The sequence below is a fragment of the Myotis lucifugus genome, unplaced genomic scaffold, assembly GCF_000147115.1.
Source record: "Myotis lucifugus unplaced genomic scaffold, Myoluc2.0 scaffold_28, whole genome shotgun sequence".
NCBI classification, from domain to species: domain Eukaryota; kingdom Metazoa; phylum Chordata; class Mammalia; order Chiroptera; family Vespertilionidae; genus Myotis; species Myotis lucifugus.
This window is the reverse complement of record NW_005871076.1, coordinates 5,308,514-5,375,159: the sequence shown is the minus strand read 5'-3', so window position 1 is coordinate 5,375,159 and position 66,646 is coordinate 5,308,514. Positions and strand designations below refer to the sequence as shown.

General features: G+C 45.0%; 2 protein-coding genes and 1 non-coding gene across 3 annotated transcripts in view; all 3 read left to right on the top strand.

The window, feature by feature from the left end:
- Nucleotides 1-5,240, top strand: part of PURA (purine rich element binding protein A) — a 7,847-nt gene extending 2,607 nt beyond the window's left edge. The window contains 3 exon segments of the mRNA XM_023752165.1: nt 5-66; nt 69-623; nt 626-5,240. Coding sequence (XP_023607933.1) covers nt 5-66; nt 69-623; nt 626-936 — 928 coding nt within the window. The 3' untranslated portion in view covers nt 937-5,240.
- A 4,472-nt stretch (nt 5,241-9,712) lies between these two features.
- IGIP (IgA inducing protein) lies at nt 9,713-14,740 on the top strand. Its single transcript, XM_014453833.2, is given in 2 exon segments — nt 9,713-14,483; nt 14,485-14,740. Coding segments are annotated over 2 exon segments (159 nt in total). The 5' UTR covers nt 9,713-14,435; the 3' UTR covers nt 14,596-14,740.
- Nucleotides 14,741-57,563: 42,823 nt separating this feature from the next.
- Nucleotides 57,564-66,646, top strand: part of LOC102429782 — a 39,347-nt gene continuing 30,264 nt past the window's right edge. Inside the window, exon 1 of the transcript XR_002828650.1 lies at nt 57,564-57,744. This is a non-coding gene — a transcript (uncharacterized LOC102429782). The remainder of the gene's footprint in view (nt 57,745-66,646) is intronic.

The following is a 66,646-nucleotide window of genomic DNA, read 5'->3' as shown; positions in this document are numbered from 1 at the left end:
GCAGGGTGGTGCGGCGCTTGGGCTCGGGCGGCTCCCTGGGGCACCCGGGCTCAGGCTCGGGCTCCGGCGGGGCGGTGGTGGCGGCGGGGGCGGCGGCGGCAGTGGCGGCGGCGGGGCCCGGGGGGGTTGCAGCATGAGACGCAGGAGCTTGGCCTCCAAGCGGGTGGACATCCAAAACAAGCGCTTCTACCTGGACGTGAAGCAGAACGCCAAGGCCCGCTTCCTGAAGATCGCTGAGGTGGGCGCGGGCGGCAACAAGAGTCGCCTCACTCTCTCCATGTCAGTGGCCGTGGAGTTCCGTGACTACCTGGGCGACTTCATCGAGCACTACGCGCAGCTGGGCCCCAGCCAGCCGCCCGACCTGGCCCAGGCGCAGGACGAGCCGCGCCGGGCGCTCAAGAGTGAGTTCCTGGTGCGCGAGAACCGCAAGTACTACATGGATCTCAAGGAGAACCAGCGCGGCCGCTTCCTGCGCATCCGCCAGACGGTCAATCGGGGGCCCGGCCTGGGTTCCACGCAGGGCCAGACCATTGCGCTGCCCGCACAAGGGCTCATCGAGTTCCGCGACGCTCTGGCCAAGCTCATCGACGACTACGGAGTGGAGGAGGAGCCGGCAGAGCTGCCCGAGGCACCTCCTTGACTGTGGACAACAAGCGCTTCTTCTTCGATGTGGGCTCCAACAAGTACGGTGTGTTTATGCGAGTGAGCGAGGTGAAACCCACCTACCGCAACTCCATCACCGTGCCCTACAAGGTGTGGGCCAAGTTCGGACACACCTTCTGCAAATACTCGGAGGAGATGAAGAAGATTCAAGAGAAGCAGAGGGAGAAGCGAGCTGCCTGTGAGCAACTCCACCAGCAGCAACAGCAGCAGCAGGAGGAAACCACCGCTGCCACCCTGCTACTGCAGGGTGAGGAAGAAGGGGAAGAAGATTGATCAAACTGAATGGAAAAAAAACCCCACACACATGCATACACACACATACATACTCACACACAACTACACACACAGAAAATATACTGTAAAGAAAGAGAGAAAATAAAAAGTAAAAAAAAAAAAAACTTAACTCCAAGGGAGCACCACCCACAGAACCTCCACCAACTGACAGTTTCTCTTCTTGACTTGCCACCCATCGCTGGATGTTGTCCACTTTATCCACCATATAAAACAGTAAGCAGCTGCTAAAACAAAAAAAAATACAAAAAGTAATAACATTATATGAACTGTGTTTCCTACTTGATTAAAAAATATAAAGAACTGAGTGTTTATTTCCCTAATTAACCAAGAACTTTTGTACACGTTTAAGCTATTATTATTAAAAGTGTTTGCAAAATGGTCAAGATTATAATATTGCTGAATTATATAAAAGTCCTTTTCATGTTGAGCTAACATTTGACTTTAGCACAAAAAAGAGATATTTTAGAACACGTAAAATAATATTTTTAGTTTTTCTCATTTTGTTACCAAATTTCAAACCTTACATGGAGGTTATTATAGTATATTTGACACCCTATATACCTGTGATTAGAGATGTGTATATATATGAGGGCTAGGCATGCTGTGTGTCTGAGCTTTGTCTAAATGTTATGCAGAAGTTTGTAGAGTTAAAGGTACGTAGGTTTAATTCATGCAAGATAAACAATAAGTGCTCTCTTTTATACAATATGCATTGCATCTGGACCTTAAACATAAAAATGGTCAGTGAAACTTCTGTGAACATGAAGAAATTATTAAAAAAGGCATTTAAATGAAATTTGCTAAGTTGTGATTTTTATGGTTGGAACCAAAGTTATTCAAATAGCAAAAGGAAATAGAGAAAGAGAGAAAAAGGAAATCTCCCATAATATTTTTCTGCATCTGTTTGCTTTGACTGAGTAGTCATTTTGTCATTGTGTATATGAGATGTACTTGTATTGTTCATAATATATTTTTTTCATTATGTGTAGAAAGATTTTAAAAACTAACGTGCAGCAATTTCCAGTGAACCTGTACTTGGACATCAGGTAGTGAGTCTATTTGTGGTCACTAGCACTGTCTCCTAAACTTGTAAGAGGTCTGAAGCTATCCTTTGGTTTTTGCCAGTGCTATTAACTTATGTAGACCTGTTAAAAAGCAGAGCAACACAATTATAGTTATCCTACTGAGCCATGGATTCTGAGTTTCCTTTTAAAAGAGAAAGCTAAGTTAAGTTGGTGTACGTAAAGGATTTCCATGTAGCTGTGGTGCTAGTTATTACTGGCTACATTATATGCTAAGTGTATTTGTGTTCCCCAAGTGTACAAGCCTATCAAAAGTATGTTCTATCATTCATATATTCAAGGTGTAGCGTATGAAAATGAAAAGCTTAGGAGAGCACTTTACCAAGCTGGTGTCCTCCAAACTGAAATTGTTAGTAACGATAGTCTTTTACAGGTTTTCATTTAAAAATGTTTGTGTGCTTTTAATTGACAACTAACTCCTTGCTGCTGTATAGTAAAATATTAATATATTTTTATCATTAAACTGCTGCATGACTATCATCTTTGAGTGAAGAGAAAATGTTATAAAAAAAGATGCCTTAAACAGTACATTTTGGTTTGGAATTCTGTAGAAAGTATTTTGTGTTTGTTTTTTTAAAAAGGACCTTGTCTGACATAGAGAGTTCTGCGGATAGAATTGTTTCTTGGCAAATTCAGACATATAGATCTAACTGCTGTATGTAGGAGACATCACCTGTAGGAGCTGGAAGGTGTCAGTGCTTCTCATATTGTAAAGCATTGGCCTAGGAAGGTGAAACAGTTGTCTTTTTGAAGGATTTTTTTTTTCTGCTGGTTCTTTGGTTTTGATTTGATATTTTTAAGCTCCCTGGTTGAGTGTGTTGTCTTTGTTTTTGAGATCTACTGTATGTGTTGAATAACAAGCTATTTCCATTGTACTGTGCATTTTCCCATTATAGTTCCCATAGTTTGCTTTTACTATTCATACAATGTTAAATATGAAGTGACCGTACAATAGTTAGGAATTTCTTTACTTACAAAATCACTGGAAATAGTTAAATTGCTTTTCCCCTTTCCCCAAGGTGCATTTTCTTATTTCCACATAGTAAAGTTGAGCTTTTACAGTGCATAATGTGACATTTGGAATGCTTATTCAACTGCATGTAAACATTAATAACCTGCACTTTTTTGTCTTAAGGTTTGTTGAGCTGTTTTGTTCACTGTACTTTAACTGTGATATGGAAAAGACTGCATTATCTGTGCTGTTACTAGTTAGGAAAGAGAATTGCTTTGATTTTGTCTCTTGTTTACTATAGCTTCTTAAAGTTAATCCTTGTACTACAGGTTGTTGGAGTACTCCTAGATCAGTGTTTTATAGTAGCCAGCAATAAGTAGTGCAGGTCAACAAAAACACAGCAAACTTAGGCTAAGTGTCCTTTCTTTGAGATGCGAGTTCTCTCATGAGGTTTTCTTTAGGGTCTAAGTTACCTAAAATGAAGCCTTTCTTACCTATAGACTTCAGATTCTGCTTGGAATCCTACTGGATCAAGAAGCACAGTTGTGCAGTTGTCTTTACACTATAACAGTTAAACACAATCTTACCAAGATTTTGAAACCATTGTCTGATTTATAGTCAGTGGGTTTTAAAAGAAATCCACATGCAGATCTTGTAAGACTTAAGAGATGATCATAGAAAAGACTAAGTGACTGTAAAGATGCTCTTATTTTGCATCTCACTTTACCTCCCCAAGCACCCTCCCAAACCTTCCCTTCTCTCTCCTGTTTCATCCCTCTCCCCTCCCCTTTCGCCCCCTGCTCCCCAGGTGCTCGGTACTTTACCAAGGTCTATATCTCAGTGTTTTATGTTGGAGTTTTTCCTTGTTTTTATTTTACTAGTTGGTAAACCCTGTTTGTGCTGAAATAAAAAAGGAAATGGTTGGTATATTTGACCATATGTGTTATTCATAGAAGACAGTATGATCAAATGTGCCAAAAATAAGCAAACAAAACTTAATTCCTGACAAGTATGCCTTATTTTTTATGATCTGCTTTGTCTTATAATTAAGGTCCAAGAGTTTGGTTAAACTATTATTTGCCTAAGTATACAAGAAAACTTGAAATGCATTGCAATATTGATGTTCTTTAAAATGAGAGACACTGTCAAGTAATTTAATCTAGAGATCAGCCACCAGATTTGAAATGCCCATATATATGTGTGTGTGTTTGGTGTTGTTGTTTGTTTGTTTTTTTTTCTTTTAAATCACCAAATCTTTTTTAAAGCTACTTTTTATTTGTGCCTCCTATTTGTCATGCTGATGTTAGAAGCAGCAGTCATCCAGCCACAGAGGGAGCTAAAGTTAACTAACCAGAACTGTAGAAATCATTATACATGCCTTTGACAACAAAGGAAGTTTATAAGAAAAGCCATGTTGGCTTTTCCTCCACTAGATACAGATTGGAGATAGATGAATATTTGCCAAATGGAAAAAACAACAATGCAAGTTAGGAAAGACAGACTTTTCCAGCTTCTCAAAAGCCATGGAGAGTAGAAACCAAAACCAACAGGGAAAATAAAAAACCTTGAAAGTCTCACTTTCTAGTTGTCCCATGCAGGGGTTGAAATTTGACTCAAAGTGGAAAATATATATCAGTGTGTTTTTTAGGTCTTCACATCTGGAGATGGATAACTATTCCAATTTGATTTTTCAGGTAATGGAGAAAGCTGCTAGTAATTTTAACCCCTGCCTAAAGAAGACAGATAATTTTATTTGGGAGCAAATACTTATTGCCTTGAAAATAGCACTGTAATAGCCTATGATAATTAGTTGTAGAATTACCTTATCCCTTTGAAACTATGCAAATTATTAAACAAGTGTAAATTAGGACTCAATTAAAGATAGTTGATTATATTGCAATCAGATGGCATTCACAAACTTAACTGGAGAATATACAAATAAAATCTATTAGTCTAAGTTTTGTATGCTAACAGAAAAATATAATTTAGCTACCTATTCTAAAAATGGTTAATATTATTAATATTGTATAATAGGACTGGGAAGACTGCCTCCTTTTTTGAAGAGAGAGAGAGATATTAAGGATTTTTATAATTGTTTTTCATCAAATTTTAATATTTTTGTCAAAATTTTAGGTATTTAATTTGTAAAACAGTTTGCTTTGTACTGGCATACAGAAAATAGGGTATTGATTTTAAACTTTTTGAAGCCAAGTGATCAAGTACATTTGTAATAAAAGTCAATGGATCTATATCAGTTGTACTCACTGTTTTCATTTCTTCTTAATATAGGAATGCTGTACTTCCTGCAGGAAAACTGAACTAAATTTGGGTGGAAGGGAGGGGAAAAGATAAGGTCATTGATAATGAGAATCTGGGTGGGTACCACTGGCCCAAGCATTTTACATAATCTTTTAAGTCAGTTAAAATTTGGTATATTAAAAAGATGCCTATGTCAATTTTTTGTCCCTGTTTTTTTTTTTTTAATGGAAATTGATGTTTGTGGGGGTTATCTCATTTACTGTTTCTGTGCTTTAACATTTTGCATTTAGCACTGTTGAAACTTTGTAAACATTTTTCTTTCATGACATTTTGAGATATCTACCGACCATTGGTGACTGGATCATGGCCATGATTATTTTTATCTCCTTCGAATGTTCACCCTCTCTTCTTCATATTCCCACTCATTTTTTAATATTACTTACATTCCAGATGATTTTAGAATGGGGATTTCTGAAATTGTTGCTCTGGTGGCTTTCATAGCTCCACAATTCATTTTATTATACATGTGAACATATTTTTAAGATTGCCCCCCATAAAACACGAGATATCAAATCTAATGACTTTTTCCCCTTTTCAGAGTCTTTTCAATATCAGAATGCGATCCTGCTTTCTAAGTAAAAGGATGCTAAAACCAGGGGATCTTTAGCAACTTGGTTTGGAACAATTGGTGATAATCCTGAGTATAACATTTATGGTTGATTTTCCCTAAATTTGAATATCTTAATAATTTAGAGGTATGTGTACTTCCCCATGAGAGTGGAATGAATAGGAAAGAGAATTTATTGGAATTGCTTAAGTGAATAAATTAACTAAAATTGTTTGTACAAAGTTGTCTGTTAAAGTTTATCCATTTTTAAATCAGACATTGTAATATTTCTGGGGGTATTTTCCGTTGCAACTTAACTGAATATAGGCCATTCATAATGAAGTACACTATAAAACTAAAGTGACCACTGCTATTAAAATTACTGTTTTCATCCAGCAGCATTAGTTACTATAGGGAATTTACAATGTGTTTTTTAAAACAGCTGATTTTAATATTTGAAGTTATTAATCCTAAAACTTAACCTAAATTCAAGGCCTAGGCCATTTAACAGGCTCTTTTTGAACATTAATTATCATGGGCTAAGTGAAGATCATCTAAACTAGCAGTGGCATGAGTCAGGTAGAATTTCTAGATGCAAGAACAACCAGATGAAAAGTGAAGGATGATTGGTTTCAAGCCAACAGTTTGTCATCTTTCAGCTGCTAAACTGACGACCAAGTTTTGATGTTGAGTGGTCTGGGCAATTTATGCCTTTAGGAAAGTTTGAGTGTGGCAAAAGTTATGTGTTAAAAATATTTTTCTTAAAGAGAATTTCATAGCTACTCATTTATTTTGTCTCCATGTTACGTTTGGTATTCATTTTCTTTTTCCTGATGTGCTTTGCTTTTGTGGAAAATTGTCTTGTTTGAAAGGTGGAAACATGGTGGTGATACTCTATGTAAAATAAAATTACTCTTACAGACCAGAAATATTTTACTCAATTTTGGAATTGCAAGATTTTAGCGTTTTTATGAATGCATACTTTGTTTCAATGATTATTAGTAATTTGCTTATTAAATTTTTGTAGCATTTCATGGGAAAATTTTAAGCTAAAGACTTTAATTTTCTTGATTTAGGATGCACTTTAATAATTCAAAAGGCCTCCAAGTTCAAGGACCAAACCTTTATGTTCTAAAATCTTAAGAAACATGGAAATATTCTTGTTAGCATGTGTTTTGGTCTAACCTGGATTAATGTAGAAGGATCCTAAGAGGACTTAAGAAAAGATGTCCTTATTGTAAACTGGCAGTCAACGTAATGAGATAGGTGACTTATGTATTCACCTTGACTTAGTCAAACAATGATGGCAATCAGCTAATGAATTATTAGTCACGTGTTGGGAGTGGGTCAAACTCGCATTCAGCTGGAGTGGATTTGACGGTTTCCAGTTCAGGTAGTTTGTTGGTGGCATTTCACCTACCTCCCTGCCTTACACATCTGGCATTTTCTTTCACCCATCTTCGTTTTCCCTTGTTTGTCTCTCCTTTATTCTTTTTGCCATAGGCTTGCCAGTGGCATTCAAGCTTACCCCATTGAGAAGGAAGTAAATAAATTGCTGACTCCTGTCTTAGAACATAGCTAATTGACCCCAGGAAAATTTTTGTGTTATGAGGTAATTGGGCAGTTTTTCTGACTGCTGTTTTCCCCATAGTCTTAGTTGGTAATTTGAAGGACATCAAAATTGTTAAGAATTTGTGAATTAAGAAATTTGTGAATTGAAGAGAGTAAGAAGTATGTGTATTTTAGGTAAGTTACTGGGGCTGAGACTTACTGCTTTGGAAATCTGAGAGCAGAAAGGAGAGAGTTGTTTGATGTGCTTGTGTGAGTGTGATAGGTATATCGGAATGGTTTGGAGGTAAAGTGGGAGGATTTTTATTAGAGGTAGGAAAAGATACTAAGGTGGAGTCTTAAATGAGAGTTTTTTACTAAGGACAATGAAGTTGATCTTTGCTAAGGAAATGTCAATTGCCAGAGAAAATGGGTCCCTTGTTGGTTATGGGGAAGTTGTTGGTCTGTAGCTAGATGTTGTAATGATGATGCATTCTACAGATATGTTTTTAGATGTAGGATTTTTGCTTTTCTGGACAAATTACGTAGAACAATTGTGGAATGGCAACTTTTCTGGTCAAGGCAAGTTGGTCCCGCAGACTTATTAAGAACTTTTTCAGTTATCCTATGTAATAAAAGGCTAATATGCAAATTGTCCCTCAACCAGGAGTTCGACCAGGGGGCGGGGCTGGCCGGCTGGCCGGCCAACCGCCTGCAGCCCCTCCCCCTGCCGGCCCCACCCCCACCCCGATGGATCAGGAACGGGTCTGGCCAGCCAATCTCCCGCATCTCCTCCCCCACCTGGCCCAATCAGCCCTGATTGGGCGGGCCGGCCAGACCCCACCTGTACATGAATTCGTGACCAGGCCTCTAGTAATTTATAAACTATCAGGAATATATATCATATGTACTCTCTATTCTCCTGGGCTCATATTATAAGATAACTTACCTTTACTTTTCAAAATGGTCCTTAGATCAAAATCATTTGACTTTTTTGCAGTCTACAAAGATCTATATTATACCTTGTATTTACAGAATCTTGAGCCTTTGGTCCACATACATTTCTTAGAAGACAACCATAAACCAGATAAAAACACTAAATTGCAATATTAGGCATCTTTTCTATTTCTTCTACATTTGCAATCCTAACAACCATTTTAACATTGTGAACCTTATGAGACCCTCAGAATACTATATTTATGAAATCAGACAACATACCACCCCCCCCCAAACTCAAGTTTGTTTGTTTTCCCACTTTTTCTGTTACTTTAAAATTGTAGAACTCCCAAGAGTTCAGTGGTGGAAGATGTTAATAATATAATTTAGTACATCTTGGAAGTTCTTATGCCCTTTGTAGAGTGAATTGATCATGTTTAGATTTCTGTTCCCAATATCCCAGAAGTGTTTTAAATTATATAAGATAAAGAATTGCTATAATACTTACTTTTAAAGTTACCTAATTCAAGTATATTTGGATTAACTCTTGTTTTTTAGTTTAGTATGTACTTACTCTCAGTGATTTTGACAGATTATTTTCAAGTTTCATTTTACCCAAATCTGTATATGTGATAAAATCTGTTTAAAGATAGCTAAAAGAAAGGTGTTGATTTTGTATTTGGAAGGTAGTTTTTTGTTAAATTCATTAACAATAGCAGAATTGTTTTTATTACTTATTTTGTAGAATTGAGTTTGATTTTCACAATTCATTGTGTGTCAGATTTGAAATTATAATACAGTTACAAGTCAGTCCAGAGCCTTCTTTAATAGCTCCTACCCTTAGGAATGTTGAAAAAGAAGTGAATTCCCAAACCTGTGTCAAGAACCAGTGATTTAAATGTCTTTGAAAGGCTTCCTTGAGTCTAGTCAATGGAGATAAATGATAGCCCATTTCCATGCTGCATTGTTGTTAGGGTTTATAAAGTTGTCAATATGTAAAAGTGCAAAAGCGGGTAAAACTATGTAAAATTGCCTATAAATTTTCTAGTTTTCATTATTTGCACTATTTACCTTTGCACTTGATTTTTTGGAAGTTAAGACTAGTCACTTTCACTTTTGTTTCTAGTCTTTTCTAATTTCTTACAGAGTTATGTTTTTAATATCCCACCCAAAGCACGCTTATATGCAATTAAATATGCTTTGTAAATCTGAAAAAACATTTCTTAGTGTTAGCTATGTGAAAAAAATTGTTTTGATGAAATTTTTAATATGGACCTTTATTTGCCAATAAAATCCTTTGTAAATGTGAGCTTTATTAAACTATTTGAATAGACAAAGTGAAAGCTTAGGATAGAAATATATATATATATATATATAAATATAAATAAAATGATGTATTTGAGATCCGACTTCCAGCCTGAGATGGCTTGGTTTTGGAGTGATTTGTATTCACTGAAATCAATGAGATCTGAGTCTAGCTGGGTATTGGCTTAAAAATCTGGAAGTGAAGTGGGTGGCAAGTGGCAGCTCCCTCTTTCATGTAGTTTTCCATAATGCTCATAGAGTTTTCTCATGGTTAATGTGATATAAGTGGTATTGAATAATTATATTAAATGAATATTCCTTTTTGGAATTCAAAGTTGACTCACTTTTTGAGGGGGGGCGTGGCAAGGGATAAGAGACTTTATTTTAACTAGAGGCATTCTTATAATGTAAAGATGTGCTCTAGAAAGAATAGGAGAACAAAAAGTATACCTGTGAACATATATTTTGTCTTAGTGAAATTGTGCAACACAGGTAGGTTCAGAATTGAAGGAAAAAAAAAAGGTTGATAGTTTTGTCAATAGTGTGAAAATGTGTTTTGGCTAAAATTATTTTTGTAAGTTGTTTAATTATTTCATTTTATATTCCCTTTCCCATAGCCTTTTAGGCAATTCATACTTAAAACCAACAAGTAAGAGGCCTCTCTTCAGATCTGATTTATTTTTGGAATGCCAGAGTGTGTTTCTGGATTGGGGGGAGCTGGGAGTAATGTTTTAATTCTTGACATCCTCTTCTCGGCATGTCTTGCTAGTCATTCTGGATCTTACTGTTTGCAAATTGTGTTGAGAATTCAGTGATGTGTTTGAAAAGAGAAAGTCCTCTATGACATAGTGTGAACGTTTGTGGCTGGAGCCTTGTAGCTTTGTTTTTAATTTGAGTAGAAAGTTAAATTTCCATTGTTCAGATTTTAGGCTTTTGTAGTGGAATTGTGCCTGGTAGTTGTCTAAATATGGACCAATTTGGGGACACTAAGGTTGACAAATGTGTATCTGACTCCAAATAATCCTTTACTCAAAACTATAAGGCTTGCATCATTAGAGTTCTCTTAAGTTTTACGTTGTCAAATCTTTAACTGTGGATGATGATCAGCATTATATCTATGAATTTCCTTTGGGAAAAGAGAAAAATTCAGTCTCCAAACTTTTTCTTAGAGACTAAATTTACCCTATATGGAAAATGAAAAATATTTTAGAAAGTGGCTTTGATTATTTTTATGGAGTTTAATCAGCTTAATTAATTATTTTTCCTAGTTTGAAGCACTATTTTTTGCAAATGTGAATAAAAGGAAAAGATCAGCAATTTGCCCCCTGCCCTTTAGGCTCTTTAGTTTTCTGCCCCCATTTCCCAATCCTGATATAAGATGAATTACGGGTATCCCTCTAAGTACCTATAACCCCTTTTTGGGGTTACAGATTCCTTTGATAATCTGATGAAAGTGATGGACCCTCTCCCCAGAAAAAAATGCACATAGGTAATTTTGCAAATAACCTCAGGTGCATCACATATCTTCTGAAACCCAAGTTAAAAGATCTCGGCTCTAGATAACTCTATAAAGAACATTTTAATTCAGTTGATAAAATTAATAACTAGCTATTGGCTTAAAACATTTCTGGAATTACTGTTAGATGGTGGCCCCGATTAGCGAAATATGACATTGTAACCAGCTTTGTTAGATATTACAACATCCAGACAGAAGGAAGAAAGCAAAGTTTTGAGAGCTATTTATAAGGAGTCAGGGCATCTCTAGACATGGGAGCCATTTCTGGTTCAAGGCAGGGGTCAGAGTGCCTGATAGCTTCTAGCAGGGTAGAGTTTGATAAACCACAATGCTCAGGATGCCAAGGGGTTAGCCATTATCTTAACCCCTTCCTCACCAAAAGATTTTAGTTTTGTCTATTGGGAAACAAGATGTCACTAGGAAAAAAAGATTTGCCTTACAACTTTGCTGGAACACATCAGTTTGGTGATATGTGGGACACCAGTATTATTTTTGAGAAGGTGCATAAAACCAAAGTAAATTATTCTCTGTGTAGAACATTATTTATTAGTAACATTTCTTTGGATGTATTCACTTTGACAATTTTTACCAGTAAATATTGGTTTTATTTAAAACTTGGAATCCAGTTTATAAATAGGATAGTTGATATATCTGTCCTTTCCCCCATGTAAAGACTAGTTTAAAGATTTATGCATACTTTTTACATTTCTCTCTTGATGCCATGAAATGGGGTGGGTGGCGGGGTGGAGATCTTTGAGTCAACAACTGACAAGATGTCTTCTCCAAATTTAAAAATTGAGAAGCAGCACTTTAAGTCTAACTCTACACCATTTTAGTGCATGTATTAGTTTTAATAATGATTTTTGGTGCATGCCTTTGGGCTTATTCAAAAGTGTACAATAGGAAAGTATATTTCCTTTCTTAGAAAGGAGATGTTTTTCTACTTTGCAACATGTGATTACAAAAATCTTCCTCTGTGGGAAGATTAACCATGTATTGAACTACTGAGAAGTATATATTTTTAGATATACAGAAGGAATCTACATGGAGCAGCATTCAGACCTATATAGAAGTCATAGCATTCTGTATAGGACCAAAAAGGAAATAACATTAAACACTTAAACAGATTTTGTTGGGTAGAAATACCTTTAGATCTTGCATTGACTTACAAAAAGAAAATGCCACAGAAGTTTGCTGAAAACTTTTGTTGTTTGAATTTTCTCTGTCAGTGTATTTAACCCAAATACAACAGTTTTGGGTTTACACATACATTAAGAATCAATAAATCAAAGCTAACTAAATAGATCAGTCTGGTTTGCCAATCCAGCTTGACTGAAATAAGTAAACTAATCACTTGCAACATGAAAAACTGTCCAACTCCTAAGGTTTTGACAAAATAACCTTGGCTGATGTGGGGAGATTCCCACTTTGATTTCTGACCTGACAGTGAAGATTCATACTTCACCTGATTTCAAACCTGACTATGTCTGTTTAAGGAGCTATGGTACAGTTTGCTAATTCAATCTCAGATACCTGTTGATTACCTGTAAGATCTAGAGTCCAAAGTAGCCAGCAGCTGTATCCCTGAGTGCTCTGTGCCCATCAGATGTCTTAAAGTAAGCAGGGTTGGGACAAGTCACAGCTCAGATGAGTGTTCTCAGGTGCTGTGGACAGCCCCAGCTTCAAGAATTGTAACTGCTTTCTTGGGAGTCATCACTGAAATAATGTCCCACATGGTGTTACTTACTGTAGTTGCTCTCTCTTTGAGGAGGCCCAGAGCACACATTCTAATAGCTTGTGGCACTCAGAGAGGGGGTGCTAACTCTGATGCCCTGGCAAAATTCCAGTTTAGGGATGTGGGTCTTCTTGCCATTCTAATTGGAAATATGCATTGCTTTCCATTTTCCCTGTTGGTCTCAATGCAAACCAACCTAGTCTGTTTCTTTGCCCCAGTCCCAAGTCTCTTAAGATGCTGGTGTGTAATATATGGGCCAAGTTCTTGTCTTATCCCAATTGTACAAGAGTTAAGGATTGATTGAGCGCAGTGTCAGAGTGCCCTGTACCTGGAGGGTAAACTCTTGTAATACTTCGGCGATAAAATTGGCCCTCTTTTAATATAAGTTGGGGAGTGTGCACTGGCCAGAGGCTTCTATCCATGAGGTGTGACCTAAAACCTATTTTCCCTCTTTTCTTATAGCATTTTGAGAAAATCTGTTGGGTTTTCAGTAGTCAGGGAAGGCCGGAGTTCTGCAGCTTTAATCTAGGTAACTGAGGCTGGTTTGAGCAAGACTTTGGTTAATTAACTGGATTCTCAGATGCCACAGACTCCGTGAAAAGTCACCATTATTTTCAATGGTTGTGATAGAATTTCCCCCAGTAGCCATTATTTTAAGATTATATTACAGAGTTGCTTTATTTGAGCTTTTTGTGTATACACAATCCCAAACTGGAAGAAATTAAAAAAAAAAAAAAGGAATCCTGCTGTGAAAGGTATATATTACTCTAGATTTTTCTTACTGTAAATATTGTAAGATTGTAATACTGTCGATATTTTATTAACCAACAAATGTTAATCTATGTGAATTCAGACTTATTTTAAATGTGCTTCTTATTTACTGTGTGTGGTTCTTGTTGCTGACAGTATTAAGTTATATTCTGATGTAAGATTAACTTTATTAAAGAATGTAAACATTAATGTTTCCTTATGGGAAAACAAATAAAGTATAAAGAAGACAATTCTTTTCAGTAAAATATACTATGTATTTACACTTGCTAGACCCAGCACCACTTATAAATTTAGTACATTGTTCAGAATTTTAGTTAACACAGCTGACATGGTTGTGCTCTGTTTGAAAGTCTAAAAGTAGGTATTGTTGGAATATAAACAGTTTGTTTTTGTCTGCTGTGAATCATCTTGAAATTTCTAATCAAGTTTGTAAAATTTTTATAGTAAAGCATTTTAATGACAATTTAAAAATTTATCTTCTCTAAAGAATGGTCAAAGTGATATCCTTTCAGAAATAGAATTGTTCTTTAATATCTTTCCAAAATGACTTTGGTTAAATGGACCAGATGTGTATCAGTTAAATTTTAGGACAAAGTTGTGATATTCTTTGAGTTTACAAGTTAATCCTTATTGGAGATGTGCCAATTACATAGTAGAATATCATTAATTTGCACTGTTTGGGGACCCCATTAAGAATGCTGAAATTTGCCAACTAAGAAGTAAGCAAATGCAATTTAAAAAGTAAATTTGAGCATTCTGTATTAAATATGTGTAGTTATCATATGAAGAAGCACTGTGTGTCAGGCTGTAATATAAACCATACTTGCTGTCATGTTCTCCCATCTCAGTGCTGGGAACTCACCATGTGGAAACCAAGCAAATGTGTTGTGCATCAGCCGGCTTGAGTTTGTTCAATATCAAAGCTGAAACTAGCGAGGTCTGCTGTACTGCTTATTGAAGTATTGTGATTCTTTTAGGCATTGATTCTTACAAAATATATACTGTAACAGTATACTTTGTACAGATTTAAATTTTATTTGAAAAAAATGAAATAAAGTAGGCAAAAAATAAAGATGTTTATTTTTCATGTGACTATATAAACAGATCAGTCTTTTGTTTCAGTGCCTTTGGGGAGGGTCTGGTTGCTCCTGGGTATTCTTTTTTTTTAATATTTGATAGATGGAAACCATTTTTAGCACCCAGTGACAGGTATACTTGCCTGGTCATTAATTGGCTGCAGCATTAAGTGTACTCTCACACTGGAAAACGATTTTTTAAAACAAATTGGGTTTGTGGTTTTTTGGTTGTTTTTTTATTGATGACAGCACGAATGGCATCCCTATCTTGCTTCTTGAGTCCATTTTGAAAATTTTCTGAAGAGAAAGAAAAACTTTCCCCTATATCATGCCTCTCCCATGGAAGGTTTTTGTTTTCTGTTGTTTTACATTTGGATTTGGTTTGGGGTAGTAGAAGGGTTACAAAAGAGTATATGACAAAAAGATGAAGAGAATATTCTGAAATAATAGAAATGCTTGAAAATCAGATCTTTTAAAACTGCTTTTCTAGTAAGTGGAGTGGTGGACAATGAATAAACTTACCAATAAAAATGTGGCACAGGAGTTATCCTTCAGAATAATTTTAATGGGACCTTCTCATTGAAGATTAGATTATCTGACCAAGAAGAACCATCCCAGTTTTTGCCCCTAACTCAAAAATCAGTGGAAGCCCAGGGAGATGACATTTCCTTGACCTTTAGAAATGGAGTTAGAAGTTTTATTTGTGGCATTCTCCTCATCTTATCTTTCCTGGTGTTTTCAGTTACCTTCAGGCTGGGTGTAGGAAGGTTTGAAACAAGTGATTGCAGGAACAGGGTTCTTGCAGAAATTACACTATGGAAAAATACAATCTTATTTAAATGTGTATGACAGTGATTATATTCTAAAAATGCATGGCCATTGAAGTATTTCAAGTTCATAGTATCGCAGTTCCAGGCTTCCCTGGGTGAATCCTAAGAAACTGTTGTCGTTATTGTTTTGTTTATTTCTGCTAAAATGTCCCTTCTTTGTAAAGAACAGCAGACTAGCTATTGAACTAGCTTCTACTTCTGATAACCACTAAATCCAATAGAAAATAATGCAGAGACTTTACCATATAAAAACTTAACGTTTAATACTGTTTTGGGGAGGTAGGGGAGGTTTTCAAATGGCCGTTATGACTCAGTGGTTGAGTGTTGACCTATGAACCAGGAGGTCACGGTGAGTTGCAGGCTTGACCCTTAGTAGAGGGCGTGCAGCCTATCAATGATTCTCATCATTATGTTTCTTTTTAAAAAAAATGTGTTTTTATTGATTTCAGAGAAGAAGGGAGAGGGAGAGAGAGATAGAAACATCATGCCTCTGATTTGGGGGGGCACACAGAGGACAGTGGGTACTTCTTAAGGAGACTAGATTCCTCTTTCTCCTCAAGGGAGGTCAGACCAACTCCTGGGTCTCTGTCCGAGAGGAGGGCTTTTCAGGCACAGGAGCTTGTGGTAGAAACTCTAGCCATGATTTGCAGTAAGTATAGGAAGTAAAAAGCCAGAGGCCAGGCCCCTTCCTAACTGTCCTGTGGCCTTAATCTTTAAAGACGCCAAATACAGGGCTGCAGGGTAATGTCCCAGATTTGAAATAGGTTTTAACTACAGAGCCAGGCTTGTAGGGCCACAGGAACCCCAAATAAGGAGCCCACCATGTTCAATAGAACTGTTTCTTTTCTAGTGATGTAATTGACCATCTCTGCCCACCCCCACCTCCCATGGTTAACTTTTATTTAAGCTTGTGGTATGTCATTTACTTTGGCTCTTTTGCATGGTTTTGGAAATCTCTTTGTTTCTACTTCCAGTAACAACTTTTTTCTAAGAAGACAGGACTTTTTGATTTGGAGAACTGGGTTTTGGGCGCAGTTCTGTTCATTCAGGATCAGAGTAAAGAGACCTCTTTTTCAGCTTTGCTTCCTAACCCCAAGGCCAGCACACGTCACCACTGCTTTCACCTCAGCATTATCCCCCATACTTCTAGAACTTGAGGGGGAGGAGTCAGTTTTTTCCCTTGAAAACGGGGATTCTACCTTAATATTGCAAATCTCCACAGCATTTCCAATAACGTCATCCCTACCAACATTGATTTTCATTCATCTTGATTTTTTTAAATCAGGCCATTTGGCACTTAGGTTGGCAGTGGGAAAAGTCACAAAACACTCACTGAATGTTGTCATGTTTAAAGAGCAGGATATCCCCACATTACACCCTGCAGAGCTGTCCAGTTAACCCCTAAGAATTCTGACTAACCCTACACGCCCAACTCATACCTCAGACCTTCCCCGGGGAGCAGGAGTTTGTCAGCCTCCTGGGGAGATTGGCAGTAGCTCCAACCTAGCTCTGCTTTCTCTATCTCTGGCTGTGACACCAGAGTGAGTCTGTACTGTTACTATCCTAAATTTTTCCAAACCCACCACATTTTTTAAAACTAGTGTTGAGTGCTTAAAATATGGAAGGCACCAAGCTAAGTGTTTTGTCTGGGTTATTTCTTTTAATTCTTAGTACAATCCTGTGAGATAGGCACTATTAATATCCCCATCATACAGAAGAGGAAACTAAGGTACAGAGAAATTAACATGCCCAGGGTCGTGTAGTTAGAATTCAAGTGACCAGTTCCAGCAGGCTGATGCCAAAGCATATCCCATGCAGTGGTCGGCAAACTGTGGCTCGGCAAACCGCGGCTCGCGAGCCACATGCGGCTCTTTGGCCCCTTGAGTGTGGCTCTTCCACAAAATACTGACTTCTGCGCATGGGCCACGAAGTTTCAATCGCACTGTACGTGCGCGCCCGCACGCGGTTTGCCGACCACAGCTCTAGTGCATTGCCTTCCCTGTGAGGTTCTGTCTCCTCTTTCCCTAACTTGTAGGGTCTCCCTGACTTTGATGTTGCCTCACCTCAGGCTGTAGTTAGCTGGATGGCAAAGCCAGTGTTCTCTGTAGCAAACGAGGATTTCTCTGTATAGCTCAAAAGCCACAATTGCTGTTTTGAAAGTTGATTCATGAATGAATCTCCATTTTCATTTTTCCCCTACCCTTTCATGAGGGAATGACTTAGAGCAGGTCTGAAGAAAGCTGGCAAATGGCCCTTCCAGGCCTCTCTCCACTGCTTTTGCTTAAAGTAAGCACCGCCCTGAGTACTATTCCTGCCTCTTCCCGCCCTCACCACAATGACCTGATCAAAGGGCTGTGTGAATGAAGCTCTTGAATTCTGTCTAGTGGAGTTGTTGATTTCTTTATTGTTCCCAGATTATACCACCTCCCCCTGCGCCCTCAGCAGACACCCTATCTTTCTTACAACAGACCTCCTATCTTAACCCATTTATGTTTAGTTAGACTAGAGGCTCAAAAAGGATCAGGAGGCAGTCTCTAGGACAGTGATGGCGAACCTATGACACGCGTGTCAGAGGTGACACGTGAACTCATTTTTTTGGTTGATTTTTCTTTGTTAAATGGCATTTAAATATATAAAGTAAATATCAAAAATATAAGTCTTTGTTTTACTATGGTTGCAAATATCAAAAAATTTCTGTATGTGACACAGCACCAGAGTTAAGTTAGGGTTTTTCAAAATGCTGACACGCCGAGCTCAAAAGGTTCGCCATCACTGCGTCGAGGAGATCTGTGTCTACCCGGATCTGCCAGGACCAACTCTGTAGTTTCCAGCTCAGAGTTTTGCCTAGGCTTTTACGTTTCTGAAGGCATTTTCCTGTGTCCTCTAAAATGCTATTTCCCAGATGCTTCCTGGCCTCCAAGGGGAGGTCCAGAGTCTGTCATTCTCCAGGGGCTTCTTCCAAAAATAAAATATGAAATTCCTTGGGACTGAGGGGTGGTTTATAGGGCTGTGGCATTTGTTAGAACTCTTGCCCGAAAAAGGAATATCATAATTTAAACTGGAACCCCTCGTGTTTTTTGTATCCTCTAACAGTGATTTTCAAAGTGTGACCCCAGGACTAAGAGCGTTAGCATCCCTTTGGAAATTATTAGAAATTCTTGGGCCTCACTCCAGACTGAACAGAATCAGAACCTGCCTAGAGCCCAGCAATGCTCAGTGTAACAGGCCCTCCAGGTGATTCTGATGCACATTGATGTATGAGAACCACTGCTCTCTAAAGCAAAGGTTGACTCTTTTGAAGTCTTAGGTTTGAAAATGATGAAAGCTTGGGGGCCCCATCACCTGCTCACAGACACCCCACCCCCACCCCAGGTCCAAGTTAAGATTTCCTGCTCTGGAACTCAGAACTTCTTCATGTCTCTGTGGCTTGCACCCCCTCAACACAACCTCACAAAGAGGTGGCAACATACTCCCTCTTTGCTTTTTCAACTGTATACTATTGGTTGTCACTGAGAATGGGCAGCCCCTGCACCAGATAGCACAGAGAAAAAGGCTAGCCGCTCCCTGCATGTGCTGTAACTAGCCCATGCATTGAGACAAAAACCAAATGCTCAGGCATGGGGCCTGGACCAAATAGAAAAGTGATTCCTTCTTTTCATTTTTCCCCTCCCAGCCTGGAGCTGCTAAAAACTGCTGAACTTCCTGTGATAGTCCTGGCTGGGAATGTGGACAGGAGCTAGAGCTCAGTCAATGGCAAGTCCTGGTTTTGCCTGTTGTCTCTGATTAATTGTTTGTAGCATCCCGGTTCACTTGCACAAGTATCCTGGTTTGGATGACAAATTATATGGTCACCCATTTTCTCACCTAACAACCTCCTTACTGCCATGCTTGCGCCCTGCAATCCATTCTCCACACAGCAACTAGCTTGTAAATGTAGTTACAAGGCTCTTACGATCTGGCCCCTGCCTAATTCTACAGTGTTCTGTCCTTTCATCTCCGTATTCATTTCTCTTAAGCCATATCGGGCATCTTTCTATATGTTGTATGCCCAGAGCCCTTTGCCACCTAAGGGTCTTTGGCTTTTCCTAGAACATACTTCCCTCTAGATCCCTGTGTGGCTGGAGATAGAGTTTGACAGTTTCCAACCAACTCTCCATAAAGTGAGTCCCTGATGAGAACCAGGCTGTTGCATGGTGGGCAGAAGGCGAACTGGGAAATCAGACCCCCACTCTGGAGGATTTCCAAGGCCTTTGAGTCCTGTTTTGTTTTGTGTTTTTGTTTTTTGTTTGTTGGGTTTTTTTTGGAAGAAGCATGGAGGTGGAGATAAAATAAAAGTATTAGGTTTGACATCAGACCTAGATGCAAATCCAGGCTCTGTCACTAGCTCTGTGGCCTTAAGCGTCTCCTAGTCTCAGTTTCCTCAGCTGAAAATGGGATAAAAGTGCCTACCTCATTTGATTGCTGAGAATGTCAAATGAAATAATTTTTGTTAGGAGCTTATTACATGGTTCTTAGCACAGAATAATGTTCAGTAACTGCTATCATCATCATCATCCTTCTTGTTGGAAAAAGGGGAGACAAATGTGGGACCCGAGTAGTCGGTAGGAGCACTGCCTCCAGCAGCCTCCGCATTCCCAGTGGGGGGACCATGAAAACAGCACATGCCTCTGTAGAACGATTAATTAGTCTGCATTTAGCTGAAGGGACCCTTTCCATTCAGCTTTTGGCCGACCCTCATACCTTTTTCCTGCCAGTCCAAGGAGGATTCAGTCTGTGGCTCTCTCTTCACAGGCCTAGTTGTATACTGGACCAGGTTTATTTTTGGTCTGTCACTTAGTGTCTTTGTTCCAGGTCTGGTGTGTCTGAGGTTTTCTGGTGATGGAAGAGGGTGCTCTTTTGGAAAACAATATGTGGTCTCCATCTAGGAACTCTGTTTCCTTCTGGCAACAGGCAACAGCATAGACTCTGCCATCTGCCAAGGGTGTGGGATGACTAGAGGTCAATGCTGAATATTAATTCACCTGTTGGACATCTAAGATAGCAGTTAATCAGCCACAGGAAACAGCTCTTGCGTAAGAAAAGGAGTGATTCGCCTATAGCAGAAATTCTTAAGCCTGGGCTTTTTGGGGTCTATAAAGCTCTTAAAGTTTTACATAAGATTACCTGTATGTGCAAGGTGCATTTTTCTGAGACGAGGATCCATAGTTTTCTTCAAAACTCTCAAGGGAAGTCACAGCCCAAATAGGTTCAGAATTACTGTTCCTAATCTGAGAGTAGAAATAGAACCCTCTTCTAGGTGGTCTCTAAGAAGCTGCATCCTTCAGCCTAGCTGATCAGCAGGACTATTAGTTGTTTAGGCTTCGAGGAAAGAGAGCTACTCTCCTTGTTGGACCCGTATTAGAGGGTTGGAGTCTGCCATACCCATTTGGGAAATTGGGGCTCTTGAGCTAGCTAAATATCTTTCATTTTCCCTGAAATTTGGTTGCAATATTATAAGGTACTCTAAACCAGCGGTCACCAACCTTTCGGACCTCACCACTGGTTGGCGACCACTGCTCCAAAGGTTTCTTTAAACCAATGGTTGCCAACCTTTCGGACCTCACGGACCACCAATGTCCACGGACCACTGATTGGCGACCACTGCTCTAAACTGCCACATTTTGTGCCAAATGAAGAACTGGTTTGGTGTCATCTCAAAGGTAGGAAGCAGCATTGGGTGACTTCACTAGGTGTGTGTTGGTGGTAGTAATGGTGGAGGGTGCAGGGGTCTCTTTATGTTGCCCTCATTTGAATGCTTGGTATACAGTTGGTACTTAGCCACAGTCTATGCATTGATATGGAGTTGTTTCCTTTTCTTTTGGAGACATGAATCTAAGTGCCATAGTCCATTTTTTAATTTCCCAGAGGCCAGTGGCTTCTCCTTACCCCAAGGGCATCCTTTCATGAGGGGTCAGGGGCCTTGGTCTTATCCCCAACTGTGCTTATTTACTCCTTACCCTTCACCCTACAAACCCTGAAAAATATCTCTGAAAGCCAACTTGGATGGGGCCTGTGAGATTGATACTTCTTGGAATATGATTTTATTGTTGAAGCTACACCCCAATTCTGGGCAGTATGGCACTGTCTCCTGCTTTTCTTAATACCCATCACTCCTTTTTGTAACTTCACATCCAAACTAGAAAATGTCACTGACCTGCCTGCTGAGAATTTTCCCCTCCTCTCAAACCCCAAGTCCATGTGCTCAACCCACCTTACTGGAATGCCGCATTAGATGCTGCAGAGTTTTCCTAAGATGTGGCTGTCCTGCCTGAACCAGGCCAGTGTGCTCTGAGCTCAGAGTCAGCTTACAAGTGGGAAGTATGGGCTGGGAATAGCTGAGCACAGTGGTTCCCTGGGCTTCCCCAAGAGCAGAGCCTGATCCCCATAGGATGAATTGGTTGAAGGCTCCATGAGACAAGAGTTTCACTTTGCTTGGGGGGCCTTAAGTCGGGATGTTTCAGACATGAAACAGTCAAATCTCCAAGACATAAGCCTCTGATTTGGAGCCATCAGACCATGCAAGGCCACCCAGCCCACCAAAAACATAGGCACATCCACTGACACTGCCATTGTGTGGGTCTGCCATCATCCCAGGACTTCCCTGATCCACACAGAGCTCAGGGGTCTTGGAGGTGATTAAGGCCCACACAAGGCGACATTGTCTCTGCCTGCTCTTCCTAAACGCTCTTTATACAGGGAAAATGCGGTCTTAGGAGGACCTGCCTGAGCTACATCCACTCTGTGAAAGAGACCATGATGTCTGAGAGGCAGCTCTTCCTCCCACTCCTCAGGGCCAGCAAAACTAATTTTACTCCTTCCATCTTGCTTCAAGTCTCCTCTCATGAACCCTGTTCCACTTAATCCAACCGTTTTGAGCTGTGTCTTAATAACTATGACTTGAGTTATCTCTTGATTGTAGGACTCTGGGGATGATGAACAATGGGGAGTAATCACCCTCTGGTGCTTGTTTTGCTTCCTCCTGAACCTGGGCTTCTGAGAAGAAATTGTGAAGGAAAAGACAGGCCTTCAAGGCCATATGGTATCCCACTCTGCTCTCAGGTAAAATGAGCCCCCGCCCCCCTTCCCAGTCCAGGCCAACTGGTCCTTGTAACCTTATCAGTGGTTCCTTGGGCTATACAGAGGCTTTTTATTTTTTATCAAATGTGTAGGCCCTCTCCTTTATGGCTTTGCATTTTATAGTTTTTATGTATGTATGTATGTATGTATGTATGTATTTAATTGGTTTCAGAGAGGAAGGGAGAGAGAGAAACATCAATGATGAGAGAGAATCATTGATTGGCTGCCTCCTGCACGTTACTCAACCACTGAGCCATGCTGGCCCAGCGCATTTTATGGTTTTTAAAGATTCCCCTATCCCCAGAATAAACATATTCTCCCATATTTTCTTATACTTTTTGTGTGTGTATGTTTTTCTTTTAAATATATTTTTATTGATTTCAGAGAGGGAGAGAGAGATAGAACATCAATGATGAGAGAGAATCATTGATCAGCTGCCTCCTGCAAGTCCCCTACTGGGGATTGAGCAAGTCCCCTACCAGGGCATGTGCCCTGGTGGTGAATTAAACCTGTGTCCTTCTGGTTTATAGGTTGATGCTCAACCACTGAGCCACACTGGCCAGGCTAACTTTTTTTTTTTTTTTTTTTTTGCAGAGGGTCACATGCTGCCCAGAATTGTTTATTCTATAGGCCATTCTCTCCCCAGTGACTTGAAATACTATTCTGCTCATAGTCATACTTCCATAAGTCCATAAGTACCTGTTTCTGGATTCTCTATTCTGTTTCATTGAAATTATATATATTCCTTGTACCAGTATCATGCCATTTTAATTGTAGCTTTTGAGTATGTATTGATGCAGTGTGTTTTTTCCTTTGCTTTGTTTCCCCCAAATTATTGTGTTATTTTTACATATATTTCTCTTTAGATTTACTTTCCAATCAGCTAGTCAAGTTTTATTTAACAAGTTCTATTAGGACTTTGGTTGGGATCTTATTAACCATATAAATTAAGTTGGAAGAGAGTTGATATCTTTGCAACATTGAATCTTTTCCAGAAACAGAATGTCTCAACTATGTTCTTAAAGGCCTTGGGAAAGACATGCTCTCTTCTGAACCCTTGCAGTCCTTCAGCATCTTTTGTCTGATGCCCTGAGCCACCATATCCTTATATTTCTGTGTCCTGTGATCCTAGCTTACTCATTCCCTTTTCCTTCTCAGAGATGGATAAAATATTTGCATTTTCTCAAGAATTGTGAGCTTTATATTTCCAATACCCAGAAGAACTCCAGAGGGATTGTCCCATCTATTTTCTCCTGCCTTTACATCCCATTTCTAGGATCTCCCTTCTCATCTTGCTCCCTCAGGAATTTCAATATTTCTAATCTAGATTAGGGTAGCTTAATGTTTTCTTTAGTCTGGACTCCCTGAGAATCTGGTTGGCTTAAAACACAGCCCCTCATTCTGACCTTCTCTTTTTTTCACTTTGTTCCATGTAATTTCTAAGCTTGCCCAGACAAGATGATATCTTGGAAGGAGTGGAGAGCTTACAGAGCATTTGAGGGAATAGCAGTGTTAGTAATTCTATGCCAGTTGCCCATCCTAAAGGCATGAGCTTATTACCCCAGATTTGCCAACAGGTACCATCCTATGACTCTGTTCACCAGCCTGATCTCTACAGAGAATCTAGGAATTCCTAGCCACTTTTGATCCCTGATTTCTGTCATGTACATCAGCCTCAAGAGGCAGGCTGCTAGCTCAGGCTGACTGCCAAAGACCTAGAGGTGAAGCAAGAAGGCCCTAGCCCTTCTGTTCAATTCTCAGAAACAGCAGTATCCACCTGTTTTGTTGCCATGTGAAAGTCAAAAGAGCCAGTACTAAAGTTGTGTGAGCTTTCAGACCAGTGTGGTAGCCAGAAAGCAGAAAAACAGGAGCATGACCCAGGGTCCAGGTCCCCACCTCACCCAAAGAACAGCTGAATGTGCTTTAAGGCCAAGTACAATAACAATGCAAAGACATAGGCAGTTTGCCCAGAGCATTTAAATACACACCTAGGTACCCAGAAAGGCCACAGAATCCCACCACCCAAGCATGCTTTGCCCGACTATGTTCCTCTTCTGTTTCTGTACCCACTTGGCTCTCTCTACATTACTTCCTGCTTCCAGGCTCCTCTGGGGCCAGGTAACCTGAGTTACCACTAAAACATCCCCTGTAGTCTTGACAAAACTTGACCTGGTGTTTCAATCTTAAGATTTTAGGGTGAGGACTGTGGAATTTGTTACAGTGATTGGAAAGTTACTCTAGCATAAGACTATTACAGAAAATGATTCCTAGACTTTTGTTTCAAAGGACAGAATGAGCCTATAGTGAACCAATTTGAGGGACAGGAAATCTGCCACAGTGGCTGCAAAGTTCTGGTAACACAAACAGAGCTAGAGTCTGATTCCTGGAGATCTCGCTTCCAAATACAATATGCTGCAAAGAATTTTCCCCGGCCACCCCCACCCCCAGCTGCTCAAGGCTCAGCCAGCCACCCAGTGTTGCATGTCTAAATCTGAAATCAAAGTCCCAGACAGGGAGAGGGATTGTCACAAGTAATTGCAACATCCTGCAAGAATTTGGGAGATAAAAGGAGCCAAACCTGGGCCTTCTCCAAAGCTTGCAAGTCTAAGCTTTCTGAGAACCACATTTGATCTGTTCCAATGTGTTGAATGTAAAGCTTGACTTGTGCCTGTTTGGCAGCTCTAGGGGACTCCAGGGTTCCTGTAGCCCACTATGGTGACATGTGTGACTTCCCCTAGGAAAGGAGAGTGTGGAGAACTACCTGCTATAAGCCATAGGCCCCCAGAGTTGGCCTTAGCCGTGCTCAGAACACTAGTCCAGGAGAGAAGAAGGGATGAGGGCTCTGAGGGGCGAAGGCTCCCAGATAGCTGCAGCGTGGGACTTGGATGGGAGAGGAAGCGCACAGGCACCCTACCACACTGTTACATCCTTTCTCAGCAACTCGCTCTGCCCTTGTCCTCACCCTTGTCTTATCCCACTTTATTCTCACATCTTAATGACATTTGAGATGATATTCTTTTTTCCATATAGAGAATAGCTACCTTCAAAGTGACAGCTTGGAGCTCAAACACAATAGCTACTCAAACTATGTCTCATGACCACTGTATTAGGGAATACAGTTGGTTGTTAATGAACCACATATTATCATCATACTCACCATCATAGAATAGTTAGCACTTAACTGAGCCCTTGCTTTGTGCACAGCCTCCTTTTGAGGCTGACATTGCTAGATCCCTATTTGACAGAGTAGGGGCCAGGCCTAGTGAGGTCAAGTGGCCTGCCCCAGGTCTCCCAGTTGGTCAGAAGGGGAGCCATGCCCCCAGGGGGCTTGGGACATTGCCATGGCTCATTTTCTTCAGGAAGGAGTAGAAGGAAGCAGAACCCAGTGAGGTGCCTGCTAGCCCCAACAGTCCAAAGCTTTTAGGCACCATTGGAAGGGGTTTTCACACCATGTCTTTCCTGGGCCCCTGGTCTCCCACAGCTGACCCAGGACCACTGGAACATGAGTCCTCAATGATGGGGATGGAGTGGGAAGGGAGGGAGAGTTCTCTCTGGTTCCTTAAGGAGTTCTCATGCCCTGTGAACATGCAGGACCCAGTTGGCATGTGAACCTTGCTCCCCTCCTCACAACTCCCCACAACTTCAGGGGTGAGGCTTTATCTGAGGGGTGGGTTATTCCTCATCCCCACCACTCTGGCCCTAGCTTCAAAGAACACAGAGAATTAAGAGCAGGTCAGGTAGATTTCTACTTGAAGGTCAGTGGTCCTCCTGTCCCTCAGCCCAATTTCTTTTCAGCATAGCCTACTGTCTCTCTGTCCCCTCTGCTGATTTACATGGCAGGTTTATTTAATTAGCCAGAGGTGAGTCAAAGTGCAGCTTGTCCTCAGAGTTAATTAATATTTACTGAGCCACTACACAGTGAGTGACGCCAAGAGTGGACTGTGTCCTCTATATCAGCTTAGGGAACAGACTTCAACCCCTTGTGCCTGGCTGGGAATGGGAACTGGAATCAGTCAAAAAGTAGGGATGATGGGTCTCTGAGCTACTATGAGGAGCAAATGAGGTCATGCACCTAACATGCTTATCACAGTTCCAGGCACATATTATGGACTTAAAAATTGATAAATGCGCCCTGGCCAGTGTGGGTCAGTGGTTGGAGCGTCAGCCCATGCACTGAGGGGCCATGGGTTCGATTCTGGTCAAAGGCATGTGCCTGGGTTGCAGGTTTGGTCCCTGGTCCTGGTCAGGGCACGTGCAGGGGGCAGCTGGTTGATGTGTCTCTCTTGCATTGATGTTTCTCTTTCTATCTCCCTCCCCGCCCCCCCCTTCCCCCGCTTTCACTCTCTCTGAGGCTCAATGGAAAAAGTATCCTCTTGTGAGGATTAAAAACAAAAAAATTGATAGCTGTGTTTGTAAATTGTAAAAAGGAGTGGCAGAGACCTGGCCAGTGTATTGGGTAGAGCATCGACCCTCACACTGAAGGGTCATGGGTTGGATTCTCGTTCAAGGGCATGTACCTGGGTTGCAGGTTCAATCCCCAGCCTGATAGTAGCATGTGTGGGAGGCAACTAATTGCCTCCCTTCCTTCCACTCTCTCTAAAAATCAGTGGGAAAAAAATATCCTCGGGTGAGTATTAACAAAAAAATAAAAAAGAGTGGCAGGAAAAGGTGGCTGGGAGGCACTGTTCCCCTCTGGGGCACGTTCCAGGGGAGAGAAGGGTAATGGTTAGCAGTTGCAGCGGGGGGACACAGACCCTCAGGCACACTCACAGGAAATGAGGCATGCTTCTCCCTGTCTTCACCAGGTCCCTTATAAACGAGGGAGAGAGTGGGGTTAGCTGACTGGAGGAATTCAAGCAGACCATGAATAGCCCTGACTGGTTTGGCTCAGTGGATAGAGCGTCGGCCTGCAGACTGAAGGGTCCCAGGTTCGATTCCGGTCAAGGGCATGTACCTTGGTTGCGGGCACATCCCCAGTAGCGGGTGTGCAGGAGGCAAGCAGACCATGAGTAAATGGAGGCTCTCCTTCAGCTGTGATTTTATTGCAAAGGGAAGGAAACCTGGCCTGGGCAAAGGAGCACTGGCCTATTTGGTCTCTGCTAGGCCAGGACCCCTCCCCCACTCCTCTCACCCCTTGTCCTCATACACACCACAACCCCACCCCACCCCAGAGAACTTTTGACTTGGGTCCTTCTTCCAAGTGGTGCTTCCTTGGGTCCTTTCCTGTGGAGTACCCTGACGAAGCCATTACTATGATTTGGTGGCAGTGCTTTCCTTCTCCCTCTGCCTTCTCGGGGGCTGCCAGGCCTGACTAGCATCTCACAGCCTGTCCTGTCTGACTGCTGGGCTGCAGGAGAGTCCCACTGCCCAAAGACCTCCTGGCAGTTGAAGCTCTGGACAGCCAGTCCCTGGCACTCTGGGCTCATCTAGGCAGCCTCAGTACTCCCCGTGGAAGTGCCAGCATAGCCAGTGCCTGGGAGTCTGCAGTCTCTACCAGGCTTGACCTCATGGCCCCATCAGAGGCTGTCCAGAGTCAGGTTGGGAGTTACCGGGAAGCAGCCCAGCCCCAGACATGGACAGGCCATTCTGGCAGTCAAGGCCAAGTAGGAAGATATGGTCTATCTTCAGCTGCCAGAAAGATGGCTTTTTGAAAAGACAGAGGCAAGCCTTAAGATCTGGATGGATTTGGGCAGGAGCGTACACTGAAGCCCAGAACTTTCATTCTGGGTTTGCCACATCTGTACAAAGCCAGAGGCTGGGTAGAAAGGGGTCTCCCAATTACCTGAGATGACATGGGTGAGGAAAAGGGAATGGGAAATGGGGCAGAAATGGACACAGACAAACTTAACTATAGCTAGCTCTGTTGAGCCTGAGGATCTAAGGCCCCTGTACCCCCCGCTGGCCTCTAAGACAGGTTCCCACCCTTTGGCTACCTCCTACCCTGGAGGCAGCCTGTCCGTCCTTCTGTCCCAGAAGCTACTTCACCACTCCACCACCACACATCCACTCTTTAATCAGTTGCCCGCAGCTGCTCCCTCTCCCTCCCATGACCTGGGCTCCCTCCTTCCTGACAAAAACCTCTCGAATGTAAACCAAGCTTTTTCTATTTTTATTTTTGGTAGTGTATGACCCAACCTCTTAAAGAAACCCGGGTTCCCACCTACACTTAAGCCCTTCAGAATTGTGCAAGTGGCAGCCTGTCTCAGCCAGCACCTCAGAGCAGACTCTGTTGCCGCTTCTCAGAGGGGTTTCCAGCCTCCAGCTTTTCCTTCTGACTCTCCCATTGCAGAGCCAACGTTTACTGGCCTCTGAGGTTGACACCCTCCCCCCTCCCCAGCCTTCCACGAATATTTATTCTCTCCCTCCTTCACACCCCTAACCCCCACTTTCTAATCCTGTCCACTTGGCAAGTTCTAATGGCTCCAGTGTTCACACTCCAGCCCATCCCCACCATCCCCTCCCCCAGGCTCCTGCTGTCAGAACCATTTATCTTCTGAGATTGGAAGCACCCAGAAGTCAAGGACTTTTACCTCCCACAAAACCTAGGGCCCTGATAGGCTTCCAGTGGGCACTCCTGACTTACTGAATGGGATCCCCTCCTAATGACTTCCTAGCACTGCCTCAGAGCTCTCTGCCTGGCCCCGTGTCTGGGGAGTGGCAGATCCGGGTGTGGCCGGGCCAGCCAAGAGTACCATTGTTAGGTCATTGCAGGAGGGAAGATATGGGACATTTCCCAGAATGGGTGAAAATGAGAAGGAGTCTTTTATTTCCAGGGAGATTAGGAGAGAGGGGAGAGGACCAGTCGGGGATAGGGTCCCTGGGTGTCAGCGGGTGTCAGTCATCACACTGGTGGAGAAGCCCACGCGGAATATGGAAGACGTGGATCCAGGGGAACTCCCAAATCTCACCGTTGCCTCGTTCCATCGTCATTCCATTCCTCCCCAGGGCGGCCTGACTCCGGGTTCGCAGCTCGGGGATAGATTCTTGCGTGACCTCGAGCGGCGCCCAGTGCTGCTGTGGACAGCTCATTCCGGCTGCGGCGGCGGCGGCGGCAGTGCCTGGCGTATGCCTGGCGCCGCCAGGGGGCGAATGGGGTGCCCACAGGCTCTTGGAACACCCGGCGCGCTCCGGAGAGGCGCAGCCAAGGAAGACGCCCCACTCTCGCCAAAACCTAATTCCAGCCCCGTCTTCAGGCCCCTCAGAAGACGGGGCTGGTGGCTCTGGGTGTCCCAGGCTGGGGCGAGAGACAGCCTCCGGACTCACCCGCCCGGGTGGCTAGGCCACCAGTGCCCCGGCTCAGCGCGTACAGGGCACTGCCCGCGGGTTCGCTACCGCTCCGCAGCCCTCTTGGCAGCCCCAGCTCTGCTCTCACGGCCGCCCCGATTTTAGAACCAGCGATTGAGTAGGCCGCACCCTGGGGCGCCGCAAATGGAGGACCCCGGAATTTAAGGAGAGGGCGAAAGAGGACGCAACTCAGCTCCCCGCCTTCTCCCCACCTCGCGAAGCGGCGGGCGGCGGGCAGTGCGCAGGCCGGTCTCCGGGGTCTGGGGCTCCATGGGCGATGCTGGTGCCGCGGAGAGACCTGTAGGAGGCCCCGCGGGACGCACCCATCCGAGCGCCTCTACCTGCTCAGACCGAGCGGCCTCCCGATCCACACCACCGGGCTTGCAGTCCCCCCACTGAAGGGCCCACGTTTGGCGTCAGGAAAACAAAACGAATAAAAGGGGGTTTACAATTGTGCCCCTCGGCTCCTCTTTTGGCCAGCTCCTGGTGCGGACCCTATACCGAAAGTCTTCGGGGCTGCAGCCCAAGACCCAGATGGCTCCCTACGCAGACCTCTTCCCCTTCGGACCCCACTCCCCGCCCCCCGCCCCTGGGCACTGCAGCGGATCTTTAGACTTGAGATGCTGTTTCCGGAGGAAAATAGTACGTCCTTTGGAACCCAAGTCAGCCTTTTTCTTTTTTTAAAATATATTTTTGTTTCTTTCAGAGAGGAAGGGAGAGGAAGAGAGAGTTAGAAACATCAATGCTGAGAGAGAATATGATTGGCTGCCTCCTGCACGCCCCCTACTGGGGATGAACCCGCAACCCGGGCATTTGCTCTTGACCGGAATTGAAACGGGACGGTGAGTCCACAGGCTGATGCTCTATCCAATGAGCCAAACCGGCTAGAGCTCAAGTCAGTCTTTTTCAAAACGTGGGGCTCTCAGGGTTGGTGACAAACCTATTTGTGGAGGTTTTTTTTTAAAAAATCCTCTGTGCACACGCATTCTAGGTAAATCTTTTCTATTTTCTCTTCTCTTCTCTTCTCTTCTCTTCTCTTCTCTTCTCTTCTCTTCTCTTCTCTTCTCTTCTCTTCTCTCCTTTCTCTTGGTTAATCCTCACCCAAGGATATTTTTCTATTGATTTTTAGAGAGTAGAAAGGAGGGAGGGAGGGGGAGAGAGAAACATGGAAACATCAATGTTAGAGAGACAGCGATTGGTTGCCTCCTGTACTCGCGATGAGCCTGCAACCCAGGTATGTGCCCTTGACCTGGAATCGGGAATGAAACCCAGGACCAATCCTAGTGTGGGCCAGCGCTCTAACCACTTTGCAACACCGGCCAGGACAAAACTTGACATATTCAACTTGACTTCTTCTTATTCAACTTTTTTTCTTCTCAAATATATTTTTATTGATTTCAGAGAGGAAGGGAGAGAGAGATAGAAACATCAAGGAAGAGAGGGAATCATTGATCAGCTGCCTCTTGCATGCCCCACACTGGGGATGGAGCCTGCAATCCAGGCATGTGCCCTGACCGAGAATTGAACCGTGACCTCCTGGTTCTTAGGTCCACGCTCAACTACTGAGCCATGCCAGCTGGGCTCAACTTAACTTCTTGTTCAACTTGATTTCTTATTCAGTGGTATAAATATTTACCCTGGCCGGTGTGGCTCCTTGGTTAGAGCCCCAGCCCATGCTAAGAAGGGTCCAGGATTTGATTCCCAATTCCAGCCCAAGGGCATGTACTTGGCTTGCAGGTTCGATCTTGTGTGCAGGAAGCAACCAATCGACGTCTCTCACATTGATGTTTCTACTCTCTCTAAAAATCAATGGAAAAATTTCCTCAGGTGGATTAACAACAAAAAAAGTCAAGTTTAAATTTCATTTCAAGGGGAGTCTTTGAAATAGTATGTCTCCACTTGCCTGCTAGTCAGTCCCCTACATTTTGTTTTGGTTTGGTTGAGTTGTTAGGTTTTGGGGGTTTTTGCAGCCCTCAAAGCAAGAGCTAAGGGTTAAGTTATGTCTCAAGCTCTGGTTTCAAACCCTAACGTTTAGCCCAGGTTTTCAGAACAGGAGTACTAGGGGCTGATACCTGTGTCAGTCTTTATTCTGATTCATGCTGGTGGGATAGGTGCTCAAACAAGCCTCTGGGGAAGGAGGTCATTAATGAGTGCGCTCCTCTGACCACCAGGAGTCGTCAACAAGACAAAACCCATTTGTCAGCTGAGAGGGGCCATCCCTATATGGCCTAAGTCTCTCTCAAGCTTTGAGAGATGGGGTTGGGCTGCAAACTCCAGACTTCAAACTTCCAGACCTGAGTCCCAGGAGAGTCTATCTCCTTCTCAGTTCCTCTGGACACGGAAGATGGGCCCAGAAATTGATCCTATGATCAGAGAGCCTGAGTGACTGCCGCCCGGAGGGAGCTTTACCTCCCAGGGCGCAGTGCGAGCTAAAGCTCTGCCTGCTGACAGGGCAGGGGATCCATCCCGAGGCCAGCACAAGATCCACACCGGTGCCCTCTGCCCTTCAGTTCCCTGTGCCTCTGAGACTTCCTGGCTCTGTGAAGGCAAGGAGTGGGCTGAAGTCCGGAGCCCCACGTGACCACAAGCCCCTCGTGTCTAAAGAGTGGCACTTGTGGGAGCTCTGCTGCCAACCCTGCATCTTTGAGCTTTCCCAGAGGTGAGTCCTTACCAGGCATGGCTCCCAGAGAGCTCCCCAGTTCACCTGACTACAGCAACTGGCCTGCTGGAGCTCCCCCAGTTCAGCCCGCCAGAGGCCTCACCTCCTACTCTCTTCCAGAGGCAGCACTACCCTTCCCCCTGTTCTCAGCCCTGCTGAGGACCCTTTCGTCCCTAGGAGAGCCACCTAGAGGAGAAGGCCATGTCCTCGCTGTGTCAGGAGTGGGAAGGGGTAGAGACATGGGTCTCATGAACACTGTTACACCCAGTGAGTCTTCCATCCCACACAATTTAGTGGGTACCTATTTTGTGCCAGGCACCAAGCCAGGGGTTGGGGATACAAAAATAAACAAGAAGTAGTCCCTGCCCTTGGAGAGCTCATGGTGTCTGATGAAGGAACTTATTCTTTAACTCATTTAGTCACCAAATATGTATTAAGCACCTACTATGTGCTAGGCCCTGTGCCAAGTGCTAGGGAGACAGGGACAAAGACAAGCATAGCCCCAGCCCTCCTACTAGTACCACCCTGCAGACTCACAGTCCATAGGGAAGATATGTTATCTGGCAAATAAAGAATTATAAGCCATAATAAAGATAATCACAGGATTCTTTGAGCACATTAAGGGAGGGTGGGGCGAGAAAGAGCCAGTCTGAGTGGGAGGGGCAGAAGGAGGGGACCAACTGGGTCACATACCTGGCAGAACCTGGTACAGTGCTTATCTTCCTCCTGAAACCTGACCTCGGAGCTTGAGAAGGCCCCTCCCTATACCCTCTCCCTCACCCCCCACCCAAGAAATCTGCTAGCCCCTCCCATGGCCCTCTCTGAGTGTGCCAGGCACCTTTCCTTGCTGCCTGTTGATTGGTGGCAGGAGGTAGAAGTGCCCCATGTGGTCACTGACGGAAGTTTCCAGGCCCAAGGATGGGGTTTGAGGCTGGGGGCCCATTTTGGCCCAACCTCAGAGCTCGGTGGGACGATCTGAGATTGAGGCATTTAATAAAAGAGCCCCTAGGAGAGATGTAAAGAGGTTTGGCACATTGACATTCACAGCCCTTACCCCTACCCCCGACACTCCACTCATTCTCTGGCTTCTCATTATCCAGGCCTGGCTAGGATGAGTCCCCGATCCCATCCCTCAGGAGAGGGCAGCAAAGCCCCCCCGCCTGGGGCTCATTCAACAAAACAGCCATCCCAGATGCCTGTTCGCTTCACTTTTGCTTCTCTCCCACACCGCATTCTGGCCTTGGTCTGGGTGGGACGGCCACCCTGCTCCAGGTAAGAACTGTGCTGGATAGATGGCCAGGGGGCCTCACCTGGGAACACCAGTACCAAGGCAGGAGGCAGCCCCTCCATGGCCCACCCCACACCACCCATGGCTCAGAGGAGGAACCTCCCTCTGAATAGGGGTGCAGGGCCCCTCAGCAGGGCCAGTTCCTTACAGGGGAGCATGCTATACACTGCGGAGAGGTTGAATCAGGCCTCAGCTTTAAGGAGCAACAGTGTGGCCAGGGCCACCAACTGGCCTCAGTCCTTGTTCTTGGTCTCATCTGGAAAGAATCCAGGGTGGCCTGCCTGGGAATACCAGGGTCCCTCAGCTGACACACAAGTGCCCGTATCGCTGCCACAGGTTAACCAGCAGCAGCCTGTAGTAGACCTCTGGCAGCAGTGGTCTCTGTATTTTGTTTCCTTTTGTCTTTACAGATGTGGCCGAGATGATTATATGTGTTGGGGGGTGGGGTGGGGGCGGGGGCAGAGGGGGGCACAGTTAACTCCTTGCATGACTCCACATAGTGAGACCAGCGCCTGGAACCCAATGGCCCAGGCCTTTGGGGATGTGGGTCTCTCAGCCTCTTCCCTTCTCCCTCCTGCCAGTCCACATTCATCGTGGCTACAAAGCTTTGTAGCTGGATTTGGTTGCCCCTGAGACACCCCCCACCACCACCAGCATAGAGAAAGGGACCACTTCTGCTGCTGGTATTATTGCCCATGAGTCATGTCATCTCTATGGAGAGAAAAGTTTGAGAATCCTCATTTGGAAAGCCAGAAGGATGGCGCTGAGCAAAGGTGTGGTCCTTTGTCATCGCTTTTTTGGCCAGGCATGCACTCACCACCCCCTCTCGAGCAGATGGAGAGGCCCAGAGCCTCCAGGCCAGGGCACTTGGTCCTCAGGTGGCAGGGCTGCCGGCATGGGGAAGATGCAGCAAGACCTCCCTGAACTTTTGGACATAAAGAGGTAAGGACAGCAGCAGAACCACGTGGGGCCCTGGTGTGGGGTGGGGGCAGAAAAGGATAGCAACCTTTTCCTTAGAACCGGTGGGCCCCTCTCTCCTCTCATTTCAGTTACCTGCTCCTCTTTGAAATATTATAAATGTTCAGCAGATTCAGACTCTGTTAGGTTGGACAGCATTAAAGTATCCTGGGTAGTTGCTGGGAACACAGTAAGGGACTGAAAATAATTATAGCAATACTACCAGTTATTATTCACTTAATATGTGTACTCTGAGCTCAGTGCATTATATGCATTTTATTATTTAACTAGAGGCCCAATGCACGAAATTAATGCAAGAGTAGGCCTTCCTTCCCCCGGCTACTGGCACCAGCTTCCCTCTGGCGGCGCCGGCAGGCACCTGGGACCTGGGCTTTCCTTCCAACCCCGGCTTCATCCAGAAGGACATCCAGTCTAATTAGCATATTCCGATTTTATTATTATGGGTCTTTGTAGCTTTCCAAGGGATACCTACTGGGAGACCTACCCCCATTTTGTAGCTTAGGAAACTGAGGTTTGGAGAAATGAAGTTACTTGCCCAAGGTCACACACAGCTGGTTAGGATTAAAAGAGACGTGTGCCTCCAGGGTTCATGCCTTCCATCCTTCCTGTACACCAGCGGTTCTCAACCTGTGGGTCGCGACCCCTTTGGTGGTCGAACGACCCTTTCACAGGGGTCGCCTAAGACCATCCTGCATATCAGATATTTACATTACGATTCATAACAGTAGCAACATTACAGTTACGAAGTAGCAACGAAAATAATTTTATGGTTGGGTCACAACATGAGGAAGTGTATTTAAAGGGCCAGAAGGTTGAGAACCACTGCTGTACACCATCCCCAGCTGTCTGAGCTGGGGGATGGAGGGGCACTGCAGAGAAGGGGTGAGTGCCATGCTGACCTTGGCCATTGGTCAAGTTCATCCTCTCTTCACATAGATTGTCTTTCTGGTTTTGGGGATACTAACCTGAGGGTGGGGAGTGAGGCCTCCAGATGTCAGGGCAGGGACGCAGCAGCTAGCCTGCTCAAAGATTCCGTATTTCTGATGGGTAAGCTCCCCAGGTGCCTGGCCATGCCCCTAAAGTGCCCCCTGAACCCGGAGCCAAACAAACCTGGGGGCAGAGAACCTGCCACTGAAGCCACTCATTTGTCCTGTGTGCCCAGGAGCCTCCCCGGACACCACTCACCCTAGAGCTGTCCCCCTGGCTTCTGCACTGGGGAAGGTATGGCCCTAGGGAGGGGATGGGTGGGGAGGAGGGTTGCAGAACTGCAAATAGGGTGCCAAGCCAGAACCAGAGCTGCCTTCCCCTCTCCAGAGGAGATCACAGACCCTTAGGAAAGAGAGTCATCCTTTGTCCAGGGGACGGGAAGGGGCGCTTTATGGGAATTGTTACACCTACTCCTCAAAACCACCGTAAGAAGGTGCTGTAATTATTTTACAGAAGAGGAAACGGATCAAGGTCCTTCCGCTGGCAGGTGGCCCCATGTTAGCTCCCCTGCTGCACCACCTCCGCAGCCCTCATCAGGCTGTGACAAGGGGGTGGGGGTGGGGTGGAAGCGAAAGGGGGGCCTAAAATCCAGGACTTAGAGGGGGGAGAGGCAGCCTCAGGTATGGGGAGGCATTTGAGGGCAGGAGTCACCCCCTCCCACTTGCACATTTACTATAAACTGTGGCCTCTTAAAGTCACGAGGTTAAGCACCACTCACTGATTCATTGAGCACCTTCCACATGCAGGTCCTGTGTGTGTGCCAGGGCCCAGCAGTGGCACTGTCCCTGTCCTCAGGCAGGTTGCAGTGGTGAGAGGGGACAGAAGCTTGGTTCTCTAGAGATGGAGACATGGCGGGAGAGCCAGCCTAGCCTGAGACAGGAAGGGGTCAGCTTGGCTTCCTAGAAGGGAGTCCTAAAGAAAGAACAGAAATTAATCGGAGAGACAAAAGGGATGACAGGTGGTAGGGGCAGAGCAGGCCCTATGAGCAGGGCTCGGGGAAGGGGGGAGCGGGCGAGGAAGGTGAGATCGGCAGAGGCAAGAGTAGAGGGCTTTGTGGGCCGGGAATCCTAGGCCCTGAAAGCAGGCCTGTGGGTTTCTAAGCCTGAGGAGCCCGGGACACCCTCACACCGTCTCCCTGCTGACCTCACTCAGAACCAGACCAGGGACATTCCAGGCTAATCAAAGCTCAGATCCGGAGCGAGCGCCAAGGCTTCACACACGGGCTGACCTCCCCCAGAGAGCTCGCCTGCTCTCTGCCGGGCTGGAGTGGGGGCTGCCGGGTCCTCGGGGATTTCTCAGGCCCTCAGAAAACTGGAGGCCCAGGGCTTTCCCTGCAGATTTGGGGGGAACTGGGTATAGAGGAGTGGAGGAGGATGGAAATGGAGCCAGAGGCCCATCTGTGGGAGGAGCCAGAAGATCCTGCCTGAAGAACCTGACTTGGGAGTGATCCCGGCTCTTAGGACCCTTGCTCAGACTGATTATTTCTGGAAAGGGCTGAAGTGCAGGATTTCAGCTCCAACCTGAGCCCAAGCCGATACTGCTACCCTCCACCAGACACACCCCCAGCCTGCTCTCAGCAGAGGAAGGACATACACCAGGTATAGAAGCAGCAGCCCCAACCTTGGAAATGGGTGTCGGATGGCCAACTGGACTGCAGACTCTGATGTTCTTTAAAAAAAAAAAAAAAGTATATATATAATTGATTTCAGAGAGGAAGGGAGAGGGAGAGAGATAGAAACATCAATGATGAGAGGGAATCATTGATCAGCTGCTTCATGCACGCCCCACACGGGTTAGCCCGAAACCTGGGCATGTGCCCTGACTGTGACCTCCTGATTCATAGGTCGATGCTCAACCACTGAGCCATGCTGACAGGGCCTGATGTTCTTTAATAATTTTTATTTCTTTGTCAAAGCCTCCATTCTTTTATTATGTAAACTGCATCATGCTTTTGAGGGAGCTCTTTTCCCAAGGGGGTGGCAAGGGGCGGGTACAGATATCTTAAATACACTACCTAATGTCACCAATTTCAGCCTGAGATGAAAAGATTGAGATGACCACTTTCCTCTTTAAACATTGAAGAACCTCCTCTGCCTCCTCACTTTGTCCCTTTTCTTCCTCTCTCTCCCTGTCTCAGGGGAGCAAGTCTCTGGCTTTGGCAAAGTTAAAGACAGAGAAGCAGTGAGAGGAAAGGAAGAGAAATAGGCTGCCTCAGGCTAAGGGGTCCCCATCCCATCTCACAGGGTCACCCACATCCTGGTAAGTGGGGGTGGGGTGCTGGGGGAGGGGTGGGGAGGGTGACTCTCCCTTCCAGAACCTCTGAGCTTCCTGTGTCACACCGGGGACCTGGTGTCATTATCAGTGGGACCAGGCAGGGAGGAAGCCTTCCCCAGGTGACCAGGCTGACCTCCCTCTGGAACTAGCCAAACGCTGTGCAATTCTGTGCGTGGCCTCATCTTTGTAGCAGCGCCACAGCAGCAGCAGAGGAGGAGATCATGTGTTGAGGGGTTGCTGGGTGTCTGTACTGTGCTTGTGCATTTTTCATTCATTATCTCTTTAAAAACCCACAAATCTCATGAGAGTTTAACCCCATTTTACAGATGGGCCAACTAAGGCTCAGAGGAGTGACTTCCCAAAGTCACAGTTATAAGAGACAGTGTCAGGACCCAACCTTGGTCTGTCTGACTCCAGAGCCTACAGAAGGTGGAGGAAGCTAGGCTGACATTGCCCTCCCCCACCAGGCCAGCTCACCCCCAAACCCAAGCCCTACAGGGCAGCACCTTCTACACTCTGCAGCCCATCATATCTCTTCCTCCTCGAGCCCAGCTCTGCCTCAACTCCTGGCCCGCTCTTTCAGGGCTGGGACGCAGCAGGTGGGCTCAGGAAGGTTCGACTGCTCCTCCACTCTCACCTCTAACAATCGTGTGGCTGTTGAATTCCATTGTCTCAAAAATGAGGGCTGGTTGGATATTTCATGGGGAGGGGAGCAAGTGGCAGAACCAGTGCACCCTGGCACAAGGGAAGGGGCCTGAGCTCAGCTTGGCGCACTGACTGGGCCAGACCTGGCCAGCATCAGTGTCACAGAGTAGGGCTGGGGGTCTGACATGGTGTGGGCACGTCCCCAGATGACACAGGTGAGGGCAGCAGATCTCAGTAGAAGCCTGTGTGCTGGCGGGAGGTGGGGGGTGAGGAGGTGGGGGTGTGTTTTGAGTCTTCTCCCACCCGACCATTTGCCTGGCCCAGGAAGGGCCTGAGAATCTGCTGGGTCATCAGAGCGGTCCCCAGGAGGGGCCATTTTAAGGGAGGGGTTTTCTTGGCTAGCTCCTCATCCCAATCTTCAGCTCTCAGCCCACAAGTCACTTCCTGAGGGAATGGCTCAGGCCTGGCCTGTCCCTTTATCACAGTGACATGTTGCTTTAATCGCCATCTCCCCTCCCCTCCAGGATGGGGTGTTTCTTGAGGGCAGAGACAAGATGACCTTGCGCACCGCTGTCCCCAGGACCTGGCACCACCCCCCCCCCAAACTGATATGTGCATTTACCAAGGGCTTGCGTGGGCCATGGTGTCCCCGGGAGGCCACCATGAGAATATCCTGAAGCAGGAGAATGTCCCCGAGGCGACTGCAGCAGAGGCAGGTCTGACCCTGACCAGAGTAACACCTGCCACCCAGAGGAAGGGATGGGTCCCCACCAGCCTCAGCTTCCTGAACCAGCCCTCAGAAGAAACCGAGCCAGGAGAAGTGACAAGGGATGGGTCCCAGCGGGACTGCCCTCTCAGCCCCAGACCCCTCACCTCAGCTGGCACATGCCTTGGACACTCAAGCGTTGACCTCTGTGAACGTTTCTTCCCCAACAAGAGCAACAGCAATAATAATGTTGGCTGATATTCACCGAGTGCTTACTGTGCCCCAGGCTCTGCGCCAAGCACCTTCCACCCGTTACTTCTCAGAACCCTCAAAACGGCCCCAGGAGGTAGGTGTCCCCATTTTACAGACGAGGTCACTGAAACAGGAAGAGCAAGCCATGTGCGCCAAGTGGCCCAGCAGGTGTGGGGTGAAGGTAAGATTGTGAAGCCAGGTGGCCAGAGCCCAGAAGCCTTAACCCAGAGCCCTCTGCCTCCAGGGCATGCCTCTCTGATTTGATAGTCTGGGCAGGTGCAGCCTGTTCAGAGGGCCCGGACTCTACCTGTGTTCACACACGCCGAACTGTCAGAAACGGAAGCCCAGTTCCTATTCAGTAGGGCACTGGTCCACGTATTATGTTGACAAATATTTATCGAACACCTACTGTGTGTCAGATCCTGTACTAAGGACGAATTGGTGAGCAAAACCTGACCAGTCCCTGCTCTCGCGGAGCATATTTTCTAGTGGAAAAGAATCAAATATGTGTCCAATTACAAATGGCAATACACGCCAAGAAGGAAAACTACAGCTGGCCCTGAGCGAGAACAAGAAGGACAAAATTTAGACGGGGTGGGGTGGGGGTGGGGTGGGGGCTTTCAGAGATGACATTTATACACTAACGTAACCAATCTATCAGCCAGTTCATTAATCCAGACCAGAGAGACGGCCAGGGCCCACCTGATGTGACTTGCGGCGTAAAGAGCTTCCCCTGGCTTTTCCTCTCCATCAAGGAAAAGTGCTGTAGTCCACGGCCATTTTGCCGTTTGCTGCGGGAAGTGCCCTTGGGATTCCAGATCTCGGTGAGCTCGGAGCAAAGGGTGAGGAAACGTGCGATCTGACCTGGCTTCTTGGATAAAGCAGAAAGGGCAGGGTCCCCTCACGCCCCTGTCAGTGGCTGAGCGGCCCGCCCCTGGCCTCCCACGCCGACCTCAGAATGCGGTGCTCGGTTGCCACCTGGTGGACATACCGGGCCATGCACCGGGCGGCCCGGCCTTCCCCGTCCTGGGTGGGACCCCGAAGGAGGCCGTCGGTTTTAGTGACGTCCTGGTGGGGAGCGGGGCTGGGGAGAAGGAGCGCGGGCGGATGGGGAGCTGCTGCTTGTAAGTCAACTGACTGAGGCCGACAACGGCCCCATTGTGTCCGGGGCCTTGACCTTGATTTCCTGCCACGCTCATCTGCCAGGTCCGATTGGCGGAGTCGGCTCCGCGACAGTGGGCGGGCCTGGGGCTGGACACCCAGCAACGGGCTCCCGGAGGGAGGGACTGGCCCAGGCCCCGCGGGAACCCGGGGAAGGCAGCCGGGCCAGGGGCCCACGCCTCTCAGAAGTCGGTCCCTTTCTTCGAAAGGCAGCGCAGCGTAGACTGGAATCTGCAGTCTGGGATCCGGCTCCAAACTAGTGATGGGATCCTTGGACACAGTCTTTACCACCGCCCACTTTTTTAAAAAGTACACACACATGAGTACACATTCCCAATGTAAAAAATATATATATTACACTGCAATAAAAAGCGAAAGCTCCCCACCTTTATCACGCCCCTCTCCCAGGTAAACACTGCTGTTACTTTCAAGTGTGTCCTTCCCGACCTCAATTAGTGTATCGATATGTTAGTGTATTGATATTTTCACATATGAAACTATGTGATTTGGTGCATGTACTCTCTGGGCCCCAGTTTCCTAATCTAAAATGAGAATGAAAATAGAAGTTAAGTCTGAGACGTTACTGGGAAAGTTACCTGAGATGGCTCAGGTGGAGCGCTTAGCTCAGCACCTGCTGCCCAGTGTCTGAGACTATTGCCATCTCTTTGTCTTTATCAATGGGCCCCGGACCCAATTCTGAGGTCTTGGATAGACGCCCTTTCTTCCTTCCCCAGCCTGCTCTTCGCCCTCCCCTTTCCCTCCTAACAGACTGTGATAAAAATCTGTTCCCTAATGTCTGTGGAGTTTTTTTAAGCTAGAAAGAGCATCTGGTGTTTTCTGCGTGTTCTCACCTCCCCTTCCTCCCCTCCTCCCTCCCCTTCCTTTCTATATTTGACCTAAATAGGACCACTCATCCTACTACAGAGAGAACATCCATTCTGTGCCAGAGGAAGAGACTTCCATGGCCCACCTGGTGCTGCTGGACCCACAGTAACTCTACATAAAGGCTGCACCCAGGTAGGGCTAGGGCTAGTGGCCGAAAGGGTTGGGGGTGGCTCTGTGAAAGCCATATGGAAGAGCCGGTAAGTGCAAGGTCAGCTGTGAGAGCACACCAAGATATGGCCAAAGGCAGGTCACTTCACCTTTCTGAGCCTCAGCTATCTCACCTGCACAATGGAACAACGAACCAGAGCACCATATTCAAGTGCTGTAAGGCTAACAGGGCGCCTGTAAAGGGACCTGGCACTGAGAAAGCCAAATAGTAGTTATTCTTAAGCCAGAAAACAAAGTATCGAATCTATTTAGCATTTTTATGTTTGGAAAGGAAATTTCTAACTTCTCTCTTCAAACCGAACTAGTCTTTGCAGCATGGCGACGGACGTTTGGTCTTGACTTACAAGTCTCAGGAGAAAGGTAAATGCCTTTACCTGGGCCTCTGTTGGAGTAGTCACGTGCCACTCCCTGGAGCTATTCCTGGTCCCTAAGATGGCCCACAGGGCTCCCTCCAGCCTAAAGCACCAGGATAAAGGACACCAACGGATCTCACTGTTCCAGATGATGCAGCAGAAAAAAACATCAAAGCCATGGGAGTAAGACAAGGCCAAATCACTCATTCTGCAAAGAGCCATGGAGCAGAGCAGCTGCTTTGCCCAGCCTGCGCGGCATGGTACTGCACAGCCCACAGCCCCTGGAGCACAGGGGTTTTATTGGGGGGAAACTTGCTGCACATCCCAGCTAATATTTATTCAGTGCTTAGTAGATGCCAAGTGTGTTATAAGCACAATGAGCAAGTCCAAGACAGATAAGATCTTTGTCCTCGTGTAGCTTGTTTTATTAATGGTTCTCCTGCACATACTTTCCTCTGCTTTTTTTAAAGGTATAATTTGCATTAAAATTCACCTTTTTAAATGTGCAGTTCTACAACAAACACAAGTATGTAACCACTATTATAATCAAAACATAGAATATCCTATATTCATATGTTCACCACATCCCCAACATTTCCTCTTGTTCTGTAGTGACCAACACCCCCACCCCCACCCCAGCCACAGGCAACCACTGATCTGATTTATGTCCTTACGGTTTTGCCTTTTCCAAAATGGAATCTTACAGTGTGTGTCCTTTTGAGTCTGGCTCTTTTCACTTACCATCATGCTTTTGAGATTCATCATATCGTTGTACACACAACGGTTCCTTTTCTTCTTTCTTTCGACTTTTTATTACAAAAATTTTCAAATGTAAAGTTAAAAGAATAAGACAGCGAACACCTATAAATCTACCACCCAGATTTAATAATTGTTCACATTTTTCATATTTTAAAATGATATATGTCCCTAGGCACAAATTGGTTGAAAATCTGAAACTATGGTGTAGACGCTGGCACTTTACCTCTTAAAACTTCAGCATATACACTAAAAATGAGGACATGTGATAAGCATATGTTATCACACCTAAGAAAGTTGACAATAACTCCCAAATGTCATCTTTTATATATCCCTTTGCAGATGTCCCCAATTTTTTAAAAAGTCTTTTATAGCTTTTTACCTACCTGCTAGGGTTTGTAGTTCTAAACTTTTAGTTTTGAAATCATTATAGACTCACAAGAAATTGCAAAAATAATAGGGTGTCATGTACCCTTCAACTAATTTTCCACAATGGTGACATCTTATATAGAACTTATATACAGAGCTTTAGATAAAGTTTATGTAGAGCTATAGTGAAATATCAAAAACAGGACATTCATACTGGTACGTTACTGTTAATTAGACTACATACCTTATTTAGTATTCACCATTTTTTAAACCTGCATCCATTTGTGTATGAGGGTGTGTGTATAGTTCTACGCACTTCAATCCTGTGCATAGATTCATATACCTACCACCACAATTGAGGTAGAAAACTGTCGCATTGCCACCAAAGAACTCCAGTGCTACCTCTTCGTAGTCACACCCACTCTCACTTCACATCTCCCTGCCCCCTGGCAACCACTAATCTGCTCTCCATCTCTATAGTTTTGTCATTTTGAGAATGTTATGTAAATTAAATCATACAGCCCTAGCTGGCTTGGCTCAGTGGATAGAGCGTCAGCCCGTGGACGGAAGGGTCCTGGGTTCGATTCTGGTCAAGGGCACATGCCATGGTTGCGGGTTCGATCCCCAGCGGAGGGCATGCAGGAGGCAGCTATCGATGATTCTCTCTCATCATTGATGTTTCCATCTCTCTCTCCCTCTGCCTTCCTCTCTGAAATCAATGAAAATATATTTAAAAAATTAAATCATGCAGTATGTAACCTTTTGAGATTGAATTTTTTTATTAAGCACAGTACCCTTGTGGTCCTGCCAGGTTGTTGTGTGTATTATCTATGGTTCATTCCTTTTTACTGCCTGGCAGTATTCTTATATGGATGTACTACAATTTAGCTATGTACCAGGTAAAGGATATTTTTTAAATATATTTGTATTGATTTCAGAGAGGAAGGGAGAGAGAGCGAGAGATAGAAACATCAATGATGAGAGAGAATCATTGATCAGCTGCCTCCTACATGCCCCCTACTGGGGATTGAGCCCACAACCCGGGCATGTGCCCTGACCAGGAATTGAATTATGACCTCCTGATTCATAGGTCGATACTCAACCACTAAGCCACGCTGGCCAGGCTGGTTAAAGGATATTTGGATTGCTTCCAGTTTCGGATTATTATAAAAAAAAAAAGTTACTGTAAACATTTGTGTACAGGTTTGTGTGTGAACATAAACTTCATTTCACTTGGGTAAATACCTGGGAGCAGGATTGCTGGGTTGCATGTTGTCAGTTTACCTTTATGTGAAATGGCCAAACTCTTTTGCAAACTGGCTGTGCCATTTTGCATCCCACAAGCTGTGTATGAAAGTTACAGTTGCTCTGTATCCCTGCCAGCACTAGGTATTATAACTTTAAAAAAAAATTTAACCATCCTAATACATATATGCTATGGTACCCCACCTAACTTTTTAGATGAGAAGTTATAACTCTTCTGAAAACTCTCCAGTGGCTTCCCATCACACTCAGAATGAAATTCAAATTCATTTTTGAAGTTTGCCAGACTGCTCCCCTGACCTCTTCCGACTCTGCCCCTCTCTCCGCTCCAGCCACAGTGGCCTTGTTGTTTTTCTAACATCCTGTTCCTCCCTCCAGGCTTTTCACTTGCGGTTCCTTCCACCTGGATGTTCTTGTCCTGGGTATTCACGTGGCTCAGTTTCTCACTCCATTCGCTCTAGGTCTAATGTCAGCTTCTCAGAGACCTTCCTGATGGTCAAAATGAGCCCCATCCTTCCACCATCATTACCATTCTCTTACCCTGTTTTATTTTTCTTCATAGCACTTATCTCTGCTTAATAAAATGTGTATCAATTACTGATTATTTACAGTCTGTCTCCCCCATAAGGACAGGGATTGGCTTGGGGGCAGGGGACAGATTGACTTTGTTATGATTATCTCCAGTGCTTGGCACACAGGAGAACTCAGTAAATATTTGCTGACTGAATGTGTATCAGAAACTTCTTGTGACTCTCTTTTCCTCCCTCTGGCCCACCTTTCACCCAGCCATCACCATGTCAACCAGCTTGGAGCAGGTAGAGCCCCTTGGCCTACCTGCTACCCAGAGCTCTCGCCTGGGCCCAGAGTTTCTGTCTGGAGTCAAGCACTGTGGCCTGGAAGTGTGGGCAAGTTCGCTCTGCTAGGGCAAGCCCTGAGCAATGGGCTGGGGATGATAGATGTACGCCCCTCCCTGGTACCCAGTGGACAGTTCTGAGGTTCACTCAACACTGCTCCTCAGCAGGTCCAGCTGGACAAGCCCTAGTTATCCACAGTGGCGACCTCCATGGCACACCATTGTCCTGCTGTCCCTTACTTCTTATTTCACTCTCCCCAGCTCCTATTTCTGTTCCCTGGGATCATGTCTGGAATTAACTTGCAAGCAAGCCCCTTCTCTGCTTTCAAGAAGGTAGCCAGGATGGAAAAGAGCCCAGTTTAAATTAAAACAAATAGCCCTAACTGGTTTGGCTCAGTGAATAGAGCGTCTGCCTGAGGACTGAAGGGTCCCAGGTTCGATTCCGGTCAAGGGCATGTACCTTGGTTGCGGGCACATCCCCAGTAGGGGATGTGCAGGAGGCAGCTGATTGATGTTTCTCTCTCATCGATGTTTCTAACTCTCTATCCCTCTCTCTTCCTCTCTGTAAGAAATCAATAAAATATATTTTTAATTAATTAGTTAATTAATTAATTAAAACAAATATATGGAGCTTGTAGTCTAGTAGGAGAGACAAATAATTAAGTAAAAGGAGCCAAAATTTAAATAACTGAAGGACAGAGTTTTCAACAAATGGTGCTGAAATAACAAAATATCCACATGGAAAACAATAAATTTCAGCCCCTACTTCACAATATACTTGACATGGATCAAAGAACTACATTTAAAAAAAAGAAAACTATAAAACTTCTCAAAGAAAGCATAGACAAAAATCTATATGACCTTGGGATAGGCAGAGAATTTCTGGATCACATAAAGGAGTCATTATAAAAGAGGGGATGACAGCGTTAAGAAGATGAAAAGGTCAGTCGGACTAGAAGAATTTTTAACAAATAAGTTGTGTCTACAACATGTAAAGAAACATTTTAACTGAGTAATAAGAAGACAAAAAACCAAATTAGAATATGGGCAAAAGATTTTAACAAATACATTAAAAAGAAGATATACAGCTGGCTGGCGTGGCTCAGTGGTTGAGCGTCGACCTATGAACCAGGAGGTTATGGTTTGATTCCCAGTCAGGGCACATGCCTGGGTTGTGGGCTTGATCCCCAATGTGGGACATGCAGGAGGCAGCCAATTAGTGATTCTCTCTCATCGTTGATGTTTCTCTTTCTCTCTCCTTTTCCCTTCCTCTCTGAAATCAATAAAAATATATTTTTTAAAAAGAAGATATACAAATATCTATGCACACATGAAATATAGTTCAACATCATTAGCCATCAGGGAAATGTAAATTAAAGTCACAATTAGATAATACCGTACGCCCATTAGAATGACCAAAGCTGAAAAAACTGGTAATAAGTGTTGGCAAGGATGTGGAACAACTGGAACTCTCATACATTGCTGGCAGGCGTGTGAAATGGAAAATCACTTTGGAAAAAGGTTTTGCAGTATCTTATAAAGTTAAATATACCATGTGCCCAGCAAGCCCCATTATAGGTACTTATTTGAAAGAAAGGAAAACGTATGTCCACACAAAGCCTTGTACATGAATTGCCAATGGAGCTTTATTCATAATAGTCAAAAACTGGAAATGGCCCAGGTGTCCATCCGCAGGGGAATAGAGAAAATGGGGCGTATTCGTACAGTAGCTTACTACTCAGTAATAAAAAGAAATAGATACTGATAAATGCTACAACAGGAATGAATCTTCAAAGCATGCTGAATGAAAGAAGCCAGACCAAAGAGCATATACTGTATACCCACATTTAAATGAAGTCCTAGAACAAGCAGAGTTCTAGAACAGAAAGTAGAGCAGTGATTGACGGGGGCTGGCCATGGAGTGGGGGGATATTGACTGGAAAGAGGAATCAGGAAAATTGTACAAGTGATGAAAATATTCTGCATCTGGAGTAGAGTGGTGGATACATGGGTATTTGTCAAAACTCATCGTACTATATACCTGGATGCCTTTTACTGTAGGCAATTATGTCTCAATAAGGCTGATCTTAAAAGTGAATTAACTATAGCTTGCGATAAGTGCTACAAAGGGAAGAAAATATGGTATTAAAGAAAGAATAATTGGGAGTAAAGACGACTTTGACATTGGAGCAGAGATGTGAATACCCAGAGGGAGCCAGCATGGAAAGATCTAGGGGAGGGTGGGCATTCCAGGAAAGAGTAACTGCAGGAACAAAGGCCTAAAATCAGGAAGGAGTCTTCTCTCATCGATGTTTCTAACTCTCTATCTCTCTCCCTTCCTCTCTGTAAAAAATCAATAAAATACATTAAAAAAAAAAAAAAAAAAAAAAAAAAAAAAAAGAAAGAATAGTTGGGAATAAAGACGACTTTGACATTGGAGCAGAGATGTGAATACTCAGAGGGAGCCAGCATGGAAAGATCTAGGGGAGGGTGGGCATTCCAGGAAAGAGTAACTGCAGGAACAAAGGCCTAAAATCAGGAAGGAGTCTCATGATCTTGGGAACAGTCCAAAGGGCAGCGTGACTGGGCGAAGTGGGTGGGGCCGAGAGTGGTAGGAGACAGGGTGGAGAGGTCGGCAGGAACCAGATCATGCAAGACCTTATCAACCCTGGTAACTGTTTGGAATTTGAAATGAATAAAATGCAAATCCCTCCTGGACTAGTGGGGCAGAAACACATAAGGAAATAAAGCCAATCCTGGGCCATGGGTGACATATTTGGGAAGTGTACAAGAATATAGGATGGAGTAGGCAGCACTCCCTGGAAACATCTGGGAAGGCTTCCCGGAGGAGGTGACATTTCAGCTGAGATTTGAAGGGAGAGTAGCAGAAGAGAAAGGATATTTCAATGGAAGGATCTGTGTCTAGAGAAGCACAGAGGCATGTAGCCCCATGGACATTCAAAGACCTGAGCATAACACAGGGTGTGGCAAAAGTAGGTTTACAGTTGGGAATATGTGATACGCAGAGTTTATTCTTGTATTATTACTTACTAGAGGCCCAGCACATGAAATTCGTGCGCAGGTACAATCCCTAGGCCTGGCCTGCGATCAGGGCCATCTTCCCCAGCTGTCCACAGCTGGCCTTTACCCCTGCTGCCACCCCCGCTCCCCTAGTTCCCTGTTCGCCATTGGGTGATCGGTGCCTGACGGCCAGGGGAAGGGACCAAGAGGTGGTCAGTGTGCCTCATAGTGACTGGTCCAGTGGTCGTTCTGGTCGTTCTGCTGTTAGGGTCAATTTGCATATTACCCTTTTATTATATAGGATTGTGTTATTTTCCATACAAACAACTATAAACCTACTTTTGCCCCACCCTGTATAAGTCTTGTTGGAGTTTTCCCTGTAGGAGGGGAAGTAGCAGAATATCAGAGACTAGAGAGAGCGGCTTTTGAATGCCTCCTCAGACTTGATCCTTCAGGGTATGGGACACCCCTAAAGAATTTTAAGTAAGGAGGTATTAGGGCCAGCTTTACATTTCAGATCAAGACCTGGCAAGTGGAGAGCAAGACCACTGGTTCTGATGTGAGATCATGGGGAAGGCCTGACAGGGGGAGGTGAGCAAGGAGAAGGGCCAGGTTGCTAAGAGGTGATTGGGACTATCCTGAACCCAGGGACTTCAGGTGTCTTCTGGCTTGAAGGCCTGGCTCCCCTGAGGCTGATGGTCCAATTAAGCAGGACACAGGAGAGAAAACGGTTGAGGAAAAGGTCTGCAGAGTTTGTGGCACCAGATGGCTATAAATGATCATTTTTATTGTGGTTTAATTGACATATAACATTATATTCGTTTCAGATGTACAACATACTGATTTAATCTTTGTGTGTATTATGAAATGATCACCACAATAGAAAGTCTAGTTAACATTCATCATTATACAATTACAAAAAAATTTTTTTCTGGTAATCAGGACTTTTAAGATCTACTCTCTTAGCAACTTTCAAATATGCAATATAGTATTATTAGCTATAAACAACATGCTGTGTATTACATCCCACAAATCACCAGTAACTGGAATTTTGTATCTTTTGACTCCCCTTCACCCATTTCACTACCAACTCCCCCTCCCACCTTGGTAACGACTAATATGTTTTTTGTGTCTATGAGTTTGGATTTGCTTGTTTTTTTATAAATTCCACATATATGTGAGATTATATGGTATTTGTATTTCTCTGACTTATTTCACTTAGCATAATATCTTCAAGTTCCATGTTGTTGCAAATGAACAAAACGTCATTATTTTTTTATGGCTGAGTAATATTCATATATATATATATATATAATTTCTTCTTTATACAATTGTCTATCTGTGAACACTAAAGTTGTTTTCATATCTTGGCTATTGTAAATAATGTTGCAATGAACATGGGGGTGCAGATATCTTTTCAAATTAGTGTTTTTGTTTCGTTTGGATAAATACTCAGAAGTGGAATTGCTGGATCATATGGTAGTTCTATTTTTAAATTTTTGAGGAGCCTCCATACTGTTTTTATAGTCACTGTACCAATTTACATTCCCACCAACAGTGCACTAGGGTTCCCTTTTCTTCACATCCTTGCCAACACTTGTTATTTGTCTATTTTATAATACCATTCTGATAGGTGTGAGGTAATATCTCATCACTGATGATTAGTGATGTTGAGCACTTTTTCATGTACCTCTTGGCCATTTGTATCTTCTTTGGAAAAATGTCTATTCAGATCTTCTGCCTATTTTTTGAAATATATTTTTATTGATTTCAGAGAGGAAGGGAGAGGGAGAGAGAGATAGAAAGATCAATGATGAGAGAGAATCATTGCTTGGCTGCTTCTTGCACACCCCCTACTGGGGATTGAGCCTGCAACCTGGGCATGTGCCCTGTCAGGAATCGGACGGTGAATTTATGGTTCATAGGTCGACACTCAACCTCTAAGCCATGCCGGCTGGGCTCTTCTGCCTATTTTTTAATCAGGTTGTTTGTTTTCTTGCTATTGAATTGTGTGAGTTCTTTATATGCTTTGGATATCAGCCCCATATCAGCTATATGACTTGCAAATAATTTCTCCTATTCAGTTTCTTTTTCATTCTGTTGATGGTTTCGTTTGCTGTGCAGAACTTTTTATTTTGGTGTAGTTCCACTTGTTTGTTTTATTTTGTTATTATTATTTTTTAATCCTCACCCAAGGATATTTTTCCATTGATTTAGAGCAGGGGTCCTCAAACTGTTTAAACAGGGGGCCAGTTCACTGTCCCTCAGACCGTTGGAGGGCCGGACTATAGTTTAAAAAAAAACTATGAACAAATTCCTATGCACACTGCACATATCTTATTTTGAAGTAAAAAAACAAAACTTCAAAAAAAAAGGCTCTCCTAACTTCAAAAAAAAAAAGGCCCTACTAACTGCAAAATAAAAAAAAAATAGACCTCCTAACTTCAAAAAAAAATAAATCCTAACTTGTTCTTACCTCGGTCCTCAGGCAGCAGCAGGCTCTGCACAGGCAAGCTCGTGACTCGTCCCATCACACCCGAGACTGAGAGGAGGAATCGAGAGACAGAGAGAAGGAGAGGAGTTGGAGAGTGCGGCGCACATTCCACACATGCACACTGTGGCCCGGGAGGAGTCGGCTGCTAAGCAACAGGCAGCGGTGGCAAAAACACCCGGCAGGCTGGATAAATGTTTTCCGCGGGCCGCATGTAGCCCCTGATTTAGAGAGAGTGGAAGAGGGAGGGAAAGACAGGAAAAAATATCTATGGGACAGAAACACATCAATTGGTTGCCTCCTGCATGAGCCCCAACCAGGGTCCTGGCCGGGGAGGAGCCTCCAACCGAGGTACCTGCCCTTGACTGGAATCGAACCCAGACTCTTTGGTCTGCAGTCCGACGCTCTAGCCACTGGGCAAAACTGGCTAGGGTCCACTTACTTATTTTTGCTTTTGTTACCTTGGTCTAATAAGCAGGACACATGAGGAAAAACAGGTTGAGGTAAAGACCTGTTTGAGTTTGAGGCACCGGAGGGCCTAAATGCCAGCTTTTACCTGCATCTGCTCCCTCAGAGGGCTTGTTACACCTGAAGATTCCTAGGCCCTGGCCCCACTGATTCAGAAACAGTGGGTCTAGGATGGAGCCCAGGAATCTGCATATGTACAAAGCGGCCCTCCCACTCTAATGCAGGTGGACTCCATGCCTACTCTCCAGGGGCTGGAGCAGGAGGCAGGACAGCCACTCTCTCATCTGGACAAAATTCAGGTAAAGCTGACATCTAAGATAAGACTCTGTGGTGGGAACAAAGGTAACTTGTGTTTCCACTGGTGCCGCGGGAGAATTGCAATAGAATGGCTCTGGTCACCAGGTGTAACTCCTGGTCAACTGTCCAAGGAGCCACAGAAATAAGGGTGGAGCCAAGACTGGCGCGTGCGTCTGACTTTTAACTTGTATCCTCTCCTACTTTTAACTTGTATCCTCTCCTAGGGTGTGGGTTGGGGCAGGATGGGGATTCATGGAGGCTGCGGTGAACAGGAGAACAAGCTCTGTGTAAAGAGAGCAGCTTCCGCTGCACGCATGGCGTCTCACCAATGTTCCACCCGAGGATATGTTTTACTGAGAGAGAGAGAGAGAGAGAGAGAGAGAGAGAGAGAGAGAGGGAGAGAGAGAGAGAGAGAGAGAGAGAGATTCATGTGAGAAACATTGATCAGTTGCCTTCCGTATAGGCCCCGGGAATTGAGCCTGCAACCTTTTGGTGTACAGGATGATTCTCCAACCAACTGAGCACCCAGCCAGGGCTAGTCAGACCTATTATTATTTCCATGTCCCAGATGAGAAAACTGAAGCCCAAAAAGAATTAGCAAATTGCTCTGGGTCCTGTGGCAAGGAGGTAGGGGAACGAGGACTAGAATCCAGGCCTCTGGACACTCCTAATCCTAGCATTGCTCTGCTATGGGAAAAGTCACTTCATCTCCTCATCTTAAATGATCTTCCAAGCAAGGAAGGGGCAGTACAAGTTTTCTTTGTCCCATCCCTTTCAGAAGGTCTCTAAGTCCTTACAATGTGTGTTTTCAAAAGAAAACTCTCCCTGGGCCAGAGGACCTGGGATTTAGAGCCTCATGTTGTAGGGTTCCAGGCAAGAGCACTTCTAAGAATCTCACAGCGATGCCACACGCCTGAGCTTTATCCAAGCAACAGAAGGAGGTGGTGGAGGTGGCGGCGGCGGCAGCAGCGGTGGCTGCGGCAGCAGCAAATCTGTCCCCAGCGCACTCCGGCACTGCTTTGCTGTGATGAAATACACATGGCATATGGCTGCAAAGTTACTATCTTGAGAACAGAAAGGGATTCTTCATGTGCCAGATTTTACTTCCTTTCTGCAATGAGCTTGTAGTAAACAGAGGTTGTTTGATCTTGTTAAGATCCCATGGATGGAAAGTCCTTTACACGTTTAAAGTAAAACCATTGACTTACAGTTTCAGTCTATCAAGGGTGCAAATGTTTTTTCAAACATGAAAGCTCTTCCAAGCTCCCTTCCTCCCTCCAAAGGCCAGGACAGAAAAAGGCACTGTCACCTGGAGACCAACTCCATTCCAGTCACAGGCTACCCCTGTGATGAGACCTCCTTGTGTCCTGCGGCTGCCAGCCCTTGGCAAAGCGGGTGGGGAAGAGGAGCGGCTTACTGAGCTCCAGGCCATGGGTGGAGGAGGCCAGGAAGGGCCAGGAAGCTAGGAGAATGTGACTTTTAGGAGGAGAATTATTTTGAAGCACGTCTTGTGCGCTGACGGTATAATGATCATTATTAGGACCTCAGATGTAACACAGAGGCCGCCCTGAAGTTAAATTTTCCCTTTCAGATAAGCATGGCCTGTCAACCCAGCAAAGGGTGGTTCTCTGCCGCCCTCCCCCACAGGAGCGGGTTGGAATGCTCCAGCTGCTCCCTCCCTGGCGGTTACCTTTCATTAAGGACTTTGCTTTTTTGGTAAGCAAGGGCACCACTTTTCTACCTTAGCCTTATAAAATCAACCTAAGAAATAAATACTTTATGCAAAGACCACAGCTCTATTTGCAGGGTTTTTTTGGCCCATATTTAGTTTCCGGGTTGCTATTTGGAATCCTACCTGCCCAGGGCCCCTCCTGGGCAAGTGTGGCCTCCAACAGAGAGACAGACCTGTGGCCTGAATTATGCCCAGTTGGATTATTTTTGGCTTTCACAGTGTTTTTGGTTTTCACATCAAAATCCTGTTTGCTGGCTTCTCTTGAAAAATCAGAAAACTTGGCCACACTGGGCCACATTCCCCTTTGACAAGTGGCTGGAGCTGAATAACAGTGGCTCCCTTTGCACAGTTTGTTCTCCAGTTTGCCACCGTCCCCACCCCTCCGCATAACCCCCTCCCCCATCCATCCACACCCTAAGAGAGGGTACAAGTTAAAAGGCAGATATGGAGGTGTGAGTTTCAGTCTTGATTCCACCACTTATTTCCTTTGGCTCTTGAACAGGTGTCTGCATCTCTCTGAAACCTGTTTTTAATCCCCAGGAGGAAGAGAATAATGAGGCAGAGCGCCAGGGGAAAGCGCGCCTAAAGGAAGCACTCACTGAGAACTTGCCCTGCGTGTTTATTGACATATTATTTTCTGTCAACGACAGAGGAGACTTGAAGATGGTATACAGATAGACACACCTACTGGGATGTAAGCTTCATGTAAGCAAGGATTTTTAAAAATCTGTTTTGCTTATTCTTACACCCTCAGAGCCTGGTACAGTCCCTGGCACATGGTAGGCACTTAGTAACTGTGTTGAATGAATACGTGAACTTAATGTTTTCCTGAATTCTTACTCTTCATATGTTATGTCCTAAATTATTGTTGGTTCATTTTATAAATACAAATGGACTTACAGGTTATTGTTAATTTATGTGTTGATTTTTTTTTCTTATTCTTCCACACTTTCAAATGTGAGATATGGGGGAGAGGAATGGGGGGGGGGGGCGCTAACCTCACCTCCGGCTTCAGAGGCGTCACCTCTAGTCAAGGTGTCATATCCCTTGGCTGCAGCCACACATTCAGAGAAAAGCAAGTTGCCCAAATACAGTGCAAACACTAAGCTCCAATCTGGAGCTTTTCTTAGGACTGTTGGGAAAAAGAAAGCTCTTGTCTGCTGGGATCTTTCACTGTGAGAAGGTAATTCTGATACTCTCAGAGGGACTGCTTGAGAATGCAGGGAAGAGAGAGCTGCGAGATAGAGCAAGACTGGGATTTCCTGGTGCCAGTGTTTGAGTGCCTGGATCCCACTTTGCCTGAAGTTCAGATTCGCCTCTGGGTTTTTGGTGTCATGAGCCAATAAATTCTCCCTCTTTCTTGAACCAATTTGAATAGCATTTTAGTCACTAGCAATGGAGACATCCTGACTAGCAATTTGGAATTTGAAAGTACAGACCAGAAAAAGAGGCACAAAACTGTGAGAGCCATTGTTCAGGTGAAAATCAAACCCTGAGCCATGGCCAGAAGCAAACTGATCACTTTGCCTCTTTCTCCTTTACATGAACCTCAAATTCCATTAGAATCCAGCAGAGCAGTGAGCTAGGAAACACGAGAAGAAGTGTACTCCTTTCTTTGATACCTGACATGGAAAAGGAGTCCAGTCATTCTTTTCTGGGTTTTGTGCATGTACTGACCACAGTCACTGGCTTTCCTCTGACATGTGTTTTGTTGTTGTTAGAGTGGGGGGTGCAGGGGAAGACATCAAAATAAGCCACGTCTTACTGGACTTCTCTAGTATTTGACACAGAGGAATTCTACAAGTGCTCGTCATTGAGGCTGTGAGCTCCAAAAAGATGTTCAGCTTATGCAACATTTAGAGGTGTTCATTGGACAGGGTTATTGAGCACCGCCTCAAGCCAGGCTCTGACTTCCGCACATGTATGAGTGAGTGGAGCAGGCTTCTCCTTTTCAGGAGGGGTTGTTTCTACTCCGTTGTCAGCCCCTCTTCACCCGTTGGGACCACACCTTTGCTGTGGCCCTACTTTCCCATCTGACCAGCCTGAATTCTGCTACCAAAGAATTTTTCACAAAATATTGCATCCCATGTCCCACTTCGGGGAGCTTTGGTGGTCCCTAGAGTTTTCATATTGAATCTATCCCCTTCTTCCCAGCCCTTCATAAAACTACTACCACTAATAAAAGCCAACAGTTTGGAGCACTTACTAGGTGCCAGGCAACATGCTTAGTTTTCATATTCATTATCTCTGTTAATCCTCCGAATGATACTATAAAGCAGAAATCCAGTTGGAGTTCCCCTCCTCACATCTGCCAGATACCCCAGGTCTGGCTGCCTCTGCCCTGCTCCCACCTTCTTCCTGACCACTAATCTCTGCCCCTGGGGCCCTGGACTCATAGTTTCAATCTCTTCTCCCCTATTAGTACAACTCTTTCTGGCTGGAGCCATGATTCTTCTCTGCCTTTTACAACTGTCTTCCCCCACCCCTATACATTAGTTTCAATATATATATATATATAATTATTGATTTCAGAGAAGAAGGTAAAGGGAGAAAGAGAAACATCAATGATGAGAGAGAATCATTGATTGGCTGCCTCCTGTACGCCCCCTAATGGGGATCAAGCCCACAGCCTGGGCATGTGCCCTTGACCAGAATCGAACCTGGGACCCTTCAGTCCGCAGGCTGATGCTCTATGCACTGAGCCAAACCAGCTAGGGCCACTAGTTTCATTTTAAAATAAATGTATAAAAGTAAAAAAGTGTCACTTAAATAAAACTCTTAAGTAAATAATAAACAGGACAGGTGGTACTTGGATGAGACACACTTCCCATAAACTCGCGGTCTTCAATGACCATGCTTCAATCATCCTGGCATTGCCCATTGCCAGACACCAAAAGTTTCTCACTAGAAGTTAATTATAAATAACTTTTTGGTCTAAAATCCCATAGTCTGGGAGGGAAGGACAACATACATGAAACCTCCATAGTGGTGCAGGGTGTAGAAGAGTAAAATATAAATGAAACTCAGGAAAAAGAGATGAGATACGCAGTGGCTCTCTAGCTGGGACCTCTCTATGGGGCGTTAGAATTTTATTTTGAGGCTGATGGTTTATGTTCAGAGACTGGAAAGTCAGAGAGTAATATTCCATTGTATATATGTACCACTTCTTCTTTATCCAATCGCCTCCCCATGGACACAGGTTTTTTTTCCATATCTTGGCTATAGTAAAGAATGCTGCAAAGAATATAGTGGTGCAGATATCTTTTCAAATTCGTGTAGAGGTGTAGGCATGTGATAATAGCAAGCAAGGGGAGGAATTTGAAAGCAAAAAGTCTCCACAAGGACTTGCAGGCTCGTCTTAGGCTTTGCTCTGGGAGTGTTTCAGGGATTTCTTTCTGTTGAGTAGAGGAGGAGGAGGCGGCCTTCAGGACAGGAGGCCTGGGCCTGGGCTCCAGCCCCTCTCCTCCCCTCTCCTGAATGAATGAAGTCTGATGACATTCTCCAGCAAAGGCTGCGCTGTTTGCCGCGAGGGGGAAATGTTGCCAGGCAGCGCTATCCATCCAGGTGTCAGCCTCAGCCCCGTCCTCCCAGGTACAGCTCGGGGAGTAAACTCCGGAGCCTAGTTGGGTCAAACCCAAGAATATTCGAAGGGGAGCAGCCCCCAGCTAACCTTGTGTGCCACGCACTGGGCTAGGGACTCGGGACATAGGCCCTGCCTTCCAGGCACTCGCTCGAGCGGAGAGGGAGGTCGTCTGGAGCCTCAGAGAACCGACCCAACCTGAGGGGAGAGCCTGTTGGCGCCCGGGCATCCGGCCCAGCTCCGAGGCCAGAGCCGGACCGCCAGTCCCCCAGGCGCCGGACACCGCGCCGCATTCCCTCCGCCCGGAGGGCCCCCGGCGGGGAGGGCGGGGCGGGGCCCGCGCTGTGACGCCGCCCCCCACGCGCCCGGCGCGCGTTGCCAGGGTGATCAGGTGACTCGCCGCTCGCGGCTGTTGGGACCGCGGTGACGTCAGGCGCGCCGCTGCCGCTCACTCCGCGGCTGGTGCGGCGCTATTTGTGCGGTCTCGCCTGGTCCCGTCCGCTCCGTCCCAACCGGTGCCCCGTCCACTCGTGAAGAGGTGAGCCTCGGCGGCCCGGGCCGGCCAAGCTGGGACCAGAGAGGGGGTGAGGTGCGGGCAGGACCCTTCATGGGTTGTGAGCGTCCCCAAGCTCCCCGGGACTCCCCGAGAGCGGCGGGCACCGGAGCGGGATGGGCCGGCTACGGAAGAGGGGTGGGGGTCCCGGCGAGCCTACCCGATGCCCACCCGTGTCTCCCCGCCACACACACACCTTCACCCCTCGGCTGTTCCTCGGGTTCCCGGTCGCCGCGCAGCTGGCGGAGGCTGGGGGCGGGGCGGGGGGCATCCGCCAACTCGGGGGGCCTCTGGGCGGTGGACTAAGGGGCTCTGCGTTTCAGTGGCCTCGCAGCTCCGGGAGTCGGCGGGCTCGCAGCCGGACTCGCCACACCCGGTCTCGGTGGACGTCTGCGGGCGGCTTCTGCATCTCTTTGCCTGGGGCTGCGGTTTCTGGGGCGCTGCGGGGGGGCCTACTCGGTGCTCCGAGCCGGGTCTGCGGGGGGCGGGGGGCCGCTCCGGAGCCCCGCGGGCGGGAACAGGGTGGAGGGCGTGCAGACCGCGAGCTGCGGCGGGAGGAACCCTGACCGCTGAGAGCGGTGGATGGGGTTCTCGTAGACCTGTTGGGGGTGAAACCTGAGCGGAGTCCTGCGCAGCGGGGACTGTGCTCCCAGCCGCCGTGGGGAATTGGAGAGTGGAGGGCGGGCGGAAGGAGGCCTCGGGAGACGCTGGAGGAAAAGGAAAGAAGGCTCTGTGCCTGACTGCACTGAGCACTAGGGCCGTGTGTGGGGGAAAGTTTGGAGAATGAGGTTAGTGCCGGTTAGGAAGACTCTCAGTGCCCAGCTGGCTATTGCGTGCCAGGGGAGTCCTGAAGCGTCGACCGAATGGAGGTAGGAGGATCGCAGGGCTGGGGAGACAGGCGCTGGGGGGGCTGTTGTGACAACCTGGCAAAGAGGTGACAACACTTGGAACTCGGGTGTGATGGGATTCCGGGAATGGGATTCCGGGAACCCTGTTTATGAAATATTTATAACAGACAGGTGCATACACCCCGGCCATGGTTAGCAGATTAAACCCAAAATTCCTTCTTAGGAGAGAGAGGAAGCGCCCACTGCAGCTCATTTGATCTCATTTGGCCAGGTTTAATGGCTGCCTGAGAACTCTGCGCCCCTGTCCAGGGTGGGGCAAAGGTAGGTTTACAGTTGTCAGCACGCGAAACACAGTTTATTCTTGTATTTTTTTAATTAATTATTGTGTTTTCCATACGAACAACTGTAAACCTACTTTTGCCCCACCCTGTATAGGTGCGGTGGGTGGTTGGATTGTCGGCCGCGCTTGTTCTTCAGAGGTTCCAAACTCTTACAAAAACCTCTTCAGGGGGAAATCGGAACCCCAAGTGACTGGGAGGAGATTTAATGGGGGAGGTTATTAAGGGATACTCAGTACCCCAAACATGAATATGGGCATCGGAGAAGCTGAAAGGAGTCCCCTGCTCTTTGTTAATTGTAGAACAGAGTTCCTCTTCTCTACCTGTTCCCCTCAGCTTGTGGGCTCCCCAGCGTCAGACAGCTTAAGTGTTAATTGGCCATTTTGTCTTAACTTCCTGAGAAACAGGGGAAAATATTTTGATTACTGAAGGGAAATGATTTGGTGATTCAAGGTTTTTCCCAGCTCTGGAATTCACTGATTCTGTAGCTCAAAAAAATGCACTGATGTCCATTTTATGTTGAACCTTATGAACTTCTGTTTTCTGGGAGGTGAAATGGCTGAATCTTCCCACCAATTTGTTTTGTATTTGTTTGACTCCAGAAAACAGAATTGGACCTCCAGGGATGTCATACAGTAAACTGTAGTTTAGGCCCTAAACTTTAGGGAATTGAGAACTTGGCCAAGGTGGCCGCAGCTGGTTTGTGTATAAACCTAGAAACCTGCCCAGCACTCGAGGGAGGGCAAATCCGGAGTGGTGGCACCTGGGAAGAGTGAACTTCACAAAAGAAATCTTAAGACAGGTCACCTGAACAATGTGTTTACCATCTACTACTTACCAGATGAGTCTGCGTCCTCCCCCTTGTTATAATAGTGGTTTTAAAGGGGCTTTGCAGGGGCTTCAATATTAAGAATACTGGATATTAGATTTTTTTAAAATTGTTAACCATTTTCTAAATCTCTTTGGAAATATTTGAACCGGCCAACTAATCCTGCTTCCTTTGCAAAGAAACAGCCCACACCCCCCCCCCCCCACTCCCCCAAACACTGTAACTATGTGCTGCCAAGGTCGTTAAGTAGGTCAAAAGTTTGGGGGAATTTTCCGCTTTCTTTCACCCCTGCCACCTCCACAAGTTTGCCCAGTGGTAGAGAAGTTAAGACTTCATGTCAGGAAAAAAAATAATTAGTGTGTTTCCCCTAAACAGGGCTCCCTGGGACTGGGTGTTCTGTTGAGAAAGTGAAATGCCCTCCCTTAAGGGGAACTAGGCCCAGGTGAGAGGCAGGACTAGGAGAGGCCAGAGACCTTCCTCGGAGCAATCTGGGCCTGCACCTTTGTCACCCAAGGCCCTGGGCAGGGCCCTCCTCTCTTGGCACTGAAACATTCTTCCTCGACCTTGAAACAGGGTCAGTCCTCCCTTCACAGAGGTACTACAGAGAATTAATGAGAGGCTTGTATGAAGTTTGAGCTCATCCAAAGCAAATATTTTAATTCTTGGGTGAATAGTAAATTTTGAGATGTAGTGAAATAAAAAAAGAGGTGGACATTATAAATTTTTGTAAAAGCCTCCTTCAAACCCTAAGGCTTTTTTGTTGTTGTTTTTTCCTGGAGTATTTGGGCTTGGTTTATCATCGTGCCTATAATCAAGATCTACAGACCTGAGGGTAAGTGCTGTTTGTATTTCACATGTAAACTAGTCTGAGTTTCCCCCCACTCTTTTCCCCCTCTTTTAGAATGCCTAGAGTAAATCAGTAGCCTAGCAGGTTTGGGGCTTTGGACCCAACATCCTTTCAACCCTAAAGGAGTTTGTTATTAAGCTCATCAGAGACAGAAGAAGGTAATAAAGCTCACGAAATGAAGTGAGTAAAATAGCCATTTCTTTAAAATCCCCTATCCTATTTCAATTCACCAATCCTACTGCTCAAATAGAGATTCAAGTGCTTGCTGGTGTTCCCAGAAACTGTACAGAACTGTTATATTCATCTCTTAGACTTTTGGCATTTGTTGGCAAGTATAGTTCTCACTTGAGTGAAATTCTGACAGGAGAGGGAGAGGCTTCTTGTTTTTCTCAGACTGAGCTCAGGCCTTCATGCTCCCCACGCCGGGCCAACGCTTCTAATTGGCTTGGCTATAAAATGGGAGTCAGCAATTAAAAAACAGCAGTATGGAAGCAAGGGGATTGAGCATGAGTTGATTCTCGAGCCTCTAGCCAAAAAAGGTTTACAATGCTTTGGGCACTATATACAAAGGGCTCTTTAGAAGGAAGTGAGCTTGGAATGACTTCTTTTTTGTAGTTTTTAGGAGACATGGAATATTTGTACTGATTTAGGCCTCAAGCAAAGGAGGCAGATGATTTGAATACAGTCTCTGTGGCCAACAAGCCTATGGTATGACTCTGCAGAAAACAAGGGATGATATATATTTTTCTGAACCCTTTCAGTTAGTGGTTTAAGGGAGTGTTGGTAGTTATGGTGAGAGGAGAGTTTGATTTACCTGCATTTACTCATTGGGGAGTAATGCCTTATTCACAGGTGCCTATCATTAGTTCTCTGATGATTTATGCTAAAGAATCGTTAGTCCCAAGAGAACTGACCCAGAAAACACATCATTACTGCAAATTATCTGACCACGTGGTCAGTGTTCAAAGAAAGACAGGGATGGGGAACAATGGAACCGCAAAGGTTTGGGGGAGAAGAATTCCTGGGAAGTGGTACTAGACTTCTGCCACATTAAATTTCCAGTGCGGTCCACAGTTCTTTACCAGTCAGTTTCCAGTGTCAGGACCTTGGGCAGGATCATTTGGGGAGAATAAATACTGCCTTCAGCCAAAGATATGATTCACTAAGTGAATTTTTTTTTTTTCAGAGGTCAGTAGGCAGGTGGTAGGGCTGGTTTGGGGTAGGGGCCCCTTAAATCCCCTCTCCTGAAACTCCATGTGGCTCTGATACTGGGAAGACAGCAGAGTGAAAAATCTAAGTGTTAAAAAGAAATACGTACAGTCAGTGTGAAACCACTGGTGTTTTTATATGAAATTTGCCTGGAGGCCTAAGTGGTGGTCAGACTGTATGCTATATTAAATTCTAGTCCTTTCATCAGGGGAGTGACTTCTCTGGTGCTGTGGTATATTGTTCTTTCTGTGTGAGTATGCTCTTGGAAAACTCAGGTTTTAGTTCAGGGTGGATGCAGTCATTTATTTCAGTTCATCAATACCCCATACTTTGAGCCCCTTGTTTTCCACATATACAGTAGCTCTTTGTGGGTAGTACTAATGACAGAAATCTGAAGATATCATCTAGCATTTGTGTTTTCTAATTTTTGTTGTCCATAGTGTCTGCCCCTTTAAAAATTCTGTGAAAATTAAGAAAAGGAGGGGAGAGTGAGCTGCCCTGCACTTGTACATGATCTCTTAGGGTGCTGCACATGGTAGGCACCAGTGGTACTCGCTGGTGTAAAGTGAAATTCACTCTTGTCCATTAACAGCCATCCTGCAGGGCTGGCTGAGCTGCTGCTTCCTCCATGGGCCAGGAGGGCATGCTTTAATGGTGGCGCAAAGCCGGGCTGGTTTGGTGTCCGTCAGGAGCCACGAGTGCTTCAATTACCAGCACATTAAGCTGTAGGGGTCTCTTCCTAAACCATCAAGATTTCCGTTCTCCCACAAAGCCTAATCCGGGCTGGGGTACGGGGGACAGTGGGGCTGTGCTGGTGGGGGACCTGGCCTGGGACGGGGCCATGTCAGGCTTGTTGGGGCGGATGGGCCAGTCCTCTTTCTCATGTGTCCTCTAAACTTGGCAGGGGGCAGAGTTCATCCTTTTTCTCTCTCCCTGCTCTAACCTAGCCTTTCATTTCCCCAGCTCACTTTCTGTGTTAGCAGCTTTCTTTCCTTTTCATTTCCCCTGTTCACTGCTGCTTTCTCTTTCAGTCCTCCCTCTTGCTGGGCCTCATTTTCTCCCCATTGTCACTTTGAGGCCTGGCTATTTGAAGTTCCAGGGTTACAATGCTGCCCTGCATGTCCCAGTGACTAGGTGTAATTTAGAGGTCCGCAGCCTTTCTTTCTGAGGAGCCAACCTCACTTCCCTGCTGCTTTTAGACAGCATTGGTGGGGTACTGTCCAGAGTCCCTGACCTGAGGCATTGGATGAAGCTGGAGGTGCCTCTCCACTGGGGGCCCCAGCAGTGTGGCAAGGGGGCTGTGGTCAGGATTTGCTGGCATGGTCAGCTGTCAGACAAGGGACTGAGGTCTACCCTCGGGAGTCCTTCCAGAAACTGAAGGCAGAAGCAGAATTGGGAGTCCTGTGTTCAGGCGGTCCTGTGGCTTCTGCACAGGACCATACGTGACTAACAAAGACTGGAAAGGGGGCCTGGAACCAATGGGACTATTTGCAGTTGTGGATCTTGCCCTGCAGCTGGGTTTTTCCAGGGGGCGACTGGGACAAACTGCTCTCAGTGGTAGTTGGATGGTTATTGGAAGCATCTAGAAGCATGGCTTTCCTGCTCAATGAGTTAAGAAATGAATTTTTTTCTCTTAAAAGCCATGTGGCAGACTTTACTAAAAAATTATTATAGGGGTTTTAACTTCATTATTAAATATGTATAGAAATATATATATAACAAAAGTACAGTTTAATGAATAATTATATTTATTAATATAACTGTAATTTATTCAGGTCTAGAAATAGAATTTTACTTTTTAAACCCAAATGGAATAGTAGAATGTTCCGTGTTGCAATTTGCTTTTTAACTGTATTGGCACTTTTCCATATCAGCACATGTAATTCTATCTCATTCTTCTTAAGGATCAAATAATAGCAGTTCCATGGTTTGGAAATTCTGTGATTTATTTAATCATTCCCATATTGATGGACCTTTGGGATGTTATATATCATATAAATATGGATGTGTATATTTTACACATGTAATATGCATACTATATAGCTCTGATAACCAAATGCCACAACTAATGTGTGTATGGTATAAAATTCTGTCTATAAAATTGGTGGGGTTTGTTGGGTTTTTTGCATCCTAGCAGTAGTATATATCTGTAGGTTAAATTCCTAAAGACAAAATTGTTGGTTCAAAGAATAGGGTGTTTTCATTTATTTATTTGAGATTTCACTTAAGAATGTGTCTTTGTTGAAGAATTTGTAAGAAAAAAAAAATGGACCCTCTATAAAAAGAAGGATGTTTCCTCCAAACATTAGGGAGGAATGTTATACCAGTGCCTGGGCAGCTGAGGGGTAGGCTATTTTATTAGTTGATATTTTCAGGTAACTGATTTTTTTTAAGGGCTGTTTAATATTTAGATCTTATATCTTATAGAGCAGCAGGTCCTGAATCCAGCCAGAAGTTCTGTATAGAAAGTTTTATGAAAAAAGATTTTAGCAGATGATGTATTATCCTCTGGTGAAGGAAACTTCTCTGGATTCCCTCAGTGTCTAAGGCTGGAAGAATGCTAAGATGTACATTACCAAGTTTAATATTGGAGGGAAGTGAGATTGATTGGCTATAGCCATACAGGATGGGGCAAAAGTAGGCTTACAGTTGTTCTACTGGAAAATAATACAAGAATTAAAAAATAATAATCCAAGAATAAACCTTCTCATTCTCACAACTGTAAACCTACTTTTGCCCCACCCTGTATTTTCCAATAATGTTAAACTGTGGGTAACTAATATGGGTATGACTTTTCAGACTTCTCCTAATGATGTGTCAGGACAAGTGGAGAATGCTTACATTTTTGTATTTTAATGTTGGTGATAATGGCTGAATGGCTTTAGCAAACCATGTTACTAAATAGTTTGTAGACTTTTTAGTTTCATGTAAACTGAGTAATAAAAGCAGTATGTAGTTTTTATATCAAATATTGTTTGTGAGAAAGGAAAATAAAATAAGACAGTCTCTGGACCTCTCCTTACTCCAGGATGGGGCTTCAGAGATAGATGATCCACTATTGTATTTTTTGCCTCCATGTGCATTTTTTAAATATATACTGATTTCAGAGAGGAAGGGAGAAGAGAGAGATAGAAACATCAGTGATGAGAGAGAATCATTGATCAGCTGCTCCTGCACACCCCCTCCTGGGGATCGAGCCTGCAACCCAGGCATGTGCCCTTGACTGGAATCGAACCCAGGACTGTTCAGTCTGCAGGCTGATGCTCTATCCCAGTGGTTCTCAACCTTCTGGCCCTTTAAATACAGTTCCTCATGTTGTGACCCAACCATAAAATTATTTTCGTTGCTACTTCATAATGTAATGTTGCTACTGTTATGAATTGTAATGTAAATATCTGATATGCAGGATGGTCTTGGGCGATCCCTGTGAAAGGGTCGTTCGACTGGCAAAGGGGTCGCAAACCGCAGGTTGAGAACCGCTGCTCTATCCACTGAGCCAAACCAGCTAGGGCTCCATGTGCATTTTGATGTCCTTGTTCAGGAAGGGTCCCATTTCTAAGCTATGTGTCATTGTGTACTCCACGGAGAGGCTATTCTAAGGCCACAAGTCAAAATGTTGATGCAAAAGACATGCTCTAATATTTAGTCATTCGTTGATTATATGAGGACAGCTTGGGGCCTGGTAGAATTCTCTGGCAAACAAAAGATGGTGCCTAAGATAGGGGATGGCTAATAATATTTAGGAGGCCAACTCCAAAATCAGTATTTGGACAACAATGAAATAACACTATAGGACATCTGCTTCCAGTCTCCTGTAAAAGAAAAACAACTTAGGAAATGGGAACAAAGCAAAATGTGTTATAAATAATGAACAAGTCATAAAAACAAAGATCTTGTCCATGTTATGATAACTGTGAGGTCTCCTGGTGTAGTTCTGTTGTCCTGGAATGCCTGCTCTTTGGCTTTGGGGCTCAGATATTCACATGTATGTGTGGCATGACTTTCCCTATTGGTGGTGTCATTTGGGCTCTACTTGTACCTCAATTTCAGTAAATTTGCATAACTCTTTGAGGTGACCACCCAAAGTGAACTTGTTTAGTCTTTATAGGCAAACTATCTTCATCCCTGAAATTTAGAGAAATTCTAGCATTTTCCACTTGATGCAGTAACCGACAAATAGGAAAGGTAATTTTATTTTTATTAGCAGTACTGAAGGGGAAGAGCAAGCCAGCTAGATAGTTCTTTCTTTCATATCCCCAGTACTTGGCCTGTCATGTAGTGTAGGTACTTGTATTGATGGATAAACAGTATTAGGTTTGCCAATAGTATCCAAAAAGTAAACATAAGTTACGTGAATCTTTTAAAAAGAGATTGAATAAGTATAGAAAAGGAAGCGGCAATAATCCTGAAATGATCCTACTCTTAGCAAGGCTGTTTGTGAGCTGACCTTTGGCCTCATTTAGTACTATCTGCTTCAGCCATAATGAACCTGGTTTGTTGTGTTGTTTTTAATCCTCACCTAAGGATATATTGTTGTTGTTTTTAAATTGATTTTAGAGGCGGGGGAGAGAAATAATGATATGAGAGAGAAACATCATTGGTTGTCTCCTGTATGTACCCCGACTGACTGGGGATTGAACCCAAAACCTGGGTATGTGCCCTGACCAACAATCAAACCCGAAACCTTCGGGTTCTATCATCCTTTCCGTGCATGGGACAACACTCCAGCCAACTGAGCCACACTGGCCAGGGTATGAACTGGTTTAATCCCTCAAATGCATTCAGCTCTTTCTCACAGATTGTTATCTCTGACCTGTGTGTATATGCTCAACTCTCAGTTGTTCATCACTTCCCTTCAGAAG